This window comes from Rhinoraja longicauda, chromosome 2, assembly GCF_053455715.1.
Source record: "Rhinoraja longicauda isolate Sanriku21f chromosome 2, sRhiLon1.1, whole genome shotgun sequence".
Lineage (NCBI taxonomy): Eukaryota > Metazoa > Chordata > Chondrichthyes > Rajiformes > Arhynchobatidae > Rhinoraja > Rhinoraja longicauda.
Genome location: NC_135954.1, coordinates 1,328,506 through 1,399,691, shown reverse-complemented (window position 1 = coordinate 1,399,691; position 71,186 = coordinate 1,328,506). Strand labels below are relative to the sequence as shown.

At 49.9% G+C, this 71,186-nt stretch overlaps 2 protein-coding genes across 8 annotated transcripts in view; one reads left to right on the top strand and one right to left on the bottom strand.

Annotated features, from left to right (window-relative positions):
• The first annotated feature begins 25,002 nt into the window (after positions 1-25,002).
• LOC144608565 (ubiquitin-like modifier-activating enzyme 5) lies at positions 25,003-56,925 on the top strand. 4 transcript variants are annotated; one of them, XM_078426511.1, is made up of 11 exons: positions 25,003-25,156; positions 29,224-29,269; positions 29,360-29,449; positions 36,169-36,278; positions 41,554-41,640; positions 42,902-42,986; positions 45,802-45,906; positions 47,774-47,901; positions 48,768-48,903; positions 51,177-51,260; positions 56,110-56,925. In XM_078426511.1, exons 1-11 carry the CDS (start codon positions 25,080-25,082, stop codon positions 56,566-56,568), a joined length of 1,407 nt encoding a protein of 468 aa, XP_078282637.1. In that variant the 5' UTR covers positions 25,003-25,079; the 3' UTR covers positions 56,569-56,925. The 4 variants fall into 4 exon arrangements, with proteins under 4 accessions (XP_078282637.1, XP_078282658.1, XP_078282638.1 ...); XM_078426532.1 differs by having other exon boundaries at positions 51,177-51,258; positions 56,101-56,287; XM_078426512.1 differs by lacking the exon at positions 25,003-25,156 and having other exon boundaries at positions 29,227-29,269; positions 29,360-29,444.
• A 6,381-nt stretch (positions 56,926-63,306) lies between these two features.
• uba5 (ubiquitin-like modifier activating enzyme 5) overlaps positions 63,307-71,186 on the bottom strand; it is a 22,482-nt gene continuing 14,602 nt past the window's right edge. For 2 of the 4 annotated variants that reach the window (XM_078426474.1, XM_078426485.1), the window contains exons 9-12: positions 70,272-70,407; positions 67,120-67,201; positions 64,133-64,239; positions 63,311-63,625 (exon numbers count right to left, since the gene is read on the bottom strand). In XM_078426474.1, the coding sequence (XP_078282600.1) occupies positions 63,545-63,625; positions 64,133-64,239; positions 67,120-67,201; positions 70,272-70,407 (406 nt within the window). In that variant the 3' untranslated portion in view covers positions 63,311-63,544. Of the gene's footprint in view, positions 63,626-64,132; positions 64,240-67,119; positions 67,202-70,271; positions 70,408-71,186 lie in introns of all 4 variants that reach the window. The other 2 variants (XM_078426505.1, XM_078426495.1) reach the window with 2 other exon arrangements.

Sequence of the window (71,186 nt, the reverse complement as noted above, 5' to 3'; positions counted from 1 at the left end):
TACATGGATAGGACAGGTTTGGAGGGATATGGACCAAGTGCAGGCAGGTGGGACTAGTGTAGCTGGGGCATGTGTGCAGGTTGGGCTGAAGGGCCTGTTTCCGCGCGGTGTGACTGTGACTATCCAACATTGCTGCCCTTTATCCCTGAGCATGCAGTCATAGGTTTAAATTTAGCTCGGCCAAGACACAGGCTCGGGATAGGAACACTGACCAGACACAGGAGAATGGATCAGAGCCTTGTATAGGCAGCTCACACACCCAGCAACGCAGCACTCAAACTGATGGGTCAACACCGTTATTATAGAGGCAGGAGACACAGAGACACATACACAGACACAGAGGCACAGAGTCACAGAGACACACACACAGAGATAGAGGGACACAGAGACACAGAGAAACAGAGACACAGAGAGACAAAGACACAGACACACACAGATACACAGAGGCACACAGACACAGACGCACACAGACACACAAAGGTAGAGAGACACACAGACACAGAGTCACAGAGACACACAGAGACACACAGAGAGACACAGAGACACACACAGTCATAGTCATAGAGTGATACAGTGTGGAAACAGGCCCTTCGGCCCAACACGCCCACACTGGCCAACAATGTCCCAGCTACCCTAGTCCCACTTGCCTGCGCTTGGTCCATATCCCTCCAAACCTGTCCTATCCATGTACCTGTCCAACTGTTTCATAAACAATGGGATAGTCCCGGCCACAACTACCTCCTCTGGCAGCTTGTTCCATACACCCACCACCCTCTGTGTGAAAATGTTACCCCTTGGATTCCTATTAAATCTTTCCCCCTCCACCTTGAACCCATGTCCTCTGGTCCTCGATTCCCCTACTCTGGGCAAGAGACTCTGTGCGTCTACCCGATCTATTCCTCTCATGATTTTGTACCTGCTCTCAAACATCAGACTAGTGTCGGCACTAAGTGCTTGTATTTGTTCACATGCTAATCTTCACTCCACTGAGGCCTGGTTTATTGAGGGAAGGAGTGGGTGGGGAAAAAAAGATAGCAGGAAAACAGTTCCCCGATGTTGGGGGGAGTCCAAAACCAGGGGCCACAGTCAAAGAATAAGGGGTAGGCCATTTAGAACAGAGACGAGGAAAAACATTTTCAGTCAGAGAGTTGTGAATCTGTGGAATTCTCTGCCTCAGAAGGCAGTGGAGGCCAATTCTCTGAATGCATTCAAGAGAGAGCTAGATAGAGCTCTTAAGGATAGCGGAGTCAGGGGTATGGGAGAAGGCAGGAACGGGATACTGATTGAGAATGATCAGCCATGATCACATTGAATGGCGGTGCTGGCTCTCGAAGGGCTGAACGGCCTCCTCCTGCACCGATTGTCTATGTTACTATGTATTAGTCAACCTTTCCCTGTCGATCAGACACTCGAGTCCCGGCAACAATAACAAAGTTTGTAAGTTTAAACTGCAATTAAGTTTCGGAGTCAGGAAGTCATGTTGCAGTTTGACAAAACTTTTGGTATGGCCACATTTGGAGTATTACGTGCAGTTCTGGTCGGCCCCATCACAGGGTGGTTCAGGAGAGTGTGCACAGGACGTTCACCAGAACGAGAGATGGACACAGAGTGCTGGAGTAACTCAGCGGGTCAGGCAGCATCTCTGGAGAACATGGATAGGTCACGTTTCGGGTCGAGACCCTTCTTCAGACGCGACCCATAGAAACATAGAAAATAGGTGCAGGAGGAGGCCATTCGGCCCTTCGAACTAGCACCGCCATTCATTGTGATCATGGCTGATCACCCACAATCAATAACCCGTAGGTAGACACAGAGTGTTGGAGTAACTCATCAGGTCAGGCAGCATCTCGAGAGAGAGAAGGAATGGGTGACGTTTCGGGTCGAGACCCTTCTTCAGACTTCAGTACCCTGTGCCTGCCTTCTCCCCATATCCCTTGATTCCACTAGCCCCGAGAGCTCTATCTAACTATCTTTTAAATTCATCCAGTGAATTGGCCTCCACTGCCCTCTGTGGCAGAGAATTCCACAAATTCACAACTCTCTGGGTGAAAATGTTCCTTCTCACCTCAGTTTTAAATGGCCTCCCCTTTATTCTAAGACTGTGGCCCCTGGTTCTGGACTCCCCAACATTGGGAACATTTTTCCTGCATCTAGCTTGTCCAGTCCTTTTATAATTTTATATGTTTCTCTAAGATCCCCTCTCATCCTTCTAAACTCCAGTGAATACAAGCCCAGTCTTTCCAACCTTTCCTCATGTGACAGTCCCGCCATCCCAGGGATCAATCACGTGAACCTACGCTGCACTGCCTCAATTACAAGGATGTCCTTCCTCAAATTAGGAGACCAAAACTGTACACAATACTCCAGATGTGGTCTCACCAGGGCCCTGTACAACTGCAGAAGAATAGTACCTCAAAACTAAACTCAACTAAACTAATAACAGGTTCTTCGGCCTACCGAGTCCACAGCGAACAGCGATCGACCCGTACAATAGACAATAGACAATAGATGCAGGAGTAGGCCATTCAGCCCATCGAGCCAGCACCGCCATTCAATGCGATCATGGCTGATCACTCTCAATCAGTACCCCGTTCCTGCCTTCTCCCCATACCCCCTCACTCCGCTATCCTTAAGAGCTCTATCCAGCTCTCTCTTGAAAGCATCCAACGAACTGGCCTCCACTGCCTTCTGAGGCAGAGAATTCCACACCTTCACCACTCTCTGACTGAAAAAGTTCTTCCTCATCTCCGTTCTAAATGGCCTACCTCTTATTCTTAAACTGTGGCCCCCTTGTTCTGGACTCCCCCAACATTGGGAACATGTTTCCTGCCTCTAATGTGTCCAATCCCCTAATTATCTTATACGTTTCAATAAGATCCCCCCTCATCCTTCTAAATTCCAGTGTATACAAGCCCAATCGCTCCAGCCTTTCAACATACGACAGTCCCGCCATTCCGGGAATTAACCTAGTGAACCTACGCTGCACACCCTCCATAGCAAGAATATCCTTCCTCAAATTTGGAGACCCAAAACTGCACACAGTACTCCAGGTGCGGTCTCACTAGGGCCCGGTACAACTGTAGAAGGACCTCTTTGCTCCTATACTCAACTCCTCTTGTTACGAAGGCCAACATTCCATTGGCTTTCTTCACTGACTGCTGTACCTGCATGCTTCCTTTCATTGACTGATGCACTAGGACACCCAGATCTCGTTGAACTCCCCCTCCTCCTAACTTGACACCATTCAGATAATAATCTGCCTTTCTATTCTTACTTCCAAAGTGAATAACCTCACACTTATCTACATTAAACTGCATCTGCCATGTATCCGCCCACTCACACAACCTGTCCAAGTCACCCTGCAGCCTTATTGCATCTTCCTCACAATTCACACTACCCCCCAGCTTAGTATCATCTGCAAATTTGCTAATGGTACTTTTAATCCCTTCGTCTAAGTCATTAATGTATATCGTAAATAGCTGGGGTCCCAGCACCGAACCTTGCGGTACCCCACTGGTCACTGCCTGCCATTCCAAAAGGGACCCATTTATCCCCACTCTTTGCTTTCTGTCTGTCAACCAATTTTCTATCCATGTCAGTACCCTACCCCCAATACCATGTGCCCTAATTTTGCCCACTAATCTCCTATGTGGGACCTTGTCGAACGCTTTCTGAACACTGTAGGTTTGGACTGCGTAGGCCTGGGGGCCCGGGCGACGTCTAATGGAGGTTGCATAGCAACGCACCCTCGGCCCGGGCGGCCGCCATTGGTGGAGCGGGAGCACGTGGCCGCTGGCTGGGTGAGGTCAGGTGGGGCGCGGGGCGGTGATGTCACTTTGTCCTGTATTTGGGAGCGAGAAAGTTGACAACCGTACACACGAGGGACAATTCACGGAAGATAATTAACCTTCAAACCCGCACTTCTTCGGAAGTTTAGTTTAGTTTAGAATGAAAGGCCTGTTTCCACGTTGGATCTCTAAATTAATCTAATCTAGTGTACGGGTTGATCGCTGGTCGGTGTGGACTCAGTGGGCCGAGGGGCCTGTTTCCATGCTGCATTTTTAAACTAAACTAAATCTCCCCTTCTCCTCCCCACTTGAGAAGAGAGGGAGAGAGAGAGAGGAGGGAGAGAGAGAGAGAGAGAGAGAGGAGGGAGAGAGGGAGAGGGAGAGGGAGAGGGAGAGGGAGAGGGAGAGGGAGAGGGAGAGGGAGAGGGAGAGGGAGAGGGAGAGGGAGAGGGAGAGGGAGAGGGAGAGGGAGAGGGAGAGGGAGAGGGAGAGGGAGAGGGAGAGGGGAGAGGAGAGGGAGAGGGAGAGAGAGAGAGAGGAGGGAGAAGGAATGGGTGACGTTTGGAATCAGTTTGAAGAAGGGTCTTGACCCGAAACATCACCTATCTATGTTCTCCACAGATGCTGCCTGACCCGCTGTTACTCCAGCACTCTGCGTCGATCTACGGTTTAAACCAGCATCTGCAGTTCCTTCGTACACACTTGGTGGCTTGAAGTGGAGCTGTCACCAGCCCCAGTCTGCGGACATGTTTCTGAGTTATCTGCTTATCTCAGAGCTCAATCTAGATGCGCCTTCTGTGAAGCAAATGAGACCCACCCGACCTGTCTGATCACACAGCCCACACTCCCCTCCATCGACTCCGTCTACACTTCACACTGCCTCGGGAACGCATCCGACATCATCAAAGACAGACACAGAGTGTGGAGTAACTCAGCGGGTCAGGCAGCATCTGTGGAGAACATAGATAGGTGATGTTTCGGGTCAAGACCCTTCTTCAAACTGAATTCCAAACGTCACCCATTCCTTCTCTCCACAGATGCTCCCTGACCCGCTGAGTTACTCCAGCACTCTGTGAAACATCACCTATCCATGTTCTCCACAGATGCTGCCTGACCCACTGAGTTACTCCAGCATTTTGTGTCTACAGTTTAAACCAGCATCTGGAGTTCCTTCCTACACATAATCACAGACGTGTCCCTGTCCCACCCCGGTCGGTCATTCCTTCTTCTCCCAGGTCCGGCCCGGCAGAAGGTGCAGAAGCTTGAAAGCGCGCACCACCAGACTCAGGAACAGCTTCTGCCCCTCTGTTATCAGCTTCTGAACGGCCCTTCCATAAGCTAGGGCACTGTCCCGATTCACCTCTACCCCATTGCGGACATTGGACTTTGTCTGTGGAACTGATGCGAGACAGGGCGGCACAGTGGCGCAGCGGGTAGAGCTACTGTTTAACAGCGCCGGAGACCCGGGTTCCAACCCGACCACGGGTACTGTCTGTACAGAGTTTGTACGTTCTCCCCGTGACCTGCGTGGGTTTTCTCTGGGCGCTCCAGTCTCCTCCCACACTTGTGGGTTTTCAAGTTAATCGTTGTGCTGTAAGTTGCCCCTTAGTGTGTGGGTGTGAGCAAGTGGGACAACATGGAACTAGTGTGAACGGGCGATCGCTGGTCGGCATGGACTCAGTGGGCCGAAGGGCCTGTTTGCCCGCTGTATCTCCAAAGGAAACTAAATGCTGAGAACTATATTCTGCACTCTGCAGCTTCATCAGTGATAGGATCAGAGCTAGGCCATTCGGCCCATCGAATCTACTCCGCCATTCAATCACGGCTGATCTATCTCTCCCTCCTAACCCCATTCTCCTGCCTTCTCCCCATAACCCTTGACACCCGCACTGATCAAGAATCTATCTATCTCTGCCTTAAATATATCCACTGACTTGGCCTCCACAGCTGTCTGTGGCAAAGAATCCCACAGATTCACCACCCTCTGGCTAAAGAAATTCCTCCTCATCTCCTTCCTAAAGGAACGTCCTTTAATTCTGAGGCTGTGCCCTCTGGTCCTAGACTCTCCCACTAGTGGAAACATCCTCTCCACATCCACTCTGTCTACATGTGTAGGAAAGAAACTGCAGATGCTGGTTTAAATCGAAGGTAGACACAAAATGCTGGACTAACTCAGTGGGTCAGGCAGCATCTCTGGACAGAAGGAATGGGTGACGTTTCGGGTCGAGACCCTTCTTCAGTCTGAAGAAATGTCACCAATTCCTTCTCTCCAGAGATGCTGCCTGACCCGCTGAGTTACTCCAGCATGTTGTGTCTGCCTTCCACTCTATCCAGGCCTTTCACTATTTGGTAAAGTTTCAATGAGGTCCCCCCTCATCTTTCTAAACTCCAGCGAGTACAGGCCCAGTGCCGACAAACGCTCATCATATTTTGGCTTAATTGTCTTTGTATAAGTGTAAATGATCCCTAGTGTGTGTAGGATAAGTGTCAATGTGCGGGTCGGCGCGGACTCGGTGGGCCGAAGGGCCTGTTTCCGCGCTGTATCTCTAAACTAAGTTACTCCAGCACTCTGTGAAACGTCACCTATCCATGTTCTCCACAGATGCTGCCTGACCCGCTGAGTTACTCCAGCACTCTGTGAAACGTCACCTATCCATGTTCTCCACAGATGCTGCCTGACCCGCTGAGTTACTCCAGCATTGTGTGTCTACTATCAATTTTAACCAGCATCCTCATTTTTTTTCCTATACCTCTGTCACACGATCTCTTTTATTTCCTGATAAACTCAAGTCAAGTCAAGTCAAGTCAAATTTATTTGTCACATACACATACTCGATGTGCAGTGAAATGAAAGTGGCAATGCCTGCGGGTTGTGCACAAAAATAATTACAGTTACAATAAATAAAGTTAATAAGTTACTAAACATAGCACCAAAAGTGTCGACAAAAATTTAGTCTCTGGGGTTATCAAAGTTGACAGTCCTGATGGCCTGTGGGAAGAAGCTCCGTCTCATCCTCTCCGTTTTCACAGCGTGACAGCGGAGGCGTTTGCCTGACCGTAGCATCTGGAACAGTCCGTTACTGGGGTGGCAGGGGTCCCTCATGATCTTGCTTGCTCTGGATCTGCACCTCCTGATGTATAGGTCCTGCAGGGGGACTCATCCTCACACAAACCTTCCGGCTAAAATGTAGACGCAACGGACTGCAGATGCTGGTTTACAAAAGAAACATACAGAGTGCTGGAGTAACTCAGCGGGTCAGGCAGCATCTGTGGAGAACATGGATAGGAGACGTTCCACAGAGTGCTGGAGTAACTCAGCGGGTCAGGCAGCATCTCTGGAGACCTACATGCAAGTTGATTTTATGTTTAGTTTAATATTTAGGTTTATTATTGTGTACCGAGTCACAGTGTAAAGCTTTGTTTTGGAACATAGAAGAGTACAGCACAAGATCAGGCCATTCGGCCCACTATGCCTGTGCTGGGCACGATGCTAATCTGGGATTGTGTTTCTGTGCGGCAGGACTTTACAGAACTGAGCAATGTAAGAATTTCACCGTGCATCTGTACATGTGTAAATAAAGAACCATTAAAACCAAGTTCACTTTAGTTTAGTTTATTGTCATCTGTACCAAGGGGGAAGTCTTTTAGGACCGAGATGAGAAAACATTTCTTCACACAGAGAGTGGTGAGTCTGTGGAATTCTCTGCCACAGAAGGTAGTTGAGGCCAGTTCATTGGCTATATTTAAGAGGGAGTTAGATGTGGCCCTTGTGGCAAAAGGGATCAGGGGGTATGGAGAGAAGGCAGGTACAGGTTACTGAGCTGGATGATCAGCCATGATCATATTGAATGGCGGTGCAGGCTCGAAGGGCAGAATGGCCTACTCCTGCACCTATTTTCTATGTTTCTATGTACCGAGGTACAGTGAAAAGCTTTTGTTGCGTGCTAGAAAGACTGTATATGATTACAATCGAGCCGTCCACAGTGTACAGATACAGGATAAAGGGAATAACGTTTAGTGCAAGGTAAAGTCCGATTAAAGATAGTCCGAGGGTCTCCAGTGATGTAGATAGGAGGTCAGGACTGACATCTGAGGGGAGATTATGTAGAGCATAGTTAGTGTAAATACTACTTAGTTTAGCTTAGCTTAGTTTAGTTTAGAGATACAGTGCAGAAACAGGCCCTTCGGCCCACTGAGTACACGCCGACCAGCGATCCCCGCACACTAATGTTAATGATAGCAGAGTCAGGGGGTATGGGGAGAAGGCAGGAACGGGGTATTGATTGAGAATGATCAGCCATGATCACAATGAATGGCAGTGCTGGCTCGAAGGGCCGAATGGCCTCCTCCTGCACCTATTGTCTATTGTCTAACACTGTCCTACACACACTAAAGACAATTTACAATTTTACCAAAGCCAATTAACCTTCAAACCTGCACGTCTTTGGAGTGTGGGAGGAAACCGGAGCACCCGGTGAAAACCCACGCAGGTCACGGGCAGAACGTACAAACTCCGTACAGACAGCACCCGTAGTCGGGATGGAACCCGGGTCTCCGGCGCTGTGAGGCAGCAACTCTACCGCTGCGCCACCGTGAGCGGACAGGCGGCTGGAGTTGAGGCGTAAGGGGGTTGTGCGGTTGCCTTGCGGTGATTGCTGACCCACCTGTGGGCCCAGAGGGCAGGGCGTGGCGTTTACGGTCGGGACCCGACCCCAGACTGATTTTCGAAAGGTGGGGAGAGGAGGAGGGATATGGATGATGTGCAGACAGGTAAGAAATAGGGGTTGCCAACTATCCCACTCCCAAATACGGGACAAGGTGACGTCACCGCCCCGCGCCCCACGTGACCTCACCCAGCCAGCGGCCACGTGCTCCCGCTCCACCGATGGCGGCCGCCCGGGCCGGGAGGCGGGTTGCTACGCAACGACCATTAGGCGGCGCCCGGGCCTTCAATGTCCGGGCCTACAGTGTCGGGGCCTACAGTGTCCGGGCCTACAATGTCGGCCTACACTGTCCGGGCCTACAGTGTCTGGGCCTACACTGTCCGGGACTACACTGTCCGGGCCTACAGTGTCCGGGCCTACAGTGTCCGGGCCTACAGTGTCCGGGCCTACAGCGGCCCCCGGGCCTAATATAGGACAAGGGCGGTCCCATACGGGACAAACCAACGTAGCCCAAAATACGGGATGTCCCGGCTAATACGGGACCGTTGGTGACCCTGGTAAGAAATGATCTTGGTGTCATGTTGGGCACAGACATTGTGGGCCGAAGGGCCTGTTCCTGTGCTGACCTGTTCCATGTTCCCAATGGAGACGCACACCTCCAGATTCAGGGACAGTTTCTGCCCGGCTGTTATCAGACAACTGAACTATCCTGTCACCAACTAGAGAGCGGTTCTGACCTCCCATCTCCATCACTGGAGACCCTCGGACTATCCTTGATCGACTTTAACTTGCACTAAACTGGCCCTGAATCTGGAGGTGTGCGTTTTCACACTTCTGTACCTCTTGCTCGATGGGAGAGGGGAGAAGAGGGAGTGGCCGGGGTGAGACTGGTCCTTGATTATGCTGCTGGCCTTGCCGAGGCAGCGTGAGGTCTAGATGGAGTCAGTGGAAGGGAGGTTGGTTTGTGTGATGGTCTGGGCTGCTGGCCTTGCCGAGACAGCGTGAGGTGTAGATGGAGTCAGTCGAAGGGAGGTTGGTTTGTGTGATGGTCTGGGCTGTGGCCACCATTTTTTTGCGGTCTTGGAAGGAGGAGAGAGAGGGGGAAGAGAGGAGAGAGAGGAGAGAGGAGAGGGAAGAGAGGGGAGAGGGAAGAGGAGAGGGGAGAGGGAAAGGGAGATTTTATTTGGGCCACTTTGGTGAGAGGGGAGAGAGGGGAGAGAGAGGAGAGGGAAGGGAGAGAGAGAGGGGAGAGAGAGAGGGGAGGGAGAGGGGAGGGAGAGAGGGGAGGGAGAAAGGGAGAGGGGAGGGAGAGGGGAGAGTGGGGAGAGAGAGGGGTGAGGGGAGAGGGGCGGGGAGGTGATGGGGGAGGGGGATCTCACATGTCTATGCTGATTATTTCCCTTTGCAGGATGTGGAGGCTAGCTATCTGTTGGTGGCAGGAAGCAGGCTTTACAGCACAACAACTGTGCCTGTCCCAGTCCCCAGTGCGTGACGGGTATCCTGTTCCACACAAGCCGTCTCCAACACAACGTGCTTGGCCGTTTAGCTCACATTGTGCTGTGGAATGCGGGCTGGCAGGCCGGGGGGGGGGGGTGGGTGTTCAGTGTCAGTCCTCGCTTGGCAGGGATGGGGCCGCTGTCAGTCGGCGAGACTCCACGAATAAGGGGGTAGGCCGTTCAGAACGGAGATGAGGAAGAACTTTCCCACCTCAGAGAGTTGTGAATCTGTGGAATTCTCTGCCTCAGAAGGCAGTGGAGGCCAATTCTCTGAATGCATTCAAGAGAGAGCTAGATTGAGCTCTTAAGGATAGCGGAGTCAGGGGGTATGGGGAGAAGGCAGGAACGGGGTACCGATTGAGAATGATCAGCCTTGATCACATTGAATGGCGGTGCTGGCTCGATGGGCCGAATGGCCTCCTCCTGCACCTATTGTCTATTGTGTATCGTCACAGAGATAACGGCCCCAGACAATGGACTCCATCGATAATCATTTATTTAGAAAGATTCCGTTCACCGTACGGTAAAAGTCGGCTCGTAGTTTAGTTGGAAGATGGGCACAAAATGCTGGAGTAACTCAGCGGGTCAGGCAGCATCTGTGGAGAGAAGGAACGGGTGACGTTTCAGGTCGAGACCCTTATTCAGACATGTCAGGGCACGGAGCGGGACAAAGATAGAATGTAATTGGAGACAGGAAGACTGGTGGGAGAACTGGGAAGGGGAGGGGATAGAGAGAGAAGGGAAGCAGGGACTATCTGAAGTTAGAGATGTCAATGTTTATACCGCTGGGGTGTAAATTACCCAAGTGAAATATGAGTTACTGTTCCTCCAATTTGCGCTGGGCCTCACTCTGACAATGGAGGAGGCCCAGGACAGAAAGGTCAGTGTGCCTTTAGATAGCGCCTTTCACAATACCACCAAAGTCAAGATTGCCTCTGTCCTTATAGATTCATAGTCAAACGGCTGGGAAACAGGCCTTTCGGCCCAAATTATCCATGCTGACCAAAGTGTCCCATCTACACAGATGGGGTGTGTGTGTGGGGTGTGTGTGTGTGTGTGTGGGGGGTTTGTGTGTGTGTGTGTGTGTGTGTGTGTGTGTGTGTGTGTGTGTGTGTGTGTGTGTGGGGTGTGTATGTGTGGGGTGTGTGTGGGGTGTGTGTGTGTGGGGTGTGTGTGTGGGGTGTGTGTGTGTGTGTGTGGGGGGTGTTTGTGTGTGTGTGTGTGTGGGTGTGGGGGGGGTGGGGTGTGTGTGGGGGGTGTGTGTGTGGGGTGGGTGTGTGTGTGTGTGTGTGTGGGGTGGGTGTGTGTGGGGTGTGTGTGTGTGGGGTGGGTGTGTGTGTGGGGAGTGTGTGGGGAGTGTGTGTGTGTGAGGTTCTGAGCTGTTTATAAGGAGGACGTGCTGCAGTGTACAGGGCTGCTGGTTTTGCCACGTTGGGTGTGTCCTACACAGACGCCGATGGAGTGTGCAGGTGTGTGTGTCGATGAAGGCAACTCCAGGCCCACCACAGTGTGTGTTTGTGAACAGGCTTCTTGTCCAAGCTGCCAGTGTGCAGCTGCTGTGTGAGAGAGAGACAGACAGCTGGGATAACACATACACACAGCCCACACACACCCCACACACACACCCCCCACACACACACACACCCCACACACACACACACACCCCACACACACCCCACACAAACACACCCCACACACACCCACCACATACACACCCCCCCCCACACACACACACACCCCCCACACCCCACACACACACCCCACCCCACACACATCCCACACACACACACCCCACACAAACACACCCCACACACACACACACACACACACCCCACACACACCACACACACATACAGTTCAGTTCAGCTTATTGTCCCGCTGAGTTAATCCAGCACTCTGTGAAACGTCACCTATCCATGTTCTCCACAGATGCTGCCTGACCCGCTGAGTTAATCCAGCACTCTGTGAAACGTCACCTATCCATGTTCTCCACAGATGCTGCCTGACCCGCTGAGTTACTCCAGCACTCTGTGAAACGTCACCTATCCATGTTCTCCACAGATGCTGCCTGACCCGCTGAGTTACTCCAGCACTCTGTGAAACGTCACCTATCCATGTTCTCCACAGATGCTGCCTGACCCGCTGAGTTACTCCAGCACTCTGTGAAACGTCACCTATCCATGTTCTCCACAGATGCTGCCTGACCCGCTGAGTTACTCCAGCACTCTGTGAAACGTCACCTATCCATGTTCTCCACAGATGCTGCCTGACCCGCTGAGTTTAGAAACATAGAAACATAGAAAATAGGTGCAGGAGTAGGCCATTCAGCCCTTCGAGCCTGCACCGCCATTCAATATTATCATGGCTGATCATCCAACTCAGTATCCTGCACCTGCCTTCTCTCCATACCCCCTGATCCCTTTAGCCACAAGGGCCACATCTAACTCCCTCTTAAATATAGCCAATGAACTGGCCTCAACTACCTTCTGTGGCAGAGAATTCCACAGATTCACCACTCTCTGTGTGAAAAAAAACTTTCTCATCTCGGTCCTAAAAGACTTCCCCCTTATCCTTAAACTGTGACCCCTTGTTCTGGACTTCCCCAACATCGGGAACAATCTTCCTGCATCTAGCCTGTCCAACCCCTTAAGAATTTTGTAAGTTTCTATAAGATCCCCCCTCAATCTTCTAAATTCCAGCGAGTACAAGCCGAGTCTATCCAGTCTTTCTTCATATGAAAGTCCTGCCATCCCAGGAATCAATCTGGTGAACCTTCTCTGTAATCCCTCTATCGCAAGAATGTCCTTCCTCAGATTAGGAGACCAAAACTGGACGCAATATTCAGGTGTCGTCTCACCAATGCCCTGTACAACTGCAGCAGAACCTCCCTGCTCCTATACAATGAGGAATTGTAAGGGTAAAAAGACCCTAATGGGAGTTATCTATAGGCCCCCAAACAGTAGCCTCGACATAGGGTGCAAGTTGAATCAGGAGATAAAATTGGCGTGTCACAAATGTAATGCTACGGTGGTTATGGGAGATTTCAACATGCAGGTAGACTGGGAAAATCAGGTTGGAAATGGACCCCAGGAAAGAGAGTTTGTAGAGTGCCTTCGAGATGGATTCTTAGAACAGCTTGTACTGGAGCCTACCAGGGAGAAGGCAATTCTGGATTTAGTGTTGTGTAATGAACCTGATCTGATAAGGGGACTAGAGGTAAAAGAGCCATTAGGAGGCAGTGATCACAACATGATAAGTTTTACTCTGCAAATGGAAAGGCAGAAGGGAAAATCGGAAGTGTTAGTATTACAGTATAGCAAAGGGGATTACAGAGGCATGAGGCAGGAGCTGGCCAAAATTGACTGGAAGGAGGCCCTAGCAGGGAAGACGGTAGAACAGCAATGGCAGGTATTCCTGGGAATAATGCAGAGGTTGCAGGATCAATTTATCCCAAAGAGGCGGAAAGACTCTAAGGGGAGTAAGAGACACCTGTGGCTGAAAAGGGAAGTCAAGGACAGCATAAAAATTAAGGAGAGGAAGTATAACATAGCAAAGAAGAGTGGGAAGACAGAGGATTAGGACTCTTTTAAAGAGCAACAAAAGTTAACTAAAAAGGCAATACGGGGAGAAAAGATGAGGTACGAGGGTAAACTAGCCAATAATATAAAGGAGGATAGCAAAAGTTTTTTTAGGTACGTGAAGAGGAAAAAAATAGTCAAGGCAAATGTGGGTCCCTTGAAGACAGAAGCAGGGGAATTTATTATGGGGAACAAAGAAATGGCAGACGAGTTAAACCGTTACTTTGGATCTGTCTTCACTGAGGAAGATACACACAATCTCCCAAATGTTCTAGGGGCCGGAGAACCTAGGGTGATGGAGGAACTGAAGGAAATCCACATTAGGCAGGAAATGGTTTTGGGTAGACTGATGGGACTGAAGGCTGATAAATCCCCAGGGCCTGATGGTCTGCATCCCAGGGTACTTAAGGAGGTGGCTCTAGAAATAGTGGAAGCATTGGAGATCATTTTTCAATGTTCTATAGATTCAGGATCAGTTCCTGTGGATTGGAGGATAGCAAATGTTATCCCACTTTTTAAGAAAGGAGGGAGAGAGAAAACGGGTAATTATAGACCAGTTAGTCTGACATCAGTGGTGGGGAAGATGCTGGAGTCAATTATAAAAGACGAAATTGCTGAGCATTTGGATAGCGGTAACAGGATCATTCCGAGTCAGCATGGATTTACGAAGGGGAAATCATGCTTGACAAATCCACTGGAATTTTTTGAGGATGTAACTAGGAAAATTGACAGGGGAGAGTCAGTGGATGTGGTGTACCTCGACTTTCAGAAAGCCTTCGACAAGGTCCCACATAGGAGATTAGTGGGCAAAATTAGAGCACATGGTATTGGGGGTAGGGTACTGACATGGATAGAAAATTGGTTGACAGGCAGAAAGCAAAGAGTGGGGATGAATGGGTCCCTTTCGGAATGGCAGGCAGTGACAAGTGGGGTACCGCAACGTTCGGTGCTGGGACCCCAGCTATTTACGATATACATTAATGACTTAGATGAAGGGATTAAAAGTACCATTAGCAAATTTGCAGATGATACTAAGCTGGGGGGTAGTGTGAATTGTGAGGAAGATGCAATAAGGCTGCAGGGTGACTTGGACAGGTTGTGTGAGTGGGCAGATGCAGTTTAATGTAGATAAGTGTGAGGTTATTCACTTTGGAAGTAAGAATAGAAAGGCAGATTATTATCTGAATGGTGTCAAGTTAGGAAGAGGGGATGTTCAACGAGATCTGGGTGTCCTAGTGCATCAGTCACTGAAATGAAGCATGCAGGTACAGCAGGCAGTGAAGAAAGCCAATGGAATGTTGGCCTTCATAACAAGAGGAGTTGAGTATAGGAGCAAAGAGGTCCTTCTACAGTTGAACCGACCGGGCCCTGGTGAGACCGCACCTGGAGTACTGTGTGCAGTTTTGGTCTCCAAATTTGAGGAAGGATATTCTTGCTATTGAGGGCGTGCAGCGTAGGTTCACTAGGTTAATTCCCGGAATGGCGGGACTGTCGTATGTTGAAAGGCTGGAGCAATTAGGCTTGTATACACTGGAATATAGAAGGATGAGGGGGGATCTTATTGAAACATATAAGATAATTAGGGGATTGGACACATTAGAGGCAGGAAACATGTTCCCAATGTTGGGGGAGTCCAGAACAGGGGGCCACAGTTTAAGAATAAGTGGTAGGCCATTTAGAACGGAGATGAGGAAGAACTTTTTCAGTCAGAGAGTGGTGAAGGTGTGGAATTCTCTGCCTCAGAAGGCAGTGGAGGCCCGTTCGTTGGATGCTTTCAAGAGAGAGCTGGATAGAGCTCTTAAGGATAGCGGAGTGGGGGGGTATGGGGAGAAGGCAGGAACGGGGTACTGATTGAGAGTGATCAGCCACGATCGCATTGAATGGCGGTGCTGGCTCGAAGGGCTGAATGGCCTACTCCTGCACCTATTGTCTATTGTCTATTATACTCAAATTCCCTCGCTATGAATGCCAACATACCATTCGCTTTCTTCACTGCCTGCTGTACCTGCATGCCTACTTTCAATGACTGGTGTACCTCGACACCCAGGTCTCGTTGCATCTCCCCTTCTCCTAATTGGCCACCATTCAGATAATAGTCTGCTTTCCTGTTCTTGCCACCAAAGTGGATAACCTCACATTTATCCATATTATACTGCATCTGCCATGCATTTGCCCACTCACCTAACCAAGTCACCTTGCAGCCTCCTAGCATCCTCCTCACAGCTAACACTGCCCCCCAGCTTCGTGTCATCCGCAAACTTGGAGATGTTGCATTCAATTCCCTCGTCCAAATCATTAATATATATTGTAAATAGCTGGGGTCCCAGCACTGAGCCTTGCGGTACCCCAGTAGTCACTGCCTGCCATTCTGAAAAGGACCCGTTTATTCCTACTCTTTGCTTCCTGTCTGCCAACCAGTTCTCTATCCACATCAACACTGAACCCCCAATACCGTGTGCTTTAAGTTTGCATACTAATCTCTTATGTCGGACCTTGTCGAAAGCCTTCTGGAAGTCCAGATATAACACATCCACTGGTTCTCCCTAATCCACTCTACTAGTTACATCTTTGAAAAATTCTATAAGATTCGTCAGATATACTTTGCCCCTCTCACCTTAAACCTGCACCCTCTAGTGTTGGACATCTCCACCCTGGGATAAAGGTTTTGACTGTCTCCCTGATCTATGCCTTTCGTAATTTGATAAACCTGTCAGGTCTCCCCGCAACCTCCTGTATTCCAGAGAAACCAATCCAAGTCTGTCCAACGTCTCCCTGTAGCTGAAACCCTCTAATAGAGTTATAGAATCATAGAGTGATACAGTGTGGAAACAGGCCTTTCGGCCCAACTCGCTCACACCGGCCAACAATGTCCCAGCTACACTAGTCCCACCTGCCTGCGCTTGGTCCATATCCCTCCAAACCTGTCCTATCCATGTACCTGTCCAACTGTTTCTTAAACAATGGGATAGTCCCGGCCACAACTACCTCCTCTGGCAGCTCGTTCCATACACCCACCATCTTTTGTGTGAAAAAGTTACCCCTCGGATTCCTATTAAATCTTTTCCCCTTCACCTTGAACCTATGTCCTCTGGTCCTCGATTCTGGGTAAAAGACATCTACCCGATCTATTCCTCTCACGATTTGGTATACCTCTATAAGATCACCCCTCATCCTCCTGCGCTCCATGGAATAGAGACCCAGCCTACTCAAGCTCTCCCTATAGCTCACACTCTCTAGTCCTGGCAACATCCCCGTAATTCCCTCTAATCGAGGCATCGTTCTGTAGATGTGAACGGGTGGACACTGGTCTGGCCAAATGACCTGTTTCCATGCTGTAAGACTCAGCAACTTCCTCAGAAGATCTCAGTGAATGTGGAAGCTGGTGGAATGTGGAATGTTGTTTCAGCAACACCATTTAACACACAGTCTCCAGAATTCAAGAACAACAAGATACCACAAGTACTGAATGCCATCTGCTGCCCATTTGTGTTACATGCAGCTTTACATGAGACTCGACAAGCATTTATTTTGCTATAATGTAATAGACAATAGGTACAGGAGTAGGCCATTCAGCCCTTCGAGCCAGCACCACCATTCAATGTGATCATGGCTGATTATTCTCAATCAGTACCCCGTTCCTGCCTTCTCCCCATACACCCTGACTGTGCTATCCTTAAGAGCTCTATCTAGCTCTCTCTTGCATGCATTCAGAGAACTGGCCTCCACTGCCTTCTGAGGCAGAGAATTCCACAGATTCACAACTCTCTGACTGAAAAAGTTCTTCCTCCGTTCTCCGTTCTAAATGGCCTACCCCTTATTCTTAAACTGTGGCCCCTTGTTCTGGACTCTCCCAACATTGGGAACATGTTTCCTGCCTCTAACGTGTCCAACACGTGTCCAAGTTCCAGAGCCCTGTCCGCAGGGGGCAAATACAACCCCCCGATCGGTCGCGGAAGTCCCGATGAGATCGAGATCAGCCGCCTCACCCGGCCTCGGCGCTACATTTCCAAAGGGACTTCCGGGGAAATTTTAAGTGTGCTCTCGTCATTTTGTCCCGATTAAAGGAGACGTAAAACCTCCAGATGCCAGAAAGTCTGATGCATCTGCAGCAAGAAACTGCAGTTGCTGGTTTATACCAAAGAAAGACACAGAGTGCTGGGGTAACTCAGCATCTCGGGAGAACATGGATAGCAACGTTTTGGGTTGGGACCCTTCTTCAGACTAATTTAACATATGATTTAACAGGTTAACATATGATGAGTGTTTGGTGGCACTGGGCGTGTGCTCACTGGAGTTTAGAAGGATGAGGAGGGACCTCATTGAAACTTACCTTTCACTTAGTGAAAGGCCTGGATAGAGTGGATGAGGGGAGGATGTTTCCACTAGTGGAAGAGTCTAGGACCAGAGGGCACAGCCTCAAAATAAAAGGACGTTCCTTTAGAAAGGAGGTGAGAAGGAATTTCTTTCATCGGTGGGTGGTGAATCTGTGGAATTCAATGCTGTGGAGGCCAAGTCAGTGGATATTTTTAAGGCAGAGATAGATTCTTGATTAGTAAGGGTGTCAGGGGTTATGGGGCAAAGGTAGGAGATGGTGGAGTAGACTCGGTGGGCCAAATGGCCTAATGCTGTTCCTGGAAGTGCTCAAGTGAAATCAATGCAAGAATTTAAAGTAGACAATCTTCACTGGGAGTTTCTGAGGAAACTGAACATTTCAATCAAGGTTATTTGCACATGCAGTATTAACCAACTCATCATGAACGGATGTACCATGCTTGGACGGCATAGTTAAAGGTCACTGTGCGAGGAACTTTGCCATAACATATTGAAGAGATCAATTTGATACATTTTTGCTTCTCATGTTATGGATTATTAAAGAACAACCAAAAAAATCCAGTTAGGTAGAGCTACAGGAATCAGTGATGTATGATGCACATAGACAATAGATAATAGACAATAGGTACAGGAGTAGGCCATTCGGCCTTTCGAGCCAGCACCGCCATTCACTGTGATCATGGCTGATCATCCACAATCAGTACTATTAATTCCATCATCCAACTCATTAATAGATATGGTAAATAGTTGCGGCCCCAGCACCAAGCCTTGCGGCACTCCACTCACCACTGCCTGCCATTCTGGACCCGTATATTCCTACTCTTTGCTTCCTGTCTGCCAACCAATTCTCTATCCATTTCAATACTCTACCCCCAATACCATGTGGTCTAATTTTGCCCACTAATCTCCTGTGAGGGACCTTATCAAAGGCATCTGAAAACTTCTGCCGGTGGCAGGAGACGGAGTTATATCTGAAGTCCGAGGTGCAGTTGAGTTTGGATGGAATGATGGTGTTAAAAGCAGAGCGGTAGTCTATGAATACAAGTCTGGCGTAGGTGTCTCTCTTCTCCAGGTGTTCCAGGGATGAGTGTAGGGCTAGGGTGGATGGCATCGTTCGTGGACCTGTTGTGGTGATGGGGAACTGCAGTGAGTCAAGGCTGCATGGTGGGCTGGAGTTAATGTGTGTCATACCCAGCCTCTGGAGCACTTCATGAGTGGGGATGTCGCCACTGGACATCAGATCACAGCCTCATATAGGCGGCACGGTGGCGCAGCGGTAGAGTTGCTGCCTTACAGCGAATACAGCGCCGGAGACTCAGGTTCGATCCTGACTACGCCGTCTATACGGAGTTTGTACATACTCCCCGTGACCTGCGTGGGTTTTTTCCGAGATCTTCAGTTTCCTCCCACACTCCAAAGACGTGCAGGTATGTAGGTTAATTGACTGAGTAAATGTAAAAATTGTCCCGAGTGTGTGTAGGATAGTGTTAATGTGCGGGGATCACTGGGCGGCGCGGACTCGGTGGGCCAAAGGGCCTGTTTCCGCGCTGTATCTCTGTGAGTGAGGAAGTATTTATCAGGAACCTGAGAGGAAACCTTTCTGCACAAAGGGTGGTGGGTCTATGAAATGAGCTGCCACAGGAGGTAGTTGAGGTATAGTTAAACTGTGGCTCCTTGTTCTGGACTCCCCCAACATCGGGAACATGTTTCCTGCCTCTATCGTGTCCAACCCCTTAATAATCTTATATGTTTCGATAAGATCCCCTCTCATCCTTCTAAATTCCAGTGTATACAAGCCGAGTCGTTCCAGTCTTTCATCATATGATAGTCCCGCCATTCCGGGAATTAACCTAGTAAACCTACGCTGCACGCCCTCAATAGCAAGAATATCCTTCCTCACATTTGGAGAGCAAAACTGCACACAGTACTCCAGGTGCGGTCTCACTAGGGCCCTGTACAACTGCAGAAGGACCTCTTTGCTCCTATACTCGACTCCTCTTGTTATGAAGGCCGTTAAACAGGTTAAACAAACATACGCACAGGTGTCAGCAGCACAAAACTTCACTTGAGACTTTCGGTGATGGGGGAAGGGCGAGGGGAGCAGGCTACATGATGGCTGGAAGCTCCTAGTCAAGAACCCGCACGGAAGCAGTGAATACTTGATTCAATCGCTACAACGGAACGTAGACCATCATCCTCGACCTCAAGGGATAGCCACGACGACTAGTGGAAACATCCTCTCGATATCCACTCTATCCAGGCCTTTCACTATTTGGCAAAGATACTAGAGGAACAAGATGGACCACTCCGTCGAAATTGCCTATACTGAAATGAGGTACGCAAAGGAGCATAACGGCCGCTATTTTAGTAGACAAAACCCGCCGTTCGCTATGCCTCTCGCAGTGTAATCAGTGTTGTGGGGACCATTAAAATGCAGAATATATCTCATCTATCAACTCACAGATTTTTGTTATTTTTCCTTTTAAATGTTTCTGCACTTTTCTGCCTACTAAAATGGCGCCGTGACATACAACGGTTTTTAGGGTCGAGTGGTCTATCTTGTTCCTCCAGTATCTTTGCTATTTGGTAAGTTTCAATGAGGTCCCCCCACATCCTTCTAAACTCCAGCCTTGAAGTGATTTCTCCCTCCACCCTTGCCCAATTTACTTCACTTCTTTACACTGGATCAGACAGTGGAACAACAAAAATAGGCCACATTTCCTGCAAATAAAATTGGGACCATTAAATTTAACAACTTACTTCCTTTTACCAAAAACCGTTAATCACTTTTGACTCAGCATTTCAGCGCTGCTTTTGTTAAATAACCCACTCAGAAAACAAGAGGTTTCCTACAATTTGAAAAGCTGAGGGTGGAATCCAATGGGCTATTATGTTACAAGACAATCTTTTAAAAGTACCAGATGCCTTTAGACTTCAGAGATACAGCGTGGAAATAGGCCCTTCGGCCCACCGAGTCTGCACCGACCAGCAATCACCCAGCACACCAGGGACAATTTACAATTTTACTGAAGCCATTAACCTGAATGAATGAATGATACTTTATTATGAAACCTGCACGTCTTTGGAGTGTGGGAGGAAACCTGAGCACCCGGAGAAAACCCATGCAGTCACAGAAGGAACGTACAAACTCCGTTACAGACAGCACCCGTAGTCGGGATGGAACCCGGGTCTCTGGCGTTGTGAGGCAGCAACTCTACCGCTGCACCACCCTGTCACCATAAGTCATGGGAGTTGAGGGTGGGGGTGCAGGGAGGGGTGATGGTGGAGAGAATGGGAGAGAAGAGTGTTGAAGAAACAATGTCACAGTGCAAAACAGCAAAGGAGACCATTATAATGATGGTAAGTAACATCATCTTTACATGGGGCTTCTTCTGTCAACTAGGTGAGAGGGAAAGATTCAATAGGAACCTGAGGGGCCACTTTTTCACTCAGAGTGTGGTAGGTGCATGGAACGAGCTGCCAGAGGAGGTAGTTGAGGCAGGTACTATAACAGCATTTAGAAGACACTTGGACAGGTACATGGAAATGAAAGGTTGAGAGGGATAAGGGCCAAACACGGGCAAATGGGGGTAGCTTAGATTGGGCATTGTGGTCGGCATGGACTGGTTACAGAGTCATAGAGTCCCACAGCATTGAAACAGGTCCTTCAGCTCAAGTAGCCCAAGCAGAAAGGCCTGATTCCGTACTGTGATTCTATAACAGTACACAATATGCTATAACATTAACTTCATGGAGATCTCCACAAGAGATCTCATTTCTCTGACCTGACACCAATCCCCAGGTAGAGTCATAGAGTGATACAGTGTGGACACAGGCCCTTCGGTCCAACTCACCCACACCGGCCAACAATGTCCCATCTACACGAGTCCCACCTGCCAGCGCTTGGTCCATATCCCACCAAACCTGTCCTATCCATGTACCTGTCCAACTGTTTCTTAAACGATGGGATAGTCCCAGCCTCAACTACCTCCTCTGGCAGCTTGTTCCATACACCCACCACCCTCTGTGTGAAAAGGAACCCCTCGGATTCCTATTAAATCCTTTCCCCTTCACATGGAACCTGTGTCCTCTGGTCCTCGATTCCCCTACTCTGGGCAAGAGACTCTGTGCATCTACCCGATCTATTCCTCTCATGATTTTATGCACCTCTATAAGATCACCACTCATCCTTCTGCGCTCCATGGAATAGAGACCCAGCCTACTCAACCTCTCCCTGTATTCACACCCTCTAGTCCTGGCAACATCCTCGTAAATCTTTTCTGAACCCTTTCAAGCTTGACAATATCTTTCCTTTAACATGGTCCCCAGAACTGAACACAATATTCTAAATGCGGTCTCACCAACGTCTTGTACAACCGCAAAATAGGATCGGTGACATTTTGGGTCAGAACTCTTCTGCAGACTTTAAATTTCATATTTTCTTACTTTAAGGCCCGGAGTGCTGGCGGCACTGGATGGATGAAGCTGGGTCGGCCTGGCCCAGCACGATGCCCACGGCTCCTTCCAACGCCGCGACCCACAACCTCTGTGTGTCTGCTTCCGTAGAAGATCGAGGAGATTCGGTGCCAATGAACACTTGATCTTCTGCTGGTGTGTGGTGGAGAGCACACTGACCGGCTGCATCACGGCCTGGTTCAGCAACTCGAACTCCCAGGAATGGAGATTACAGAGAGTGGTGGGCACTGCCCGGTCCATCACAGATACTGACCTCCCCACCATCGAAGGCATCTACAGAGAGGGGTGGGTACTGCCCGGTCCATCACGGGTACTGACCTCCCCACCATCACAGGGATCTACAGAGTGGTGGGCATTCTTCCCGGTCCATCACAAGTACTGACCTCCCCATCATCGAAGGCATCTACAGAGAGGGGTGGGTACTGCCCAGTCCATCACGGGGACTGACCTCCCCACCATCGCAGGGGTCTACAGAGAGTGGTTAACACTGCCCGGTCCATCACGGGTACTGACCTCCCCACCATCGCAGGGATCTACAGAGAGGGGTGGGTACTGCCCGGTCCATCACGGGGACTGACCTCCCCACCGTTGAAGGCATCTACAGGAGTCGCTGCCTCAAAAAGGCAGCCAGCATCATCAGAGACCCGCACCACCAAGCTCTCATCTCGCTGCTACCATTGGGAAGGAGGTTCCTGGTTATAAGACGGTATGCTTTGTATTTGCTTCATGTCACAAACTAACCTCCCTTCCACTGACTCCATCTACACCTCACGCTGCCTCGGCAAGGCCAGCAGCATAATCAAGGACCAGTCTCACCCCGGGCACTCCCTCTTCTCCCCTCTCCCATCAGACAAAACGTATAGAAGTGTGAAAACGCACACCTCCAGATTCAGGGACAATTTCTTCCCAGCTGTTATCAGGCAACTGAACCATCCTCCATCAACTAGAGAGCGGTCCTGACCTCCCACTTTCCTCATTGGAGACCCTCAGGCTATCTTTAATCGGACTTTACTAGACTTTATCTTGGACTAAACGTTATTCCCTTTATCCTGCAGCTGTACACTGTGGACGGCTCGATTGTAATCATGCAATTAAGGTTTTTCACTGTACCTCACTACACGTGACAATAAACGAAACTAATAAACCTGCCCACGCTCTCGTCTTGCAGCCACTATCGGGAAGAAGGTTCCCAGTTATAAACAGTAAGGTTTATAGAGAGAATTGGGCCAGTCGGCTTCATGTCTGGAGACACAGGGTGAAGAATCATGGAACTTGGACAGGCGAGATGCAGGAACAATATTCCCGATGTTGGGGGAGTCCAGAACCAGGGGGTCATAGATTAAGAATAAGGGGTCGGCCATTTAGGACTGAGATGAGGAGAATCTTTTTCACCCAGAGGTTGTGAATCTCGAATTTTCCGCCACAGAAGGCAGTGGAGGCCAATTCACTGGATGCTTTCAAGAGAGAGTTAGATTTAGCTCTTCGGGCTAAGGGAATCAAGGGATATGGGGAGAAAGCAGGAACGGGGTACTGATTGTGGATGATCAGCCATGATCATATAGACAATGGCAGTGCTGGCTCGAAGGGCCGAATGGTCGACTCCTGCACCTATTTTCGGTGTTTCTAATGGATGGTAGATGCCCTTTGGCCCACAATGTCCCTGCCAGCTACAGCCTGTGTTAATGATTCAGTATTTAGAAGGGACGATAGAAATCCATAACGTTATTTCATCAGTGATAGGAGCAGAATTAGGCCATTCGGGCCATCGAGTCTACTCCGCCATTCAATCATGGCTGATCTATCTCTCCCTCCTAACCCCATTCTCCTGCCTTCTCCCCATAACCCCTGACACGCACTAATCAACAATCTATCTATCTATCTCTGCTTTAAATATATCCACTAAATATATCCACTGACAGATTCACCACCCTCTGGCTAAAGAAATTTTCCTCATCTCCTTCCTAAAGGAACGTCCTTTAATTCTGAGGCTGTGCCCTCTAGTCCTAGACTCTCCCACAAGTGGAAACGTCTTCTCCACATCCACTCTGTCTGGGCCGGGCCGGGCCGGGCCGGGCCGTTCCCACCCACAGGCCGGTGTCCCCACGTCCACCCTGGGGCCGGGCTGGTCCGGGCTGTTTCCCCCCCCCCACAGGCCGGTCTCTCCCTCACGGCGGCGGGTGGACAACTCGCCGCCGGGTGGGCGGGAAAGCGGCAGCCAATCCCAGCGCTCGGGGCCGTCGCTAGGGGGGGTGTTGCTAGGGGGGCGTTGCTAGGGGGGGCGTCGCTAGGGGGGCCGTTGCCGGGGAGCGCGGGGGCCATTGCTCGGGGAGGTGTAGCTGGAGGGGCCGTCACTGGAGGGGCCGTTGCTTTCGGGCGTTGCTAGGGTCCGTTGCCAGAGGCGGGGTGGACGTTGCTATGGGCCGTTGCCCGGGAGAAACGTCACGCGCGCGACTGAGAGGGGCGGGGCTGCGGCGGCCGGCTGACTTCACCCTGCCGCGGAGGGGGTCGGGGTCGCGGATCGGGCCAATCGGATTCTGACTTGTCCTGTTTCTCCCCCCTCCCCCCCCCCCCCCCGCCCGTCCAGCCACTGACGTCACTCGGTCCCCGCCACGTGGCGGCGCCATGGCCCCGCCCTCTGATGCTGACGTCACGGTCGGTCGCCGTCCGCCGACGTACGCGCTGCGGCACCGGGACGCCAGGGGGCGCTGGGACCCGCACCGGAACCGGGACGAGGCGGCGGCGGCGATGATGGCGGCGGTGGCGGGTAGGGAGCGGCCCGCGGGGACAATGAGCGCCGAGGTGACGGACACCAACCCGTACAGGTGACAGAGACAGAGACAGACAGACAGACAGACAGAGAGAGAGTATTGTGCGCCTGTATTTATATTCATGCATTTTAAATATGTGTGTGATGTTCTACACGTTGGCGATATAACGGTGTATCTCATCAGGCCAATAACGTGTTTACATTGAAATATTGAAAATTGACAAAGAGAGAGAGTCTGTGCGTGAGTGTGACAGTGAGTGTGACAGTGTGTGTGACAGTGAGTGTGAGTGTGTGTGACAGTGAGTGTGACAGTGTGTGTGACAGTGAGTGTGACAGTGAGTGTGAGTGTGTGTGACAGTGTGTGTGACAGTGTGTGTGTGACAGTGAGTGTGACAGTGTGTGTGACAGTGAGTGTGACAGTGTGTGTGACAGTGAGTGTGACAGAGTGTGTGTGACAGTGAGTGTGAGTGTGTGTGACAGTGAGTGTGACAGTGTGTGTGACAGTGAGTGTGACAGTGAGTGTGAGTGTGTGTGACAGTGAGTGACAGTGTGTGTGACAGTGAGTGTGAGTGTGTGACAGTGAGTGTGACAGTGTGTGTGACAGTGAGTGTGACAGTGAGTGTGACAGTGTGTGTGACAGTGAGTGTGACAGTGTGTGTGACAGTGAGTGTGACAGTGTGTGTGACAGTGAGTGTGACAGTGTGTGTGACAGTGAGTGTGAGTGTGTGAGGGAAATCCAGGTTAGTCGGGAAGTGGTGTTAGGTAAATTAAATGGATTAAAGGCAGATAAATCCCCAGGGCCAGATAGGCTGCATCCCAGAGTGCTTAAGGAAGTAGCCTCAGAAATAGTGGATGCATTAGTGATAATTTTTCAAAACTTTTTAGATTCTGGAGTAGTTCCTGAGGACTGGAGGGTAGCTAATGTAACCCCACTTTTTAAAAAGGGAGGGAGAGAGAAAACGGGGAATTATAGACCAGTTAGCCTAACATCGGTAGTGGGGAAAATGCTAGAGTCAGTTATTAAAGATGTGATAGCATTACATTTGGAAAGTGGTGAAATCATCGGATAAAGTCAGCATGGATTTACCAAAGGCAAATCATGTCTGACGAATCTTATAGAATTTTTCGAGGATGTAACTAGTAGAGTGGTTAAGGGAGAACCAGTCGATGTGTTATATCTGGACTTTCAGAAGGCCTTCGACAAGGTCCCACATAGGAGATTGGTGTACAAACTTAAAGCACACGGTATTGAGGGTTCAGTGTTGAGGTGGATAGAAAATTGGTTGGCGGACAGGAAGCAAAGAGTAGGAATAAACGGGTCCTTTTCGGAATGGCAGGCAGTGACTAGTGGGGTACCGCAAGGCTCAGTGCTGGGACCCCAGTTATTTACAGTGTGTATTAATGATTTGGACGAGGGAATTGAATGCAACATCTCTAAGTTTGCGGATGACACGAAGCTGGGTGGCAGTGTTAGCTGCGAGGAGGATGCTAGGAGGCTGCAGAGTGACTTGGATAGATTAGGCGAGTGGGAAAATGCATGGCAGATGCAATATAATGTGGATAAATGTGAGGTTATCCACTTTGGCGGCAAGAACAGGAAAGCAGAGTATTACCTGAATGGTGACCGATTGGGAGAAGGGGAGATGCAACGTGACCTGGGTGTCATGGTGCACCAGTCATTGAAAGCAAGCATGCAGGTGCAGCAGGCAGTGAAGAAAGCGAATGGTATGTTGGCATTCATAGCAAGAGGATTTGAGTTTAGGAGCAGGGAGGTTCTGCTGCAGTTGTACAGGGCCTTGGTGAGACCGCACCTGGAGTACTGTGTGCAGTTTTGGTCTCCTAACCTGAGGAAAGACGTTCTTGCCTTAGAGGGAGTACAGAGAAGGTTCACCAGATTGATCCCTGGGATGGCGGGACTTACATATGAGGAAAGACTAGATAGACTGGGCTTGTACTCGTTGGAATTTAGAAGACTGAGGGGGGATCTTATAGAAACATATAAAATTCTTAAGGGGTTGGAGAGGCTAGATGCGGGAAGATTGTTCCCGATGTTGGGGGAGTCCAGAACCAGGGGTCACAGCTTAAGGATAAGGGGAAGTCTTTTAGGACCGAGATGAGAAAACATTTCTTCACACAGAGTGTGGTGAGTCTGTGGAATTCTCTGCCACAGAAGGTAGTTGAGGCCAGTTCATTGGCTATATTTAAGAGGGAGTTAGATGTGGCCCTTTTTGCTAAAGGGACCAGGGGGTATGGAGAGAAGGCAGGTACAGGCTACTGAGCTGAATGATCAGCCATGATCATATTGAATGGCGGTGCAGGTTCGAAGGGCCGAATGGCCTACTCCTGCACCTATTTTCTATGTTTCTATGTGAGACAGAGTGTGTGACAGTGAGTGTGTGAGTGAGAAAGAGTGCGTGAGACAGAGTGTGTGTGTGAGACAGTGTGTGTGTGTGTGTGACAGTGAGTGTGTGTGAGACAGTGTGTGTGTGTATGAGACAGTATGTGTGTGAGACAGAGTGTGTGTGTGACAGTGAGTGTGTGTGAGACAGAGTGTGTGTGTGAGACAGAGTGTGTGTGTGAGACAGAGTGTGTGTGACAGTGAGTGTGAGTGAGAAAGGGTGCGTGAGACAGAGTGTGTGTGTGAGACAGTGTGTGTGTGTGTGAGACAGTGTGTGTGACAGAGAGTGTGTGTGAGACTGTGTGAGACAGAGAGTGTGTGTGAGACAGAATGTGTGTTTGTGCGCGTGTGTGGGAGAGACAGTGTGTGTGTGACAGAGTGTGTGAGACTGTGTGTGACAGAGTGTGTGCGAGTGTGACAGAGTGTGTGTGAGACAGTGTGTGTGCGCGCGTGTGGGAGAGACAGTGTGTATGTGTGTCTGAGTGTGTGTGAGAGGCAGTGTGTGTGAGACTGTGTGTGTGTATGAGACTGTGATAGAGAGTGTGTGTGACAGAGTGTGTGTGAGACTGTGTGTGTGACAGTGAGTGTGTGTGGCAGAGTGCGTGTGCGTGCGCACATGCGTGTGTGCGTGTGTTGTCAGTGTGTGCCCATGCATCCAGGACTCTCTGTCCTGCACAGTTAACGGAGCTGCCAGCACTGGGATTGTTTCCCAACCTGCGGCCCTTGCACATGGATCAACTTCCATCCACTTTGATAAACCTTCACAGTCTAAGAATAAAGGGGAGGCCATTTAAAGCTGAGGCGAGAAGAAAATGGAGGGATGTGGATCACGTTCAGGCAGAGGAGATTACTTTAACGGCATCATGTTTGGCACCGACATTGTGGGCCGAAGGGCCTGTCCATGCGCTGCACTGTTCTATGTTTGCAGCGGGTTCTTCACTGATTTGACAACATTGTACAAAATTACAGTGGGTGATATTCTCTGAGTTCTGACCCGTCATTTGAGCAGGGAGGCCCTACTGCAGTTGTACAGGGCCCTGGTGGGACCGCACCTGGAGTACTGTGTGCAGTTTTGGTCTCCTAGTTTGAGGAAGGACGTCCTTGCTATTGAGGGAGTGCAGCGTAGGTTCACCAGGTTAATTCCGGGTTGGCGGGACTGACATATGATGAAAGAATGGATTGACTGGGCTTATATTCACTGGAATTTAGAAGGATGAGAAGGGAGTACTGATTCTGGATGATCAGCCGTGATCATATTGAATGGCGGTGCTGGCTCGAAGGGGTGAATGGCCTACTCCTCTCATATTTTCTATGTCAGTTACACTAGAAACCCTCGTAATACTATATTATACTAGGAACAGCACCAGAGACCTGGGTTTGATCCTGACCCTTGGTGCTGTCTGTACGGAGTTTGTACGTTCTCCCTGAGACCATGTGGGTTTTCTCCGGGTGCTCCGGTTTCCTCCCACACTCCAAAGACGTGCAGGTTTACGATGGGGTTCTGTTCCGAGAAACTCATCGCAAACCAAAAATATCGTGTCGAAATGCATTGAATGCACCTGATCACGTGGCTGGAAGCGATCTGCGGCTCGCTACGGGTCACTGCCCTTTGCACCACTGCAGAGTCGAAGCATCGTTAGCCGAGGAGCATCTGTATTGTGATTGAGTGCCGTTTGCTCTCTGTCTCTATTTCACTCGGCTCCCTGTTTTTCTGTTTGGTTTAGCCGGCTGATGGCACTGAAGCGGATGGGCATTGTGGAGGATTATGAGGTGAGCTGGATTGTGAATCTCTCTCGCTGCGTTAGGGCGTTGAGAGGCTGTTGTGATGCCTGACTGTCCTTCTCCTGATGTTGAACACAGAGGATCCGGCAGTTTACCGTGGCCGTTGTGGGCGTTGGAGGCGTGGGCAGTGTGGCGGCCGAAATGCTGACAAGGTGCGGCATCGGTAAGGTAATACAAAGCTGCCTCCTTCCTCTCCTGACCTTCCTCCTGCAACGACAAAGGGAAAGGACATGGATAGCACAGGTTAGGAGGGATATGGATCAAGCGCAGGCAAGTGGGACTAGTGTAGCTGGGCCATTGTTGGCCGGTGTGGGCTGTTTCCACACTGTATCAAGCTATGACTATGGCTGCCAAACCATTCCACATAAGTCTCCTTCTTTCGTGCCGATCATCCGTGTTTCAAATGTTACATCACTGTCATCGTCCGTCCTGAAAAGGGCACAAGCTTCCGGTGACAATCAGTGGGAGCCATCACTTGTACAATAGATGATGGTGGTAGCAGAATTAGCACAGGACACTTCCAGTTTCCAGCCCCGCGATGTGGAAGCTTCTGTTATGGGACCTCCACATAAGTGAGACTACAGCAAAGACCATTCAAGAGAGAGTCAAGAGTGTTTTATTGTCTTAGTTTAGTTTGGTTTAGCTTAGAGATACAGCGTGGAAACAGGCCCTACGGCCCACCGAGCCCGCGCCGCCCAGCGATCCCCGCACATTAACACTACCCTACACGCACTAGGGACAATTTTCACATTTACCAAGCCAATTAACCTACAAACCAACACGTCTTTGGAGTGTGGGAGGAAATAGAAGATCTCGGAGAAAACCGACGCAGGTCACGGGGAGAACGTACAAACTCCGTACAGGCAGCACCGGTAGTCAGGATGGAACCCGGGTCTCCGGCGCTGTGAGGCAGCAACTCTACCGCTGCACCACCGTGACGCCCATATACCCAGATAGAACAATGCATTCTTACTTGTACCAACACAACAGAATATATAAATATAGAACACTGTAAACATTACAATACATGGGAAAAAAGTTCAGTGTGTGTACAGTATCCTCCATAATGTTTGGGACAAAGACCCATCATTTATTTATTTACCTCTGGACTCCACAATTTGAGATTTGTAATTTTAAAAATTACATGTGGTTAAAGTGCACATTGTCAGATTTTAAAAAAAAGGCCATTTTTATACATTTTGGTTTCACCATGTAGAAATCACAGCAGTGTTTCTACATAGTCCCCCCATTTCAGGGCACCATAATGTTTGGGACACAGCAATGTCATGTAAATGAAAGTAGTCATGTTGAGTATTTTGGTGCATATCCTTTGCATGCAATGACTGCTTGAAGTCTGCGATTCATGGACATCACCAGTTGCTGGGTGTCTTCTCTGGTGATGCTCTGCCAGGCCTGTATCGCAGCCATCTTTAGCTTATGCTTGTTTTGGGGGCTAGTCCCCTTCAGTTTTCTCTTCAGCATATAAAATACATGCTCAATTGGGTTCAGATCGGGTGATTGACTTGGCCACTCAAGAATTGATCATTTTTTAGCTTTGAAAAACTCCTTTGTTGCTTTAGCAGTATGTTTGGGATCATTGTCTTGCTGTAGAATGAACCGCCGGCCAATGAGTTTTGAGGCATTTGTTTGAACTTGAGCATATAGGATGTGTCTATACACTTCAGAATTCATTATGCTACTACCATCAGCAGTTGTATCATCAATGAAGATAAGTGAGCCAGTACCTTCAGCAGCCATACATGCCCAGGCCATAACACCCCCACCACCGTGTTTCACAGATGAGGTGGTATGCTTTGGATCTTGGGCAGTTCCTTCTCTCCTCCGTACTTTGCTTTTTCCATCACTCCGATATAAGTTAATCTTCGTCTCATCTGTCCACACTACCTTTTTCCAGAACTGTGGTTGCTCTTTTAAAGGGCCTGTCCCACATAGGCGATTTCTTAGGCGACTGCCGGCGACTGTCAAAGTCGTAGCAGATTGCTGAAATCTTCTTTTACCCGACGACAATGACCACGACAATGCCGAGTCAGGTCGAGATTACAGCGTCTTCGGAAACATTGCGAAAATTCTCAAGCTGTCAATGCTTCTCCGGCGTCCTAATTTTCGCTGAAATCATTGACAAGTCGGTAAATACTTGAGAGTTTTGAAATATAACATCTTGCCCGGGTTACTTGAAAACCAAGCTTCACGATAACAAGGCACAAACTGGATTTACTTCCAGTTTACTAATAGCAGTATTAAGAAATTTAATTTTAAAAGTGGTTAAATGGAGTGTGGGCATTTTTGTGCGGAGTGCGGGCATTCTTTGAAAATGCACGGGAGATGCATATCTGGTTTCTGTGTTGCATATCTGGGTTGGGAGCCTACTTTACATGTAATGGCTGATGGCCATAAACATCGCGAAAATTCCCATGCTTACCTGACCATCAAACTCGCCTCCAATATACCTGTCAAATGTCCTGACGGTAAATAAATTGGTTAAACACAAGTATTTTATGGTATCTTCAAATGACTTTACTTATTTTAATATTACGTGCTTCTAAATGCATCTAAGAGAACCTAGCAAACCTGGGGACAGCATGCGACAGCGCCCGCAATAAACAATGATACCTGGCGACAAGCCAGCTGTCGCCGAGAAATTTCACTCCGGTTGATTTCTCAGCGACGCGCTGAGATCCACTACGATTCTTGGAAGACTCCTCACGATCATGCCCGCAACACCCCGGCGAACTGTCGGCGACAGCCTAGTCACCGGCAGTCGCCTTAAAATCGCCTAAGTGGGACAGGCCCTTTAGTACTTCTTGGCAAACTGTAACCTGGCCATCCTATTTTTGCGGCTAACCAGTGGTTTGCATCTTGCAGTGTAGCCTCTGTATTTCTGTTCATGAAGTCTTCTGCGGACAATGGTCATTTCTGATCTGTCGGACAGGTGTTTGGGGATTTTTCTTTATTATAGAGAGAATTCTTCTGTCATCAGCTGTGGAGGTCTTCCTTGGCCTGCCAGTCCCGTTGCGATTAGTAAGCTCACCAGTGCTCTCTTTCTTCTGAATGATAATAATAATAATAATAATAATATTCATTTATTGTCATTGCAACGAGTACAACGAAATTAAAAAATAGCCAATCCTGACGGTGCGTACAAACATATATGCAATAAATGCAAAAACAAATAAATACATAAATACAATTAAATACAATTATATTAAGTACAAGATTTTTTAACGGTGTTGCCTAGTGCAAAGGTAGTGTTCAGTTCTCGTATGGCCCTGGGGTAAAAACTGTTTTTAAGTCTGTTTGTTCGGGATTTGATCAACCTGTAACGTCGACCAGAGGGCAGATGAACAAACAGACGGTGGCCGGGGTGGGATGGATCTTTTATTATTTTGCCTGCTCTACTGAGGCAGCGTAGGCTGAACAGGTGCTCCAGGGAGGGCAGTGAGCAGCCGATGATCTTCTGGGCCGTCGTGGTGACCCTCTGAAGGGCCTTCCTGTCCTTTTCTGAGCAGCTGGCATACCATGTGGTTATACAGTATGCCAGCACACTCTCGATGGAGCAGCGATAGAAGGACAACATGAGCTTCTCCTGCAGGTTGGTTTTCCTGAGGATCCTCAGGAAGTGGAGTCTCTGCTGTGCCTTCTTTACTGTGGTGATGGTGTTGGTAGACCAGGTAAGATCCTCTGCGATGTGCGTACCCAGGAACCTGAAAGCTGGTACCCTTTCCACACAGACCCCATTGATGTAGAGTGGGTCGTAATCTCCACTGGTTTTTCTAAAGTCAATTATAAGTTCCTTTGTTTTGGAGGAGTTCAGGACCAGATTGTTCACTGAACACCATGCTGCCAGCCTTTGGATTTCATCCCTATAGGCTGTCTCATCTCCTTCTGAGATGAGTCCAACCACAGTCGTGTCATCCGCGAACTTGATGATGGTGTTGGTGGGATGGGTGGGGGCGCAGTCGTGAGTGTAGAGGGAGTAAAGGATGGGGCTCAACACACAGCCCTGTGGTGAGCCGGTGCTCAGTGTAATGGTGGAGGAGAGGTGAGGGCCTATTTTGACGGTCTGGGGGCGGTTGGTCAGGAAGTCCTTGATCCATTGGCAGATGGTTTGGGAAAATCCAAGGTCGGAAAGTTTGGTGACCAGTCTGCTCGGGATGACCGTGTTAAAGGCAGAGCTGAAGTCGAGGAAGAGCATCCTCACATAGCTCCCCTGGTGTTCAAGGTGGGTCAGTGCAGTGTGAAGAGCAGTGTCGATGGCATCCCCTGTAGACCTATTTGCTCTGTAGGCAAACTGGTGTGGGTCGAAGGTGGGTGGGAGGCTGGCTTTGATGTGCTGCAGGACCAGTCTCTCGAAGCACTTTGTGATGACCGGTGTGAGTGCTACCGGACGGTAGTCGTTAAGACCGCTGATGACAGACTTTTTCGGCAGTGGGATGATTATGGCGGACTTCAGGCAGGGAGGGATGGTGGATTTTAAAAGGGACAGGTTGAAGATTTTTGTGAAGACCTCAGATAATTGGTCTGCACATTCCCTCAGCACTCTGCCCGTCACACCATCGGGGCCTGCAGCTTTCCTGGGATTCACTGCTCTGAGCACGCGCTTAACATCATACTCCTGCACAGTGAAGGTGTTGCTGTCAGGTGCTGGAGAGGGTGTTATGTCTGCCACTGTAGCTTTCACCTCGAAACGAGCAAAGAAACAGTTAAGTTCCTCTGCCAGCGAGGCGTCGCCGTCGGCAGTCGTGCGGTTGCTGGTCTTGTAGTTGGTGATGTGCTGGATGCCTTGCCATACCCGCCGTGGGTCATTGTTGGAAAAGTGGTCCTCAATCTTCCTCTTGTAGGACGCTTTGGCATCCTTGATACCTCTCTTCAGGTTGGTTCTAGCAGCACTGTATAGAGCTCTATCACTAGACCTGAAGGCGGTGTTACGGTCCTTGAGGAGAGACCTGACATCCTTTGTCATCCAGGGTTTTTGATTGGGATACAACCGGATTCGTTTGTCGACGGTGACATTGTCAACACAGTTTTTGATGTAGCAAAGTACAGTTGATGTGTACTCCTCCAAGTCCTGATCCTCAAAAATATCCCAGTTGGTCCTTTCGAAGCAATCCTGCAGCTGCGAGGAAGCTCCTTCAGGCCATGTCTTCACAGTCTTTATGGTGACTGGAGCTTTCCTCCTGAGTGGGGTGTATGCTGGAGTTAGGAATATGGACAGGTGATCTGACTGCCCCAGGTGTGGTAGTGGTGCTGACCTGAAACCCTTCTTAATATTTGAGTAAACCTTGTCTAGTGTGTTTTTCCCCTGGTAGCACATCTTATGTGTTGTTCAAGTTTCGGGAGAACTGACTTTAGGTCTGCATGGTTGAAGTCCCCGGCTATGATGTGGGCTGCTTCTGGATATGTGCTCTGTTGTGAGTTTATTGCACCGAGCAGGTAGCCTAAAGCTGTGCTAACGTTAGCATTCGGTGGGATGTAGACTGCTGTTACTATAACCACTGTAAATTCGCGAGGGAGGTAAAAAGGCCTGCATTTAACTGTTAGGGACTCCAGGTCAGGAGAACAGTGGCTATCTATGATTTGGATGTTAGTGCACCAGCTGTTGTGCACGTAAATGCATAACCCCCCCCCCCTTGCTCTTACCGGAGTCGATGTTTCTGTCCCAACGAAACGCTGTACGCCCGGCTAGCTCAATGGCTCCGTCTGGGATAAGTGGATGAAGCCATGTCTCTGTTACTAAGAGAATGCAACAGTCCTCCACGAGTTTGTTTGCTGATATCTGTAGTTTTAGTTCGTCCATTTTGTTGATGATGGATCTGGCGTTGGTGAGAAACATGCTGGGTAGCGGTGGTTTGTGTGGCTGTCTCTTTAGCTTGGCAAGTATACCGGACCGGCATCCTCGCTTTTGCTTCCTGTTTCTCCTCCGCCTGCGACGCCTGTTCGTGCCGACAACTATCCACGGAGCGCCCGGTGTCCTGGCTATCTCTTCCGGTATATTTCGCGGGTGTGGAAATTCGCGCACAAGGTCCCGATTGCACTGGAATCCTATGATCAGAAGATCCTTTCGGTTGTAGGTAGGATTTGCCTGATTTTCCTGATTTTCATGACTAAAATTGACTAACAGACATAACACAGATAACACACATAAAACGCACCGAAAGGGAGAGCTGTGAGCCGCTGCGTCCGTGCGCGCCGCCATTTGAGGAAACGTTCCAAACAGTTGATTTTGGTAAGCCTAAGGTTTGGCTGATGTCTCTAACAGTTTTATTCGTGTTTCTCAGTCCCATAATGGCTTCTTTGACTTTCATTGGCACAACTTTGGTCCTCATGTTGATAAACAGCAATAAAAGTTTGCAAAGGTGATGGAAAGACTGGAGGAAAGACTAGGTGCTGAGAGCTCTCTTATACCTGCATTAAGGAGGCAATTAAACACACCTGAGCAATTACAGACACCTGTGAAACCATGTGTTCCAAACATTATGGTGCCCTACAATGGGGGGACTATGTATAAACACAGCTGTAATTTCTACATGGTGAAACCAAAATGTATAAAAATGGCCTTTAATAAAATCTGACAATGTGCACTTTGACCACGTGATTTTTTTCTATTACAAATCACAAATTGTGGAGTACAGAGGCAAATAAATAAATGATGGGTCTTTGTCCCAAACATTATGGAGGGCACTGTAGCTCTTAGAGCTAACAGAATCCAGGGATGTGGGGAGAAAGCAGGAACGGGGTACTGATTCTGGACGATCAGCCATGATCATATTGAATGGCGGTGCTGGGTGGAAGGGCTGAATGGCCTCCTCCTGCACCTATTGTCTGTGTTTCTCTGACCTGATGAAGCTGTTTGCCATTGTAACCTGCAGCTGCTGCTGTTTGATTACGACAGAGTGGAGCTGGCCCACATGAACCGCCTCTTCTTCCAGCCCCACCAGGCCGGGCTCAGCAAGGTGGAGGCAGCCAAGAACACGCTGAGGTACAACGTACGGACGGTGAAGGCAAGCACTCCTCAGCTCAGCCTCTGCAGAGCCACGCAGAGTAGAGCAGTGTCACATCGTGCAGCGCACTGATGCATGAACAGAGTAGAGCAGTGTCGCATCGTGCAGGGACTGATGCAAGAACAGAGTAGAGCAGTGTCGCATCATGCAGTGCACTGATGCATGAACAGAGTAGAGCAGTGTCGCATCGTGCAGTGCACTGATGCATGAACAGAGTAGAGCAGCGTCGCATCGTGCAGTGCACTGATGCATGAACAGAGTAGAGCAGCCTCGCATCGTGCAGTGCACTGATGTAAGAACAGAGTAGAGCAGCGTCGCATCGTGCAGTGCACTGATGCATGAACAGAGTAGAGCAGCGTCGCATCGTGCAGCGCACTGATGCATGAACAGAGTAGAGCAGCGTCGCATCGTGCAGTGCACTGATGCATGAACAGAGTAGAGCAGCGTCGCATTGTACAGGGACTGATGCAAGAACAGAGTAGAGCAGTGTCGCATTGTACAGGGACTGATGCAAGAACAGAGTAGAGCACTCGCATTGTACAGGGACTGATGCAAGAACAGAGTAGAGCAGCGTCGCATCGTGCAGGGACTGATGCAAGAACAGAGTAGAGCAGTGTCGCATTGTACAGGGACTGATGCAAGAACAGAGTAGAGCACTGTCGCATTGTACAGGGACTGATGCAAGAACTAGCCAATAATATAAAGGAGGATAGCAAAAGTTTTTTTAGGTACGTGAAGAGGAAAAAAATAGTCAAGGCAAATGTGGGTCCCTTGAAGACAGAAGCAGGGGAGTTTATTATGGGGAACAAAGAAATGGCAGACGAGTTAAACCGTTACTTTGGATCTGTCTTCACTGAGGAAGATACACACAATCTCCCAAATGTTCTAGGGGCTGGAGAACCTAGGGTGATGGAGGAACTGAAGGAAATCCACATTAGGCAGGAAATGGTTTTGGGTAGACTGATGGGACTGAAGGCTGATAAATCCCCAGGGCCTGATGGTCTGCATCCCAGAGTACTTAAGGAGGTGGCTCTAGAAATAGTGGAAGCATTGGAGATCATTTTTCAATGTTCTATAGATTCAGGATCAGTTCCTGTGGATTGGAGAATAGCAAATGTTATCCCACTTTTTAAGAAAGGAGGGAGAGAGAAAACGGGTAATTATAGACCAGTTAGTCTGACATCAGTGGTGGGGAAAATGCTGGAGTCAATTATAAAAGACGAAATTGCTGAGCATTTGGATAGCAGTAACGGGATCGTTCCGAGTCAGCATGGATTTACGAAGGGGAAATCATGCTTGACAAATCTACTGGAATTTTTTGAGGATGTAACTAGGAAAATTGACAAGGGAGAGTCAGTGGATGTGGTGTACCTCGACTTTCAGAAAGCCTTCGACAAGGTCCCACATAGGAGATTAGTGGGCAAAATTAGGGCACATGGTATTGGGGGTAGGGTACTGACATGGATAGAAAATTGGTTAACAGACAGAAAGCAAAGAGTGGGGATAAATGGGTCCCTTTCGGAATGGCAGGCAGTGACCAGTGGGGTACCGCAAGGTTCGGTGCTGGGACCCCAGCTATTTACGATATACATTAATGACTTAGACGAAGGGATTAAAAGTACCATTAGCAAATTTGCAGATGATACTAAGTTGGGGGGTAGTGTGAATTGTGAGGAAGATGCAATAAGGCTGCAGGGTGACCTGGACAGGTTGTGTGAGTGGGCGGATACATGGCAGATGCAGTTTAATGTAGATAAGTGTGAGGTTATTCACTTTGGAAGTAAGAATAGAAAGGCAGATTATTATCTGAATGGTGTCAAGTTAGGAGGAGGGGGAGTTCAACGAGATCTGGGTGTCCTAGTGCATCAGTCAATGAAAGGAAGCATGCAGGTTCAGCAGGCAGTGAAGAAAGCCAATGGAATGTTGGCCTTCGTAACAAGAGGAGTTGAGTATAGGAGCAAAGAGGTCCTTCTACAGTTGTACCGGGCCCTGGTGAGACCGCACCTGGAGTACTGTGTGCAGTTTTGGTCTCCAAATTTGAGGAAGGATATTCTTGCTATGGAGGGCGTGCAGCGTAGGTTCACTAGATTAATTCCCGGAATGGCGGGACTGTCGTATGTTGAAAGGCTGGAGCGATTGGGCTTGTATACACTGGAATTTAGAAGGATGAGGGGGGATCTTATTGAAACATATAAGATAATTAGGGGATTGGACACATTAGAGGCAGATAACATGTTCCCAATGTTGGGGGAGTCCAGAACAAGGGGCCACAGTTTGAGAATAAGGGGTAGGCCATTTAGAACGGAGATGAGGAAGAACTTTTTCAGTCAGAGGGTGGTGAAGGTGTGGAATTCTCTGCCTCAGAAGGCAGTGGAGGCCAGTTCGTTGGATGCTTTCAAGAGAGAGCTGGATAGAGCTCTTAAGGATAGCGGAGTGAGGGGGTATGGGGAGAAGGCAGGAACGGGGTACTGATTGATAGTGATCAGCCATGATCGCATTGAATGGCGGTGCTGGCTCGAAGGGCTGAATGGCCTACTCCTGCACCTATTGTCTATTGTCTATTGTCTATAGAACAGTAGAGCAGCGTCGCATTGTACAGGGACTGATGTAAGAACAGAGTAGAGCACTGTCGCATTGTACAGGGACTGATGCAAGAACAGAGTAGAGCAGTGTCGCATCGTACAGGGACTGATGCAAGAACAGAGTAGAGCAGCGTCGCATTCTACAGCTCACTGATGCAAGAACAGACGAGCAGTGGGGCAGGAACTACACAGTAAATGGTAGGCCTCTGGGTAGTACACATTTCGCCTGGGCAGCTTGCAGCCCAGTGGTATGAACATCGACTTCTCCAACTTTAGATAGTTCCTCTGTCCCTCTCTTCCCCTCCCCCTTCCCAGATCTCCCTCTATCTACCTGTCTCCACCTATATCCTTCCTTTGTCCCGCCCCCCTGACATCAGTCTTAAGAAGGGTCTCGACCCGAAATGTCACCCATTCCTTCTCTCCTGAGATGCTGCCTGACCTGCTGAGTTACTCCAGCATTTTGTGAATAAATACCTTCGATGTGTACCAGCATCTGCAGTTATTTTCTTATACAGGTCCATGGTTCCTTGAAGGTGGAGTCGCAGGTAGATAGGGCGGTCAAAAAGTCTTTTGGCACTTTGGCCTTCATCAGTCAGAGTATTGAGTATAGAAGTTGGGAGGTCATGTTGCAGTTGTATAAGATGTTGGTGAGACCACATTTAGAATATTGTGTTCAGTTCTGGGCACCAAGTTATAGGAAAGATATTGTCAAGTTTGAAAGGGTTCAGAAACTATTTATGAGGATGTTGCCAAGACTAGAGGGTGTGAGCTACAAGGAGAGGTTGAGCAGGCTGGGTCTCTATTCCATGGAGCGCAGGAGGATGAGGGGTGATCTTATAGAGGTGTACAAAATCATGAGAGGAATAGATCGGGTAGATGCACAGAGTCTCTTGCCCAGAGTAGGGGAATCAAGGACCAGAGGACATAGGTTCAAGGTGAAGGGGAAAAGATTTAATAGGAATCTGAGGGGTAACTTTTTCACACAGTGTGGTGGGTGTATGGAACAAGCTGCCGGAGGAGGTAGTTGAGGCTGGGACTATCCCATCGTTTAAGAATCAGTTGGACAGGTACATGGATAGGACAGGTTTGGAGGGATATGGACCAAGCGCAGGCAGGTGGGACTAGTGTAGCTGGGACTTGTTGGCCGGTGTGGGCAAGTTGGGCCGAAGGGCCTGTTTTCTCACTGTGTCACTCTATGACTCTGTGACTCTATGACCAGTGTTGCATCGTACAGGGCACTGATGTAAGAACAATGGCCACTCTTGCCAGCTATTCAGTCAGCAGAAAGACTCTACATGAGTACATTCGAGCTATCCACAGTGGACAGACACAGTTCAGTTTAGAGATACAGCGCGGAAGGGTGAGAAGTACATATACATAAATAGTTTATTCTGATTGGAATTCCATGGAGCGTGTTCAGAACTTCCACCACCCAGGCAATCTTTCTGTTTTCTTTATCTTTCCTTTCTTTTTCTTATTAAGGATTAATACAGGGGGAGGGATGTGGGAGGGGGGTTTGGAAGGATGACTTGTTTAAAAACGTTCTGTAAAACTTAAAAAATAAAAACATTTAAAAAAGAGATACAGCGCGGAAACAGGCCCTTCTGCCCATCGAGTCTGCACCGACTAGCGATCCCCGCACACTAACACGATCAGACACACACTAGGGGCAATTTCACATTTATACTGAAGCCAATTAATCTACAAACCCGTATGTCTTTGGAGTGTGGGAGGAAACCGGAGCACCCGGAGAAAACCCACGCAGGTCACGGGGAGAAGGTACAAACTCCGTACAGACAGCGCCTGTAGTCAGGATGGAACCCGGGTCTCTGACGCTGTGAGGCAGCAGCTCTACCCGCTGCACCACCGTGCTGCTCTCATGCTATCCAGCCGGCAGAAAGACAATACGTGATTACAATCAAGCTGTCCACAGTGCACAGATACAGGGTAAAGGGAATAACCTGAATAATGTTTAGTGCAACGTAAAGTCAGTAAAGTCCGATTAAAGATAGTCCGAAGGTCACCAATGAGGTCGATAGTAGTTCAGCACTGCTCTCTGGTTGCGGTAGGATGGTTCAGTTGCCTGATAACAGCCGGGAAGAAACTGTCCCTGAATCTGGAGGTGTGCGTTTTCACACTTCTGTACCTCTTGCCTGATGGGAGAGGGGAGAAGAGGGAGTGGAGGAGAAATGGCCAGGAGTAAAGACCTGAGTGACTTTGACAAGGGCCAAATTGTTATGGCCAGTCGACTGCGTCAGAGCATCTCTGAAACGGCAAGGCTTGTGGGGTGCTCCCGGTCAGCAGTGGTGAATACCTACCGACAGTGGTCCGAGGAGGGACAAACCACAAACCGGCGACAGGCAGGGTGTTGGGCGCCCAAAGGCTCATCGATGCGCGAGGGCAACGAAGGCTATCCCGTCTGGTCTGAACCGACAGAATGTCGACTGTGGCACAAGTCACAGAAAATGTTAATGGTGGTGACGGGAGGAATGTGTCACAATACACAGTGCATTGCACCCTGCTGTGTATGGGGCTGCACACGGAGGGCCAACAGCATATTAGGCAGGTGGGCATAATGTTTTGGCTCATCAGGTGATCATGTTTTGGCTGATGGGTGTATGTGCACAACTCACCACGAGCTGACGACACATTTACTGTCTTGGTTTTACAGGAACATTAACCCTGATGTGGAGTTTGAAGTTCATAACTACAATATCACAACAGTGGACAACTTCCAGCACTTCATGGACCGAATCAGGTCAGATACGTGGCTCGTATCATCCACTGCTTCTCTCCCTGTAGATGCTGCTTGGCCTGTCGATCCTCCTTCATCTTCTGTCCTCATAGAGTGTTGTTCCTTGAGACTTTAGAGATACAGCGTGTGAACAGGCCCTTCGGCCCACTGAGTCTGCACGGACTAGCGATCCCCATGTACACTAGCACTATCCTACGCACACAATTTACACAAGACAATTCACCTACAAACCTGCACGTCTCTGGAGTGTGGGAGGATACCGGAGCACCCGGAGAAAACCCACGCAGGTCACGGGGAGAACGTGCAAACTCCGTACAGACAGCACCCGTAGTCAGGATGGAACCCGGGTCTGGCACCGTGAGGCAGCAACTCTACCGCTGAGCCACCGTGCTGGCGTCTGATGCCTCTGACTGTCACTTTATGGAGCCAATGAGGAATTCAACAGGGGAATGGACGAAAACTCTATCCGTGAGCACCGCAGTGGCGCAGCGGTAGAGTTGCTGCCTCACAGCACTTATTTGAGGTTGTGGTGGCTGCAGGAAGAAGCTGTTCCTGAACCTGGACCTTACAGTTTTCAGGCTCCTGGACCTTGTCCCTGAGGGCAGGGGTGAGATGAGAGCGTGGCCAGGGTGGTGTGGGTCAGTGAGAGTGTGGCCAGGGTGGTGTGGGTCAGTGAGAGTGTGGCCAGGGTGGTGTGGGTCAGTGAGAGTGTGGCCAGGGTGGTGTGGGTCAGTGAGAGTGTGGCCAGGGTGGTGTGGGTCAGTGAGAGTGTAGCCAGGGTGGTGTGGGTCAGTGAGAGTGTGGCCAGGGTGGTGTGGGTCAGTGAGAGTGTGGCCAGGGTGGTGTGGGTCAGTGAGAGTGTAGCCAGGGTGGTGTGGGTCAGTGAGAGTGTGGCCAGGGTGGTGTGGGTCAGTGATGATGTTGGCTGCCGTTGTGAGGCAGTGACTCCGATAAATCCCTTTGATGGTGGTGAGGGCTGAGCGTTCAAGTTGCTGATTCAGGCCGTGATGCAACCAGTCAATGTGCTCTCTGCTGCACACCTGTAGAAGTACCGCTGTGATGATGTGGCCATGAGCTTGCCGTGAGCTCGCTGTACCTCACTGCACTGTGCGGCCGTAGGTTTGCCGTGAGCTCGCTGTACCTGTGACGGACCGCTGTGATGCTGCGGCCGTGAGTTTGCCGTGAGCTCGCTGTACCTCACCGCACTGTGCGGCCCGCCCTGACCATGGGCACTAACTCAGTGTTGTGTCTGCATTCCACATAGGGGCGGTGGGCTGGTCGAGCGGAAGGCCGTGGACCTGGTGCTCAGCTGTGTGGACAACTTTGAAGCACGGATGGCAATAAACACGGTGAGTTGCCGTGATATGGAACGTACGCGGCGCGCTAACACTCCTGCTCTACCGTGAGGCAGCAGCTCCACCTGCTGGCCGGTCAGAGTAGGAGTGCAAGCTCTGTACGGACAGCACCCGTAGTCGTGATGGAACCCGGGTCTCCGGCGCTGCATTCGCTGTAAGGCAGCAACTCTACCGCTGCGCCACCGTGACCGCCCTTATCTATTCCATACTCTGTTCATTCACCCTATCACAAAGGAAGGTCTATTTGCAGAAGCAATGAAGGTTATGAATGACAGGAGGAATACCAGCCTCCAAAGTCTGCCCATCCTTCCTGTAATGGGGCGAACAGACCTCCAAATGCATCCTGACCAAAGTCCCATACAGCTGCCTCATGACTTCCTGAGCTTCGTACTCTTGCAGCACAGAACACCAAGAGATCCTTCTTCCCTGCAGCTATCAGACTGTGCAACTCCTCCCCCTTCTGTCGTGGGGTAGACCGATTCCCCCCACCCCCAATCTTTGCACATCCCCCAATCCTCCACTTTCCATCCTTCACTTTAATTTCATGTTTCATGTATTTTGTGCTTTATGACTATTGGCAGATCAATTTCCCTCCTGGGATAAATATAGTTCTACTGTATAGGAAATCATATGGTATCACAAAATGCTGGAGTAACTCAGCGGGTCAGGCAGCATCTAGGGGAGAAGGAATGGGTGACGTTTCGGGTCGAGACCCTTCTTCAGACTGATGTCAGGGGGGGGCAGGACAAAGGAAGGATATAAGTGGAGACAGGAAGACAGAGGGAGAACTGGGAAGGGGGAGGGGAAGAGAGGGACAGAGGAACTATCTAAAGTTGGAGAAGTCAATGCTCATACCACTGGGCTGCAAGCTGCCCAAGCGAAATATGAGGTGCTGTTCCTCCAATTTGCAGTGGGCCTCACTATGGCACTGGAGGAGGCCCAGGACAGAAAGGTCAGAGTGGGAGGGGGAGTTGAAGTGCTGAGCCACCGGGAGATCAGGTTGGTTAAGGCGGACTGAGTGAAGGTGTTGAGCGAAACGATCGCCGAACCTGCGTTTGGTTTCGCCGATGTAGAGAAGTTGACATCTAGAGCAGCGGATGCAATAGATGAGGTTGGAGGAGGTGCAGGTGAACCTCTGTCTCACCTGGAAAGTCTGTTTGGGTCCTTGGATGTTCGACCGTATCGTACACTCACTGCCCCAACCTATGAAGTCAGGTGTCCCAGCACCACAGTGGCAGTGGTTTAATTTTGATGATACTTTAGTTTAGAGATGCAGCTCGGAAACAGGAACCACCGGTTCCACACCGACCAGCGATCCCCGCACATTAACACCATCCTGCACACACTAGGGACAATTTACACAAAGCCAATTAACCTACAAACTTGCACGTCTTTGGAGTGTGGGAGGAAACCGAAGATCTCGGGGAAAACCCACGCAGGTCACGGGGAGAACGTACAAACTCCGTACAGACAGCACCGGTAGTCAGGAAGGAACCCAGGTCTCCGGCGCTGCATTCGCTGTAAGGCAGCAACTCTACCGCTGCACCACCGTGACCGCCCACTTTATTGTGATGTGTTGCTGGGTGCAGTGAAACTCTTTGTTTTTGCGTACAAAGTACACAACAACCGTCGCCCACAAAGGTGCGGACAAAGTTACAACAGCACTCGTCCCATCTTCATCCCCCCCTCCCCCCCACGCTGGGTCCCTCGTTGTTCTCAGCGGCCCCCACCAATATTCACAGCCCATCGATCATTTGCTGCAAGGTCATAGCGTGGCACAGTGTGGAAACAGGCCCTTCAGCCCAACCTGCCCACACCGGCCAACAATGTCCCATTCACACTAGTCCCACCTGCCAGCATTTGGTCCATAACCCTCCAAACCTGTCCTATCCATGTACCTGTCCAACTGTTTCTTAAACGATGGGATAGTCCCAGCCTCAACTGCCTCCTCTGGCAGCTTGTTCCATACACCCACCACCCTCTGTGTGAAAAGGTTACCCCTCAGATTCCTAATAAATCTTTTCCCCCTTCGCCTTAAACCTTGTCCTCTGGTCCTCGATTCCCCTACTCTGGGCAAGAGACACTGTGTCTACCTGTTCTATTCCTCTTATGATTTTATGCACTTCTCTAAGATCACCCCTCATCCTCCTGCGCTCCAGGGACTAGAGACCCAGCCTGCTCCAACCTCTCCTGGTATCATATCATATATCATATACATACAGCCGGAAACAGGCCTTTTCGGCCCTCCAAGTCCGTGCCGCCCAGTGATCCCCGTACATTAACACTATCCTACACCCACTAGGGACAATTTTTACATTTACCCAGCCAATTAACCTACATACCTGTACGTCTATCAGACCCTCTAGAATAGAATAGACTTTATTATCATCCAAAAACATGTTTTTGGACGAAATTCCATTACCCGCAGTCAACAATAAGAAGCAATAAAAAATAAAGCAATAACACACAATCACAAAACCAACATAAAACAAAAAAAATGCTCTCAGTGAGTCACCTCCTCACTGTGATGGAAGGCCAGAATATCTTTTCTCTTCCCCTGTCGTCTTCTCCCGCGGTCAGGCTGTTGAAGTTGCCACGTCGGGGCGGTCGGGGCTCCCGACATTGAAGCCCCCGCCGGGCGATGGAAAATCCCGCGGCCTATTCCAGGCCGGGCCAGACGGTGAAGGACCGCAGCGGGCCGACCCAAGCCTCGCGATCCGGGGCGGGCGAAGACTCTGCCGCTGCCGGAGCTCCCAGTCCTGGCGACATTGTGGTACAGGTTGTGTTTGATGTTCTCTCCTTTCTCCAGGCCTGCAATGAGCTTTGCCAGGTGTGGGTGGCGTCTGGCGTCAGTGAGAATGCCGTTCTGGGACACATCCAGCTCTTTGTTCCAGGGGAGACCGCCTGCTTTGCGGTACGTGCTGCTGTTCCATCATCACTCTGTCACAACAGTGGAACTCTCTGCCACAGAGGGCAGTGGAGGCCAATTCACTGGATGAATTTAAAAGAGAGTTAGATAGAGCTCTAGGGGCTAGTGGAATCGAGGGATATGGGGAGTAGGTCATTCAGCCCTTCAAACCAGCACCGCCATTCAATGTGATCACGGCTGATCATCCATAATCAGTACCCCGTTCCTGCCTTCTCCCCATATCCCTTGATTCCGTTAGCTCTAAGAGCTCTATCTAACTATCTCTTGAAAACATCCAGTGAATTGGCCTCCACTACCTTCTGTGACAGAGAATTCCACAGATTCACAACTCTCAGTCCACTTGGTACCATGAAATGTGTAGGAAGGAACTGCAGATGCTGGTTTTACACCAAAGATAGACTGGAGAAACTCAGCGGGTCAGGCAGCATCTGTGGAGAACATGGATAGGTGACGTTTCACAGAGTGCTGGAGTAACTCAGCGGGTCAGGCAGCATCTGTGGAGAACATGGATAGGTGACGTTTCACAGAGTGCTGGAGTAACTCAGCGGATCAGGCAATGTTCTGTGTACCATCCTCTGTGAAAAAGTTACCCCTCGGATTCCTATTAAATCTTTCCCCCTTCACCTTGAACCTGTGTCCTCTGGTCCTCGATTCCCCTACTCTGGGCAAGAGACTCTGTGCATCTACCCGATCTATTCCTCTGATGATTTTGTTCACCTCTATAAGATCTCCCCTCATCCTCCTGCGCTCCATGGAATAGAGACCCAGCCTACTCAACCTCTCCCTGTAGCTCACACCCTCTAGTCCTGGCAACATCCTTGCTCCACGGTCCACGTGACAATAGAAAACGTCGACCTGAGTGATTGGCGTTTAGTTTATCTGTAGTTTATTGTCACGTGTAACGTGATCCGGTGAGAAGCTGCTGCGATGTGTGACGCCCGGCCTTTAGTTTCGTTTATTGTCACGTGTACTGAGATACAGGGAAAAGCTTTTGTTGCGCGCTATCCACTCAGCGGAAAGACAATACGTGATTACAATCGAGCCGTCCACAGTGTACAGATACCGGATAAAGGGAATAACCTTTAGTGCAAGGTAAGTCCGATCAAAGATAGTCCGAGGGTCACCAATGAGGTAGATGGGAGGTCAGGACCTCTCCCTAGTTGGTGGTGGGACGGTTCAGTTGCCTGATAACAGCCGAGCTCAAACTGTCCCTGAATCTGGAGGTGTACAGAAACAGGATAAAGGGATAGACAATAGGTGCAGGAGTAGGCCATTCGGCCCTTCGAACCAGCACCTCCATTCAATGTGATCATGGCTGATCATTCTCAATCAGTACCCCGTGCCTGCCTTCTCCCCATACCCCCTGACTCCGCTATCCTTAAAAGCTCTATCTAGCGCTCTCTTGAATGTATTCAGAGAATTGGCCTCCACTGCCTTCTGAGGCAGAGAATTCCACAGACTCACAACTCTGGAGATAACATTTAGTGCAAGATACAGTCCGATTAAAGATTGTGTAGGAAGGAACTGCAGATACTGGTTTAAACCAAAGATAGACACAAAAAACTGGAGTACATCAGCGGGACAGGCAGCATCTCTGGAGAGAAGGAATCCGGTTACGTTTCGGGTCTGAAAAAGGGTGTTGATCCGAAACTTCACCCATTCCTTCTCTCCACAGATGCTGCCTGACCTGCTGAGTTACTCCAGCACTCTGTGAAACGTCACCTATCCATGTTCTCCACAGATGCTGCCTGACCTGCTGAGTTACTCCAGCACCCTGTGTGTGTGTGTGTGTGTGTGTGTCGGTGTAGAGGTTGGTGGAAGGTTTGATGATTGGCCTTTGTTGCCGTTACAGTGTGCACCCCCCCTGGTGGTGGCAGCCAACATTGATGAGCGGACCTTGAAGCGAGAGGGAGCGTGTGCTGCCAGCCTGCCCACCACCATGGCCATCGTGGCCGGACTCCTGGTGCAGAACGTCCTCAAGTAAGTTCAACCCAGCCGCTCCAAACCCGCACACTTACCTTACTGTCCCGGGCCTACTGCATGGTTAGACTGAGGCCCAGCGCAAAATGGAGGATCAGCACCTCACATTTCACGTGAGCAGCTTACACCCCAGTGGTATGAACATTGACTTCTCTCATCTCAAGTAACTGCTGCATTCCTCTCTTCAAACCAGCACCACTTCAACTCTTGTCTGGTGTTGTTCACACCGCTCGGAAACAGGCCCTTCAGCCCAACTTGCCCACACCGACCAACATGTCCCATCTACACTAGTCCAACCTGTCAGTGTACGGTCCATATCTCTCCAAACCTGTCCTATCCATGGGTCTGAAGAAGGGTCTCGTCCCAAATCGTCACCCACTCCTTCTCTCCGCAGATACTGCCTGACACGCTGAGTTACTCCAGCACTCTGTGAAACGTCACCTATCCATGTTCTCCACAGATGCTGCCTGACCCGCTGAGTTACTCCAGCACTCTGTGAAACGTCACCTATCCATGTTCCCCACAGATGCTGCCTGACCCGCTGACATACTCCAGCATTTTGTGTCTACCTGTAAATTGTCCCTTGTGTGTAGGATAGTGTTAGTGTGCGGGGATCGCTGGATGGCACGGACCCGGTGGGCCGAAGGGCCTGTTTCCGCACTATCTCCAAACTAAACTAAACTAAAGACGTACGGATTTGTAGGTTAATTGGCTTTGTGTCTGTGTAAATTGTCCCTCGTGTGTGTAGGATGGTGTTAGTGTGCGGGGATCACTGGTCGGCATGGACTCGATGTTTCCGCGCGTGTGTGTGTACGTGTGCGTGACAATGAGTAACCTGGCCCTTTGTATCCTCTCTGCTCTGCAAGGTATCTGTTGGGCTTCGGCTCGGTGAGTTACTACCTGGGCTACAATGCCATGCAGGACTACTTCCCTTCCATGAAGATGATGCCAAACCCCCAATGTGACGACTGGGACTGCCGTCTCCAGCAGGAGCAGTACAAGGTGGGACGGGCCGAGTGGCCACACACACTCACTGCCTCAGCAGAACATCGTCCCATCACTGTCCGCTGTTCATAAGTGATAGGAGCAGAATTAGGCCATTCAGCATCTATAAAATTATAAAAGGACTGGACAAGCTAGATGCAGGAAAAATGTTCCCAATGTTGTGGGAGTCCAGAACCAGGGGCCACAGTCTAAGAATAAAGGGGAGGCCATTTAAAACTGAGGTGAGAAAAACGTGTTCACCCAGAGAGTTGTGAATCTGTGGAATTCTCTGTCAAGAATCCGTCAAACTCCGCCTTAAAAATCCCCACACGGCCCATCAAGTCTACTCCACCATTGAATCATGTCTGATCACTCTCTCCCCCCCCCATAACCCCATTGTCCTGCCTTCTCCCCATAACCCCTGACACCCGCACTGATCAGGAATCCGTCAATCTCTGCCTTAAATATATCAACTGACTTGGCCTCCACAACCGTCTGTGGCAAAGAATTCCACAGATTCACCACCCTCTGACTAAAGAAATTCCTCCTCTTCTTCCTAAAGGAACATCTTTTTATTCGGAGGCTGTGACCTCTGGTCCTAGACTCTCCCACTGTGGAAAAAGCCCTCTCCTCATCCACTCTATCCAAGCCTTTCACTATTCTGTAAGTTTCAATGAGGTCCCCGCTCGTCACAGTTTAAGAATAAGGGGTAGGCCATTTAGAACGGAGATGAGGAAAAACTTTTTCACCCAGAGTTGTGAATCTGTGGAATTCTCTGCCTCAGAAGGCAGTGGAGGCCAATTCTCTGGATGCTTTCAAGAGAGTTAGACAGAGCTCTTAAAGATAGCGGAGTCAGGGGGTATGGGGAGAAGGCAGGAACGGGGTACTGATCGTGGATGATCAGCCAATGATCACAGTGAATGGCGGTGGTGGCTCAAAGGACTGAATGGCCTCCTCCTGCACCTGTTGTCTATTGTCTATTATCTCCAGTGAGTACAGGCCCAGTGCCGACAAACGCTCATCGTATGTAATTCTCACAAGAGTTCCACTCAACCACATTGGCTTGCATTCCTCTGACATCTTCTGGCACATGAGGACCTTGGAAAGCACATGATGAACGATGGGTTTCTCCAACAAGGAGTCATAGAGTCATACAGTGGGACAGTCAGATAAATCTCCGAGCCAGCACCGCCATTCATTGTGATCATGGCTGATCATTCACAATCAGTAACCCGTGCCTGCCTTCTCCCCATATCGCTTGATTCCACTAGCCCCTAGAGCTCTATCTAACTCTCTTTTAAATTCATCCAGTGAATTGGCCTCCACTGTCCTCTGTGGCAGCGAATTCCACAGATTCACAACTCTCTGGATGAAAAAGTTTTTCCTCATCTCCGTTCTAAATGGCCTACCCCTTATTCTTAAACAGTGACCCCTGGTTCTGGACTCCCCCAACATTGGGAATATTTTTCCTGCATCGAGCTTGTCCAGTCCCTTAATAATCTTATATGTTTCAATCCCCTCTCATCCTTCTAAACTCCAGTGAATACAAGCCCGGTCTTTCCAATCTTTCCTCATATGACAGTCCAGCCATCCCGGGGATTAACCTGGTGAACCTACGCTGCACTGCCTCAATAGCAAGGACATCCTTCCTCAAATTAGGAGACCAAAACTGCACACAATACTCCAGATGTGGTCTCACCAGGGCCCTGTACAACTGAAGAAGAACCTCTTTACTCCTGTACTCAAATCCAAAGTTGGGCAGGCTGGGACTTTATTCCTTGGAGCGCAGGAGGATGAGGGGTGATGTTGCGGAGGTGTACAAAGTGAGGTTGTCAGAGCTGTAGGAGAACGCTTGCCCCTTGTTCACAGCATCGTTCAAGGTCGCGGTTTGGAACCGAACGCCGGTGTTTAGTTTAGAGATACAGCACGGAAACAGGCCCTTCGGCCCACCGGGTCCGCGCCGACCAATGATCCCCGCACACTAACACTATCCTACACACACTAGGGACAATTTTTACATTTACCAAGCCAATTAACCTACAAATCTGCACGTCTTTGGAGTGTGGGAGGAAACTGAAGATCTCGGAGAAAAACCCACGCAGGTCACGGAGAGAACGTACAAACTCCGTACAGACAGACAGACAGCGCCCGTAGTCGGGATGGAACCCGGGTCTCCGGCACTGCATTCGCTGTGAGGCGGCAACTCTACCGCTGCGCCACCGTGACTGCCCGTAGAGGAACGGACACGTTAACTTTGACTCCGTGTGTTTTCTCTTCCCCATCTCCCGCAGAAAAAAGAAGCGGAACAGCCAAAGACAGAAAGAGTGGAGGAGAAGGAGGAGGAAGAGATTAAACATGAAGACAATGACTGGGGTGAGTGCAGATTGTGCCGCGCCCAGTGGAGTTTAATGTCACCTGTACAGTAGGTGAGGTACAGGTACTCACAGGCACACTGACAGATGCATCACAGGGCACATAGACTCACACAGCACTCAGAAACACAAGTGATACTTAACCAGGTCTTGCAGTGCGTACAGTAGCTGCAGCAATTGAGAGGAGGAGCAGAGTCCAGGTGAATTCAGCCGGCATTTGGATAGCAGTAACAGGATCATTCCGAGTCAACATGGATTTACGAAGGGGAAATCATGCTTGACAAATCTACTGAATTTTTTGAGGATGTAACTAGGAAAATTGACAGGGGAGAGTCAGTGGATGTGGTGTACCTCGACTTTCAGAAAGCCTTCGACAAGGTCCCACATAGGAGATTAGTGGGCAAAATTAGAGCACATGGTATTTGGGGTAGGGTACTGACATGGATAGAAAATTGGTTGACAGACCGAAAGCAAAGAGTGGGGATAAATGGGTCCCTTTCGGAATGGCAGGCAGTGACCAGTGGGGTACCGCAAGGTTCGGTGCTGGGACCCCAGCTATTTACGATATACATTAATGACTTAGATGAAGGGATTAAAAGTACCATTAGCAAATTTGCAGATGATACTAAGCTGGGGGGTAGTGTGAATTGTGAGGAAGATGCAATAAGGCTGCAGGGTGACTTGGACAGGTTGTGTGAGTGGGCGGATACATGGCAGATGCAGTTTAATGTAGATAAGTGTGAGGTTATTCACTTTGGAAGTAAGAATAGAAAGGCAGATTATTATCTGAATGGTGTCAAGTTAGGAAGAGGGGATGTTCAACGAGATCTGGGTGTCCTAGTGCATCAGTCACTGAAAGGAAGCATGCAGGTACAGCAGGCAGTGAAGAAAGCCAATGGAATGTTGGCCTTCATAACAAGAGGAGTTGAGTATAGGAGCAAAGAGGTCCTTCTACAGTTGTACCGGGCCCTGGAGTACTGTGTGCAGTTTTGGTCTCCAAATTTGAGGAAGGATATTCTTGCTATTGAGGGCGTGCAGCGTAGGTTCACTAGGTTAATTCCCGGAATGGCGGGACTCGTATGTTGAAAGGCTGGAGCAATTAGGCTTGTATACACTGGAATTTAGAAGGATGAGGGGGGATCTTATTGAAACATATAAGATAATTAGGGGATTGGACACATTAGAGGCAGGAAACATGTTCCCAATGTTGGGGGAGTCCAGAACAAGAGGCCACAGTTTAAGAATAAGGGGTAGGTCATTTAGAACGGAGATGAGGAAGAACTTTTTCAGTCAGAGAGTGGTGAAGGTGTGGAATTCTCTGCCTCAGAAGGCAGTGGAGGCCAGTTCGTTGGATGCTTTCAAGAGAGAGCTGGATAGAGCTCTTAAGGATAGCGGAGTGGGGGGGTATGGGGAGAAGGCAGGAACGGGGTACTGATTGAGAGTGATCAGCCATGATCGCATTGAATGGCGGTGCTGGCTCGAAGGGCTGAATGGCCTCCTGCACCTATTGTCTACTGTCTATTGCCTATTGGCATCAGGACTGGGGGGGGTAGCGATTGATTCTGTCCGTGACTGTGGGAGAGAGAGGCCGGGGAGGGAAGTTGGCAGACAGCCGTGAGTCAGGCACGTTACGGGGAGGCCAATGATTGGGAGATGCGGGCAACTTCAGGAGGGAAGCTTCTTGCTTCAGGCAATAACCATCACCGGTTTGTGGCCTGATATAGTGTTGTGGTCAGTTAGTCAGCGGATAGTGTTTCTTATACAACTGGCGGTGCCTTGGGGGAACTTGGTGGATGCGGCTTATGAAAGGAAAAGGCTTAGATATGTAGAGTTGGCAGCAGAAGATGGAGAGCAAGAGTCCGTCTGTCCAGTAGAGGTGGGTTGGAGAGGTTTCGTAGTGAGATCCAACCGCGTCGCTATTTGGAGAGCTGGGGACTCGTGCACAGAGTTTGTGTCAGGCTTTTATTACACGTAAAGATTATAAATGTAAGAAAACATTTGTGGTTCTGTGTTTATTTTGATCACTCTGTTCTCGGCAGGATGTAATTAAACTGGAGAGAGTAGTGAGAGATGTACAAGGATGTTGCCAGCTCTGAGCCACAGGGAGAGGTTGAGTAGGCCGGGACTCTATTCCCTGGAGCACAGGAGGATGAGGGGAGATCTTATAGAGGTGTACAAAATCATTAATTGTTTAGAAGGATGAGAGGGGATCTTATTGAAACATATAAGATTATTAAGGGGTTGGACACGTTAGAGGCAGGAAACATGTTCCCAATGTTGGGGGAGTCCAGAACCAGGGGTCACAGTTTAAGAATAAAGGGTCGGCCATTTAGAACGGAGATGAGGAAAAATTTTTTCATCCAGAGAGTTGTGAATCTGTGGAATTCTCTGCCTCAGAAGGCAGTGGCCGATTCCCTGGATGCTTTGGAGAGAGAGTTAAATAGAGCACTTAATGATAGCGGAGTCAGGGGTTATGGGGAGATGGCAGGAACGGGGTACTGATTGTGCATGATCAGCCATGATCACATCGAATGGCGGTGCTGGCTCGAAGGGCCGAATAGCCTCCTCTTGCACCTATTGCCTATTGATGGGAATAGATTGGGTAGATGTCTTTTACCCAGATTAGGGGAATCAAGAACCAGAGGGCATAGGTTTAAGGTGAAAGGATAAAGATTTAATAGGACAACTTTTTCCACACAGAGGGTGGTGTGTGTATGGAACGAGCTGCCAGAGGAGGTGGTTGAGGCAGGGACGATCACAATTGGGTAGCACAGTGGCAACGCAGATAGAGCTGCTGCCTCACAGCGTGAAGGTTTGACAGTGATCGTGGGTGCTGTCTGTGTGGAGTTTGCAGGTTCTTCCTGTGACCTCATGGGTTTGTTCCGGCTGCTCCAGATTCATGGCACATTCCAAAGACGTGTGGGTGTGTAGGTTAATCGGCCCGCTGTAAATCACGCCTAGTGTGTGGGGTAGGGATGAGAAAGTGGGATAACAGAACTAGTGTGAATGGCTGATCGATGGTCAGCGTGGACTCTGTGGGCCGAAGGGCCTGTTTCCATTCTGTATCGCCAAAACTAAAAGACTAAAACATTAAAAAAAAAATTTTTGGACAGGCAGATGGATAGGAGAGGTTTGGATGGAAAAGGGGCCAAATGTGGGCAGGTGGGACTAGTGTAGATGGGGCATGTTGGTCGGTGTGGGTGGGTGGGACTAGTGTAGATGGGGCATGTTGGTCGGTGTGGGTGGGTGGGACTAGTGTAGATGGGGCATGTTGGTCGGTGTGGGTGGGTGGGACTAGTGTAGATGGGGCATGTTGGTCGGTGTGGGTGGGTGGGACTAGTGTAGATGGGGCATGTTGGTCGGTGTGGGTGGGTGGGACTAGTGTAGATGGGGCATATTGGTCGGTGTGGGCAGGTGGGACTAGTGTAGATGGGGCATGTTGGTCGGTGTGGGTGGGTGGGACTAGTGTAGATGGGGCATGTTGGTCGGTGTGGGTGGGTGGGACTAGTGTAGATGGGGCATGTTGGTCGGTGTGGGTGGGACTAGTGTAGATGGGGCATGTTGGTCGGTGTGGGCGGGTGGGACTAGTGTAGATGGGGTATGTTGGTCAGTGTGGGTGGGTGGGACTAGTGTAGATGGGGCATGTTGGTCGGTGTGGGTGGGTGGGACTAGTGTAGATGGGTCATGTTGGTCGGTGTGGGTGGGTGGGACTAGTGTAGATGGGGCATGTTGGTCGGTGTGGGTGGGTAGGACTAGTGTAGATGGGGCATGTTGGTCAGTGTGGGCAGGTGGGACTAGTTGGGGCATGTTGGTCGGTGTGGGTGGGTGGGACTAGTGTAGATGGGGCATGTTGGTCAGTGTGGGCAAGGTGGGACTAGTGTAGATGGGGCATGTTGGTCGGTGTGGGTGGGTGGGACTAGTGTAGATGGGGCATGTTGGTCGGTGTGGGTGGGTGGGACTAGTGTAGATGGGGCATGTTGGTCAGTGTGGGTGGGTGGGACTAGTGTAGATGGGGCATGTTGGTCAGTGTGGGCAAGGTGGGACTAGTGTAGATGGGGCATGTTGGTCGGTGTGGGTGGGTGGGACTAGTGTAGATGGGGCATGTTGGGCGGTGTGGGCAAGGTGGGACTAGTGTAGATGGGGCATGTTGGTCGGTGTGGGTGGGTGGGACTAGTGTAGATGGGGCATGTTGGTCGGTGTGGGCAGGTGGGACTAGTGTAGATGGGGCATGTTGGTCGGTGTGGGTGGGTGGGACTAGTGTAGATGGGGCATGTTGGTCGGTGTGGGTGGGTGGGACTAGTGTAGATGGGGCATGTTGGTCGGTGTGGGTGGGTGGGACTAGTGTAGATGGGGCATGTTGGTCAGTGTGGGTGGGTGGGACTAGTGTAGATGGGGCATGTTGGTCAGTGTGGGCAAGGTGGGACTAGTGTAGATGGGGCATGTTGGTCGGTGTGGGTGGGTGGGACTAGTGTAGATGGGGCATGTTGGCCGGTGTGGGTGGGTGGGACTAGTGTAGATGGGGCATGTTGGTCGGTGTGGGCGGGTGGGACTAGTGTAGATGGGGCATGTTGGTCGGTGTGGGCGGGTGGGACTAGTGTAGATGGGGCATGTTGGTCGGTGTGGGCGGGTGGGACTAGTGTAGATGGGGCATGTTGGTCGGTGTGGGCGGGTGGGACTAGTGTAGATGGGGCATGTTGGTCGGTGTGGGCGGGTGGGACTAGTGTAGATGGGGCATGTTGGTCGGTGTGGGCGGGTGGGACTAGTGTAGATGGGGCATGTTGGTCGGTGTGGGCAGGTGGGACACACTGTTTCCTTGCTGTATGACTCTATCATTCTGTCACTGTTTGCTGGTATATTCTGGAATCTCGGTGGCAACGAGAGCCTCGGCGGTGACGTGAGCCTCGGCGGTGACGTGGGCCTCGGCGGTGACGTGGGCCTCGGCGGTGACGTGGGCCTCGGCGGTGACGTGGGCCTCGGCGGCAGTGGGGCATCGGCAGCAGTGAGGCCTCGGCGAGAACGGCGGCCACGGGCGCCACGGCGGCCACGGGAGCCACGGAAGCAACGGGAACCTCGACAGCAACGGGAGCCCCGGCAGCAAAGGGAGCCTCGGCAGCAAAGGGAGCCTCGGCAGCAAAGGGAGCCTCGGCAGCAGTGGGGCCTTGGCAGCAACAGTAGTCTCAGCGGCAACAGTAGTCTCGGCGGTGGCAATGGGAGCCTCGGTGGCAACAGTAGTCTCGGCGACAACACGAGTCTCGGCAAAGCGGGAGTCTCGGCGGCAACGGGAGCGGCGGTGGGGCCTCGCTGCCGATGAGCGTGAGGGGGGGAAGAGGAAGACAATGGCAGACCTGGCATGAGGGGAAACCTCCGTGAAGAACAATGGGGACCCGGCGTGGGGAGACTGCCGTGAGGGACGGCGGGAGAACAAAGGGGGGCCCGGTGTGGGGGGCACTCTCGTTTAGAGTCCCCTGCCCAGGGGACACGTCTGCGTGCGTTTGTTCGTTTGTTGCTGTGAAGGCGCTGTACACACGACAGCCAGACAACAGTGGCTGGTCTTTTTCTTTTTGTTTTCACTTTTAACTTTGAGTTTTCGTTTACCTTGTGTGTCGTGACTGTCCACAGACCAATCTCCCTGCGGGGATGAATAAAGCTTTGTCGTATCGTTTCGTAATTATGTTCCTGGTTGCCGATATATTCTGGTGTCACAGTTATTGAGGTGTACAGAATGGAAGCAGGCCACTCGGCCCAACTTACAGAGTGATGCAGCGTGGAAACAGGCCCTTCGGCCAAACTTGCCCACACCGGCCAACAATGTCCCATCTACACTATTCCCACCTGCCCACCTTTGGCCCATACCTCTCTAAACTTGTCCTATCCATGTATCTGTCCACATGTTTCTTAACCATTGCGATAGTCCCAGTCCCAGCCTCAACTACCTCCTCTGGCAGCTTGTTCCATACCCACCACCCTCTGTGTGAAAAAATTACCCCTCGGATTGCGATTAAATTTTCCCCCTTCACCTTAAACCTGTGTCCTCTGGTCCTCGATTCCCCTACTCTGGCCAAGAGACTGAGTGTCTACCCGGTCTATTCTTCTCATGATTTTGTGTAGCTCTGTAAGATCATCCCTATTTCTCCTGCGGTCCAAGGAACAAAGTCCTAGCCTGCCCAACTACTCCCTACAGCTCAGTACCTCGAATCCTGGCAACATCCTCATAAATCTCCTCTGCACCCTTTCCAGCTTTACAACATCTTAGCTACAACATGGTGGCCAAACTGAACACGATTCTCTAAATGTGGCCTCTACATTGCTCAACTGTGATAGCTCCTGATTACTGCAGCTACAATTGAATTGAATTGAATGAGTTTATTGGCCGTGTATGTCCACATACAAGGAATGTGCCTTGGTGCTCCGCTCGCAAGTAACAACACCAACATACAGTAAACAATTAAGAATCAAGCATAAAACATTAAGAATACAACATTACAGTTTAAACATGTGGGTGAAATAAACCAGAGCAAAAAGAGACGAAAAAGAGAGAAGAAAAGAGGTTATCCACTTTGGTGGCAAGAACAGGAAAGCAGACTATTATCTGAATGGTGGCCGATTAGGAGAAGGGGAGATGCAACGAGACCTGGGTGTCGTGGTGCACCAGTCATTGAAAGTAGACATGCAGGTGCAGCAGGCAGTGAAGAAAGCGAATGGTATGTTGGCATTCATAGCGAGGGGATTTGAGTATAGGAGCAGGGAGGTTCTGCTGCAGTTGTACAGGGCATTGGTGAGACCGCACCTGGAGTATTGCGTACAGTTTTGGTCTCCGAATCTGAGGAAGGACATTCTTGCCATAGAGGGAGTACAGAGAAGGTTCACCAGATTGATTCCTGGGATGGCAGGACTTTCATATGAAGAAAGACTGGATAGACTCGGCTTGTACTCGCTGGAATTTAGAAGATTGAGGGGGGATCTTATAGAAACTTACAAAATTCTTAAGGGGTTGGACAGGCTAGATGCAGGAAGATTGTTCCTGATGTTGGGGAAGTCCAGAACCAGGGGTCACAGTTTAAGGATAAGGGGGAAGTCTTTTAGGGCCGAGGTGAGAACGTTTTTTTTCACACAGAGAGTGGTGAATCTGTGGAATTCTCTGCCACAGAAGGTAGTTGAGGCCAGTTCATTGGCTATATTTAAGAGGGAGTTAGATGTGGCCCTTGTGGCTAAAGGGATCAGGAGGTATGGAGAGAAGGCAGGTACGGGATACTGAGTTGGATGATCAGCCATGATCATATTGAATGGCGGTGCAGACTTGAAGGGCCGAATGGCCTACTCCTGCACCTATTTTCTAAGTTTCTATGACAGACTTTGGTTATTGAGTAGAACTACCACTCGTGGAAAAAAAGCTGTTTTTATGTCTGGCTGTGGCTGCTTTGACAGTCCGGAGTCGCCTTCCAGAGGGAAGTGCTTCCAAGAGTTTGTGGCCAGGGTGAGAGGGGTCAGAGATGATCTTGCCCACTCGCTTCCTGGCCCTTGCAGTGTACAGTTGGTCAATGGGGGGAAGGTTCTCAGCTGTGTGAACGATCTGTTGCAGCCTCCGGATGTGGTGCTTGGTGGCTGAGCCAAACCAGACCATGATGGAGAAGGTGAGGACGGACTCAATGATAACAGTATAGAATTGGACCATCATTGCCTGTGGCAGATTGTGTTTCCTCAGCTGCCGCAGGAAGTACATCCTCTGTCTACAATAGACAATAGGTGCAGGAGGAGGCCATTCGGCCCTGCGAGCCAGCACCACCATTCAATGTGATCATGGCTGATCATCCACAATCAGTACCCCGTTCCTGCCTTCTCCCCATACCCCCTGACTCCGCTATCCTTAAGAGATCTATCTAGCTCTCTCTTGAATGCATTCAGAGAATTGGCCTCCACTGCCTTCTGAGGCAGAGAATTCCAGATTTACAGCTCTGACTGAAAAAGTTTTTCCTCATCTCCGTTCTAAATGGCCTACCCCTTATTCTTAAACTGTAGCCCCTGGTTCTGGACTCCCCCAACATTGGGAACATGTTTCCTGCCTCTAACGTGTCCAACCCCTTAATAATCTTATATGTTTCAATAAGATCCCCTGTCATCCTTCAAAATTCCAGTGTATACAAGCCTAGTCGCTCCAGTCTTTCATCATACGACAGTCCCGCCATTCCGGGAATTAACCTAGTAAACCTACGCTGCGCGCCCTCAATAGCAAGAATATCCTTCCTCAAATTTGGAGACCAAAACTGCACACAGTACTCCAGGTGCGGTCTCACTAGGGCCCTGTACAACTGCAGAAGGACCTCTTTGCTCCTGTACTCCTGTACTCAACTCCTCTTGTTATGAAGGTCAACATTCCATTGGCTTTCTTCACTGCCTGCTGTACCTGCATGCTTCCTTACAGTAACTGATGCACTAGGACACCCAGATCTCGCTGTACGTTCCCTTTTCCTAACTTGACACCATTCAGATAATAATCTGGCTTCCTATTCTTACCACCAGAACCAGGGGCCACAGTCTTAGAATAAAGGGGAGGCCATTTAAAACTGAGGTGAGAAAAAACTTTTTCACCCAGAGAGTTGTGAATTTGTGGAATTCTCTGCCACAGAGGGCAGTGGAGGCCATTTCACGGGAAGAATTTAAAAGAGAGATAGAGCTCTAGGGGCTAGTGGAATCAAGGGATATGGGGAGAAGGCAGGCACGGGTTACTGATTGGGGACGATCAGCCATGATCACAATGAATGGCGGTGCTGGCTCGAATGGCCTCCTCCTGCACCTATTTTCTATGTTTCACCTAGCTTTGTGTCATCTGCAAATTTGCTAATGTTCCTTTTAAGCCCTTCATCCAAGTCATTCATGTATATTGTAAATAGCTGGGGTCCCAGCACTGAGCCTTGTGGTACCCCACTTGTCACTGCCTGCCATTCTGAAAGGGACCCATTTATCCCCACTCTTTGCTTTCTGTCTGCCAACCAATTTTCTATCCATGTCAGTACCCTACCCCCAATACCATGCGCCCTAATTTTGCCCACTAATCTCCTATGTGGGACCTTGTCGAAGGCTTTCTGAAAGTCAAGGTACACCACATTCACTCTACACTATATTCCACAACTTACCAGTTTCAGTGGAACCTTGATGTTGGTGTTGTAAGCCCAAACTAATTGATGGTGAGGTCCCTGGAATGACTATGGGAAAGCGCACAAGACCACACATGAGATAGAACAGAGAACAGTTCAGCACAGGAACAGGCCCTTTGGCCCACAATGACCCTGCTGAACATGATACAAAGATTGACCCTTATCTCCCTGCACGTGATCCATATCCCTCCACTCCCTGCGTATCCATGTGCCTGTCCAAAAGCCTCTTAAACACCACTATGGTATCTGCCTCCACCCCCACCCCTGGCAGTGCATTCCAGGCCCCCACCCCACTCTGTGTAAAACAACGTGGCATCTTGAACAAAAACAAAGTGTTGGAGGAACTCAGGGAGTCAGGCAGCATCCGTGGAGGGGATGGACAGACGTGTATTAGTTCAGTTTATTGTCACGTGTACCGAGGTACAATAAAAAGCTTTTGTTGCGTGCTGACCACTCAGCGGAAAGACAATACATGATTACAATCGAGCCATTCACAGTGTACAGTTACATGATAAGGGAATAACCTTTAGTGCAAGGTAAAGCCAGCAAAGTCCGATCAAGGATAGTCCAAGGGTCACCAATGAGGTAGATAGTAGTTAGCACTGCTCTCTGGTTGTGGTAGGATGGTTCAGTTGCCTGATAACAGCCGGGAAGAAACTGTCCCTGAATCTGGAGGTGTGCGTTTTCACACTTCTGTACCTCTTGCCAGATGGGAGAGGGGAGAAGAGGGAGTGACCGATGGAAGGGAGGTTGGTTTGTGTGATGGTCTGGGCTGCGTCCACAATTCTCTGCAATTCCTTGCGGTCTTGGGTGGAGCTGTTCCCACACCGAGCTGTGATGCATCCCGATAAAATGTTTTCTCCGGCACATCTGTAGATGTTGGTGAGAGTTGTAGGGGACTTGTTGAACTTCCTAAGCCTTCTAAGGAAGTAGAGGCGTTGGTGTGCTTTCGTGGACAATACTTCGACGTGGCTGGTCTAAGACAAATTGCTGATGATATTTATTCCTAAGAACTAGAAGTGTTTGGCATCTCTATCTCAGCGCCATCAGTCAGCCAAAACATGATCACTGACAGGCGAAGTGAATAACATTGATGATCTTGTTACAATGGCACATGTCACGGGGTGGGATATATTAGGCAGCAAGTGAACAGTCAGTTCTTGAAGTTGACGTGTTGGCGACGCGGACTTTAACATCGCGGAGCTTGCGATCCTTTGCCGGGGATCGACTGTGGAGAGCTCCAACCGCGGGGCCTGTGGACTTTAACGCCGTGAAGCCCGCGGTCTCTGGTGAGAAGAGGCCGACTCGGGAGCTCTGTGCCGCGGAGAGAGTTTCAACCGCCCCGACGCGGGAGTTTCGATCGCTCCGACGCGGGAGTTTCGATCGCCCCGACGCGGGAGTTTCGATCGCCCCGACGCGAGGGCCTCGGACAGTCGGCAGCGGCCACTGCGGACGGTTCAACAGCCCCGACCGCGGGTGAACAAAGAGGAAGATGATTGAACTTTATTACCTTCCATCACAGTGAGGAATGTGGAATCCGCTGTGGTGAATGTTCATGTTAAATGTTACTTTATGTGGCTGTGTGTCTTGTTGCTTTTCACTTAGTATGGCTGTACGGTAACTCAAATGTCACTGGTACACGTGACAATAAACTGATCTTGAATTCTTAAATAGGAACCAGAGGAGCAACTTTTTTTCCACACAGAGGGTGGTGGTTGTTTGGAAAGAGCTGCTGGAGGAGGTAGTTGAGGCAGGGACTATCACAATGTTTGAGAAACATTATTTAGACAGGTACATGGATAGGATGGGTTTAGCGGGCAGGTGGGACTAGTGTAGCTGGAACATGTTGGCCGGTGTGGGCAAGTTGGGCTGAAGGGCCTGTTTCCACACTGTACCACTGTGACTACCTCCTCCGGCAGCTCGTCTCATATTATCTTTAGAATGATTTTACTGTATTGTATGCAAAATACATTCACTAATAGGTGTCAATAATGTACCACTAAACTATTCCTTTTATAAAGGTTAATTGATAGGGCGGCACGGTGGCGCAGCGGTAGAGTTGCTGCCTCACATCGCCAGAGACCCGGGTTCCATCCTGACTACGGGCGCCGTCTGTACGGAGTTTGTACGTTCTCCCCGTGACCTGCGTGGGTTTTCTCCGAAATCTTCGGTTTCCTCCCACACTCCAAAGATGTGCAGGTTTGTAGGTTAATTGGCTTGGTAAATGTAAAAATGGTCCTGTGTGTGTGTGTGGGGTGTGTGTGTGTGTGTGTGTGTGTGTGGGGTGTGTGTGTGTGGTGTGTGTGTGTGTGTGTGTGTGTGTGTGTGTGGGGTGGGTGTGTGTGGGGTGTGTGTGTGTGTGGGGTGTGTGTGTGTGTGTGGGGTGTGTGTGTGGGGTGTGTGTGTGTGTGGGGTGTGTGTGTGTGTGGGGTGTGTGTGTGTGTGTGTGTGTGTGTGTGTGTGTGTGTGGTGTGTGTGTGTGGTGTGTGTGTGTGTGTGTGTGTGTGGGGTGTGTGTGTGTGGGGTGTGTGTGTGTGGGGTGTGTGTGTGTGTGGGGTGTGTGTGTGTGTGGGGTGTGTGTGTGTGTGTGTGTGTGGGGTGTGTGGGGTGTGTGTGTGTGTGTGTGTGTGTGTGGGGTGTGTGTGTGTGTGTGTGGGGTGTGTGTGTGTGTGGGGTGTGTGTGTGTGTGTGGGGTGTGTGTGTGTGTGTGTGGGGTGTGTGTGTGTGTGTGTGTGTGTGTGTGTGGGGTGTGTGTGTGTGTGTGTGTGTGTGTTGGACAGGGTTAGTGTGCGGGGATCGCTGGTCGGCGTGGACTCAATGGGCCGACAGGCCTGTTTCCGCGCTGTATCTCTAAACTAAAGTAAAAACTAAAACATTAAAACAAAGTTTCTCAGGAACATAATTAGCGCGTGACGACAGATGTGCCTGGATTTAAGTTAGCACGGTTTAATTACACAGAGCGGTGGCATTTACAATAACAGCGGCCTCTCGGGGAATGCAGAGAAGTGAAGATACCGTAACACAGAGCGGGGCAGTGGGGCATGGTTTAGATGACACTGCCCAGCGTGGCTGGCTATCCATATCAGAGTCCAGAGGTACCAGGGGGGCGGCCATGGGCGGGCGGGCAGTCGGTGATCATAGACTCTTCATGGCAGCCATCAGCTCCTCCAGACTCTGCCCAGTATCACCAACAACGTCGGCATTGTCCAGCGGGGTCTGGAGACGACACACACAGACAGGGTGGGGGGTAGTTATATTTTAAATTTAAAAATGTATTCAATTATTAAAAATAATTAGAAATTAAAAATAGTAGCCATTCGGCCCATCTAGTCTACTCCGCCATTCAATCATGGCTGATCTATCTCTCCCTCCTAACCCCATTCTCCTGCCTTCTCCCCATAACCCCTGACACCCGCACTAATCAACAATCTATCCATCTCTGCCTTAACAATATCTACTAACTTGGCCTCCACAGCCGCCTGTGGCAAAGAATCCCACAGATTCACCGCCCTCTGGCTAAAGAAATTCCTCCTCATCTCCTTCCTAAAGGAATGTCCTTTAATTCTGAGGCTGTGCCCTCTGGTCCTAGACTCTCCCACTAGTGGAAACATCCTCTCCACATCCACTCTATCCAGGCCGCTCACTGCTCACTTTCCCCCCTCACTCTTCTAAACTCCAGCGAGTTTGGGCCCAGTGTTGTCTAATACTGATAACTGAACGTACTTGATCAGGGATGGTGTAAGCGACAGTAATTCCTAGCGGTAGATCCGGAACGCATCCTGAAGCTGCCTTTAATTCCTCTTCAGACATCTCCGAAACCAGTTCAATACCTGGAAAGACAGGTCGTGCATTTGTATAGCAACTTTCACACACCACCTTCATCCCTGGCATCTATGACCTTCGGACTATCCCTGATCGGACTTTACCTTGGACTAGGCGTTATTCCCTTATCATGTATCTATATCAGGCAACTGAACCATCCTACCATAACCAGAGAGCAGTGCTGAACTATCTACCCCACTGGAGACCCTCGGACTATCCCTGATCGGACTTTACCTTGGACTAGACTAGCCAGAGAGCAGTGCTGAACTATCTACCCTGCTGGAGACCCTCGGACTATCCTTGATCTGACTTTACTAGCTTTACCTTGCACTAAATGTGAAACGCATTATTCCCTTTAACATGTATCTGTACACTGTGAACGGCTCGATTGTAATCACGTGTTGTCTTTCCGCTGACTGGTTAGCACGCAACAAATGCTGGCCAAGAATATAAAGGACAGTAAAAGCTTCTTTAGATATGTTAAGAGAAAAAGATTAGTAAAGACAAATGTGGGTCCCTTGAAGGCAGACACGGGTGAAATTATTATGGGTAACAAGGAAATGGCAGAAGAGTTGAACAGGTACTTCGGATCTGTCTTCACTAAGGAAGACACAAACAATCTCACAGATGTACTGGAGGACAGAGGATCTAGGGAGACAGAGGAACTGAAAGAAATTTGCATTAGGCGAGAAATAGTATTGGGCAGACTGATGGGACTGAAGGCTGATAAATCCCCTGGGCCTGATGGTCTGCATCCCAGGGTACTCAGGGAGGTTGCTCTAGAAATAGTGGACGCATTGGTGAATGCAATGTTTCCAATGTTCAATAGATCCAGGATCAGTTCCCTGTGGATTGGAGGATAGCTAATGTTATCCCTGTTTTCAAGAAAGGAGCGAGAGAGAAAACGGGGAATTACAGACCAGTTAGCCTGACATCGATGGTGGGGAAGATGCTGGAGTCAATTATTAAAGAGGTAATAACGGCGCATTTGGATAGCAGTAAAAGGATAAGTCCAAGTCAACATGGATTTATGAAAGGGAAATCATGCTTGACTAATCTTCTGGAATTTTTTGAGGATGTGACAAGTAAAATGGATGAAGGGGAGCCAGTGGATGTAGTGTATCTAGACTTTCAGAAAGCCTTTGATAAGGTCCCACACGGGAGACTGGTGAGCAAAATTAGAGCACATGGTATTGGGGGTAGAGTGTTGACATGGATAGAAAACTGGTTGGCAGACAGGAAGCAAAGAGTAGGAGTAAACGGGTCCTTTTCAGAATGGCAGGCAGTGGCGAGTGGAGTATATTAATGATTTGGAAGTAACACTAACAAGTTTGCGGATGACACAAAGCTGGGTGGCAATGTGAACTGCGAAGAAGATGTTAGGAGGTTGCAGGGTGACTTGGACAGGTTGAGAGACCTGTCAAGGGATATGGGGAAAAAGCAGGAACGGGGTACTGATTGTGGATGATTTAGTTCGATAATACTTTGGTTTTGGGGCTTGGCTTTCTTAGTTGAATGCAGGCAGCACCCAAGTCACTGTGAAGCTTTGGCGTTGTGAGGCAGCAGGTCTATCCGCGGTGCCACTAGATCACCCAATTGGGATAGTCCCAGCCTCAACCACCTCCTCTGGCAGCTCGTTCCATACACCCACCACCCTCTGTGTGGAAAAGTTGTCCTTCAGCTTCCTACTAAATCTTTCCCCTCTCATCTTAAACCTATGTCCTCGGGTTCTCGATTCCCCTAATCTGGGTAAAAGATTCTGTGCATCTCCCCAATCAATTCCCATCATGATTTTGTACACCTCTATAAAATCACCCCTCAGCCTCCTGTGCTCCAAGGAACAAAGTTCTTTCTGTCCTGGGCCTCCTCCATTGTCAGAGTGAGGCCCAGCGCTAATTGGAGGAACAGCACCTCATATTTCGCTTGGGTAGTTTACACCCCAGCGGTATAAACATTGACTTCTCTAACTTCAGATAGTCCCTGCTTTCCCTCTCTCTCCATCCCCTCCCCTTTCCCAGTTCTCCCACCAGTCTTCCTGTCTCCGACTACATTCTATCTTTGTCGCACCCCCCCCCCGACATCAATCTGAAGGGTCTTGACCCGATACGTCACCCATTCCTTCTCTCCCGAGATGCTGCCTGACCCGCTGAGTTGCTCCAACATTTTGTGGCGAATTTCGGTTTAAACCAACATCTGCAGTTCTTTCCTACGAATAAAGTCCAAGCCTGCTCAACCTCTCCCTGTATCTCAGAGCTGGCAACATCCTTGTCAATCTCTCTCTACTCTCTCCAGTTTAATTACATCCTGCCGAGAGCAGGGAGATCAAAATAAACACTGTAGGCCCGGAGTCCGCTGTAGGCCCGGACAGTGTAGGCCCGGAGTCCGCTGTAGGCCCGGACAGTGTAGGCCCGGAGTCCGCTGTAGGCCCGGACACTGTAGGCCCGGAGTCCGCTGTAGGCCCGGACAGTGTAGGCCCGGAGTCCGCTGTAGGCCCGGACAGTGTAGGCCCGGACACTGTAGGCCCGGAGTCCGCTGTAGGCCCGGACAGTGTAGGCCCGGACACTGTAGGCCCGGAGTCCGCTGTAGGCCACTGCAGGCCTGGAGGCCGCTGTAGGCCCGGACAGTGTAGGCCCGGAGCCCGGGCGCCGCCTAACGGAGGTTGTGTAGCAACCCGTCTCCCGGCCCGGGCGGCCGCCATTGGTGGAGCAGGGGCACGTGGCCGCTGGCTGGGTGAGGTCACGTGGGGCACAGGGCGGTGACGTCAACTTGTTCCGTATTTGGGAGTGAGATAGTTGGCAACCCTAGGCAGTGTGCCTGTGAGTACCTGTACCTCACCTACTGTACAGGTGACATTAAACTCCACTGGGCGCGGCACAATCTGCACTCACCCCAGTCATTGTCTTCATGTTTAATCTCTTCCTCCTCCTTCTCCTCCACTCTTTCTGTCTTTGGCTGTTCTGCTTCTTTTTTCTGCGGGAGATGGGGAAGAGAAAACACACGGTGTCAAAGTTAATGTGTCCGTTCCTCTACGGGCAGTCACGGTGGTGCAGCGGTAGAGTTGCTGCCTTACAGCGAATGCAGCGCCAGAGACCCAGGTTCCATCCCGACTACGGGTGCTGTCTGTACGGAGTTTGTACGTTCTCCCCGTGACCTGCGTGGGTTTTCTCCAAGATCTTCAGTTTCCTCCCACACTCCAAAGACGTGCAGGTTTGTAGGTTAATTGGCTTGGTAAATGTAAAAATTGTCCCTGGTGTGTGTAGGATAGTGTTAGTGTGTGGGGATCGCTGGGCGGCGCGGACTCGGTGGGCCGAAGGGCCTGTTTCCGCACTGTATCGCTAAACTAAACACTGGCGTTCGGTTCCAAACCGCGACCTTGAACGATGCTGTGAACAAGGGGCAAGCATTCTCCTACAGCTCTGACAACCTCACTTTGTACACCTCCGCAAGATCACCCCTCATCCTCCTGCGCTCCAAGGAATAAAGTCCCAGCCTGCCCAACCTCTCCCCCCCCCCCCCCCCACGTCCTGGCTACGTCCTTGTAAATCTTCCACGATTAGTTTAGTTTAGAGACGCAGTGTGGAAACAAGCCCTTCGGCCCACCGAGTCCATGCCGACCATCGATCATCCATCCTCACTAGTTCTATGTTATCCCAATTTCCCATCCATTACCTACAAACTAGGGGTAATTTACAGAAGCCAATTAACCTACAAACCCACACACTTTGGTAAGTGGGAGGACACTGGAGTACCCAGAGGAATGTGCCTCATAAATACCCACTGACTTGGCCTCCACAGCCGTCTCTGGCAATGAATTCCACAGATTCACCACCCTCTGACTAAAGACATTCCTCCTCATCTCTGATCCAAAGTATTCTGAGGCTCTGGCGCCTGGTCTTAGACCGTCCCACTGTATGACTCTATGACTCCTTGTTGGAGAAACCTATCGTTCATCATGTGCTTTCCAAGGTCCTCAGGTGCCAGAAGATGTCAGAGGAATGCAAGCCAATGTGGTCCCAGGAACTCTTGTGATAATAACATATGATGAGCGTTTGGCAGCACTGGGCCTGTACTCACTGGAGATAAGGATGAGGGGGGACCTCATTGAAACTTATCAAACAGTTAAAGGCTTGGATAGAGTGGATGTGGAGAGGATGTTTCCACTAGTGGGAGAGTCTAGGACCAGAGGGCACAGCCTCAGCATGAAAGGATGTTCCTTTAGAGTGCAGGAATTTCTTCAGTCAGAGGGTGGTGAATCTGTGGAATTCATTGCCACAGACGGCTGTGGAGGCCAAGTCAGTGGGGTTTTTTAAAGTGGAGATTGACGGATTCTTGATCAGTGCGGGTGTCAGGGGTTATGGGGAGAAGGCAGGGGAATGGGGTTAGGAGGGAGAGATAGATCAGTCATGATTGAATGGCGGAGTAGACTTGATGGGCCGAATGGCCTAATTCTGCTCCTATCACCTATGAACCGATGACAGTGGAGCACCCGGAGAAAACCCACGCAGGTCACGGGGAGAACGTACAAACTCCATACAGACAGTGCTCGTAGTCGGGATGGAACCCGGGTCTCCAGCCCTGCATCACCGTGCCGCCCCTAATTCTAATTCTGAGGCTGTGCCGTCTGGACCTGAGGGTCCACATTCGTCATGAAATGGTGTTGATAAACTGTTGGGACTGAAGGCAGATAGAAACATAGACAATAGGTGCAGGAGGAGGCCATTTGCACCGCCATTCAATGTGATCACGGCTGATCATCCACAGTCAGTACCCCCGTTCCAGCCTTTTCCCCATACCCCTTGATTCCCTTAGCCCTAAGGGCGAACTCTCTCTTGAAAACTTGACAAAACTATGAACTTCCATAGACTGTCCTTGCTTGCTCTAATGACTTTGTGCTTTTGTATTGCAATGGTATTGTGGTTATAATTAATTTATTCTACATTATTTATGTGCATTAGAAACATAGACAATAGGTGCAGGAGGAGGCCATTTGGCCCTTCGAGCCAGCACTGCCATTCATTGTGATCACGGCTGATCATCCACAATCAGTAACCCGTGCCTGCCTTCTCCCCATATCCCTTGATTTCGCTAGCCCCTAGAGCTCTATCTAACTCTCTCTTAAATCCATCCAGTGATTTGGCCTCCATTGCCTTCTGTGGCAGAGAATTCCACAAATTCACAACTCTCTGGGTGGAAAAGCTTCTTCTCGCCTCAGTTTTAAATGGCCTCCCCTTTATTCTAAAACTGTGGCTCCTGGTTCTGGACTCCCCCAACATTGGGAACATTTTTCCTGCATCTAGCTTGTCCAGTCCTTTTATAATTTTATACGTCTCTATTAGATCCCCACTCATCCTTCTAAACTCCAGTGAATACAAGCCCAGTCTTTCCAATCTTTCCTCATATGACAGTCCCGCCATCCCAGGGATCAATCTCGTGAACCTACGCTGCACTGCCTCAATTACAAGGATGTCCTTCCTCAAATGAGGAGACCAAAACTGTACACAATACTCCAGATGTGGTCTTACCAGGGCCCTGTACAACTGCAGAAGGAGCTCTTTACTCCTATACTGAAATCCTCACGTTATGAAGTGTTGTGTTTACATGCCATTATGCTGCTGCAAGGAAGAATTACATTATTCCCTTGATGGTACAAATGATAATGGAACACTCTGGAATCAGATAGGGTTAGGATAGGGGCATCTTGGTTGGCTTGGGAAGAAAGGCCTGTCCCATGCTACATCACATAGTGCTGATGGAGCATCTTAGTTGGCTTGGGCAGAAGGGCCTGTCCCATGCTACATCACATAGTGCTGATGGAGCATCTTGGTTGGCTTGGGCAGAAGGGCCTGTCCCATGCTACATCACATAGTGCTGATGGAGCATCTTGGTTGGCTTGGGCAGAAGGGCCTGTTTCCATGCTACATGACTCTAGTGGATATTAAAATCGGTGCCCATTCTGGTCCTATCTGCTCCTATCACTTATGAATATTGGACGGTGTTCTGCTGAGGCAGTGAGTGTGTGTGGCCACTCGGCCCATCCCACCTTGTACTGCTCCTGCTGGAGAAGGCATCCTCTGTCGTCACATTGGGTGTTTGGCTTCAACTTCATGGTGGGGAAGTAGTCCTGCATGGCGTTGTAGCCCAGGTAGTAACTCACCGAGCCAAAGCCCAACAGATACCTTGCAGAGCAGAGAGGATACAAAGGGCCAGGTTACTCATTATCACACGTACAGACGTACACATGCGCGGAAACATCGCACACCAACACGGTGGCGCAGCGGTAGAGTTGCTGTCTTACAGCGAATGCAGTGCCGGAGACTCACGTTCGATCCTGACTACGGGCGCCGTCTGTACGGAGTTTGTACGTTCTCCCCGTGACCTGCGTGGGTTTTCTCTGAGATCTTCGGTTTCCTCCCACACTCCAAAGACGTGCAGGTTTGTAGGTTAATTGGCTGGGTAAATGTAAAAATTGTCCCTAGTGGGTGTAGGATAGTGTTAGTGTGCGGGGATCACTGGGCGGCGCGGACCCGGTGGGCCGAAGGGCCTGTTTCCGCCCTGTATCTCTAAATCTAAAAACCTACACACTAGGATGTGTGTAGTGTGTAATTTATACATAAGCAAAGCCAATTAATCTACCAACCCATACGTCTTTAGTTTATTTTAGAGATACAGCACGAAAACAGGCCCTTCGGCCCACCGGGTCTGCACCGACCAACGATCCCCGCACACTAACACTATCCTACACACGAGGGACAATTTACACTTACACAAAGCCAATTAATCTACCAACCCGTACGTCTTTAGTTTAGTTTAGAGGTACAGAGCAGAAACAGGCCCTTCGGCCCACCGGGTCCGTGCCGACCAGCGATCCCCACACACTAATACCATCCTACACCCACCAGGGACAATTTACAGGTAGACACAAATTGCTGGAGTAACTCAGTGCGTTAGGCAGTAT

Coding starts and splice junctions, on each gene's coding strand:
- LOC144608565 (XM_078426511.1), top strand. CDS start 25,080: ATGATGGCGGCGGTGGCGGGTAGGGAGCGGCCCGCGGGGACAATGAGC. Junction 25,157..29,223: donor ACGGACACCAACCCGTACAG/GTGACAGAGACA, acceptor TGTTTGGTTTAG/CCGGCTGATGGCACTGAAGC. Junction 42,987..45,801: donor CACGGATGGCAATAAACACG/GTGAGTTGCCGT, acceptor TCCTTTCTCCAG/GCCTGCAATGAGCTTTGCCA.